Raw genomic sequence first — 72089 nt, forward strand, 5'->3', positions numbered from 1 at the left:
ATGCTTCAAGAATAACATAGCCCAGAACCCTGCCCAGATTAGGGTTCATAAGAAGTAATTGTTGTTGCCAGAATACCTACATGGTTGTAAAGACTTAAATCTAACAAAAAAACATGTAACACGCCCAGTCATAAACATGTCAACAACTATGGCACCCAGCTAAATCATAGGGAAGGCTCATCTTCAGATTCCTGACTATTCCGATAAGGTAAGTATACGTTACATAGTGATCTTGAGAGTAAACTAAATTCGTGAGGGGTGGACATATTATGTGTGCACCTCTAATCTGTCCTTTCCGTGTGCAATTTCTTGTGTTTCACCCTGTTTATTATCCCATGCCCTCAACATCCCTTCTCACAGTCCTACAATCGTGCGAAGGCGTATCCCTCTGGCATCCTCCCCCATCAGTGCCCTCTCTTCTGCCCTGGCCCAAACTCTTACATCTTTTCCCAGGCCACTACTGAGGGACCCCTCTCAGCCTTCCACTTCAGTGCAATGCGTTGGCAAGCCAATATTAATGCCAAATCCGCGAATCTGGAGCCCACCTTCCCAGCTCTGGGTTGGGAAAGCAAGACCAGGAGACTTACCTCCACTGTGCAAGGGAGTGTGCAGGCCATTACGTCCTTAATCACTGACAGGACGGCAGTCCTACTACACTCATTGTTGTACAGCTCCATACCATATGAGCGAACCCCACATCCGCAGTCTTGCATCTCATGCAGTATTGTGGGACATTCCTGGATATTAATTGTAGTTTATGTGGGGTTAAATAGGTCATATGTGAAAAAAATTTGAATAAGTTTAAAATGTGTATTTCTGGAGGCCTGTTTTGGGCTCCTTATAGCCTTATCTCATTCATTGTCCGATAGCTCCCTATCAAACAAAGCACTCCATCACTACTGAGTGCAGATCAGTAGTTTCCTAGTCATCCCTAAACGTGCCCCATATAGCCACTTCACCAGATGGTGCACTGACCCCACCCAGAGTTACCATCCCCTGGAACAGGGGCTGAGTCTCTGTTTCTCGCCAATCCCAGACCACAAATCCTTAAACACCCTCGTCATGCAAGATAAAGCAGAAAGTGTCCCAGAGATTGGTCATAATGTGTTAGAAAGTCCTCCATCTGGATCAGCTCTCCTTGTTGGAAGAAGTCTCCCACCGTTGTCACACCTGCGGCCGTCCATTCACTCAAATGGAGTTTCATGAAAGGAGAATGATCACCTCCATATGGGAGTCCCACCATGGGGAGGTTCTGGGCAGATAGGGGGGCCTCAGAGGTACGCCAGAGGCTCCTTCAACAGCACCTCAATGCCAGCCGTAGCAACACTACTGGTTTAGGAACGGCTACTTTTGTATGTAGGAGCTTCACTATCAGCAACCATGGGTTGTCTATCAGAGATGTGGTGCCTTTGGTCTTCAACTCTCTGCCCTCCAACAACCCAGCTAGCCCTTGAAGCTGGGCCGCCAAGTAGTATATTTTGATGTCTAGGGCCCCCAGACCTCCAATCAATGAGGTTCTCTGGAGCACCTCCAGGGAGACTCAATTCCTCTTCCCGTACCAGATCAGGTCACAGAGCCTAGCGTTCAGGTCTGTGAACCTCCTCCGCGGGATTATAATGGGCAGGTTTACGCAGAAGTACAGAAGCCTTGGGAGCATGATCAGTTTAGATAGAGTAATTTGGGCCATTGTCAGTAGATGTAGTGAGCGCAAGAACTGTAGGCTGGACCTGAGAGAGTGCATCACAGGGCCCAAATTTCCCTCCACAAGGTCATCTGGGGTGTAGAACACTTGAATACCCAGATAAAGGAACAATCAGGGGGACCAGTTCAGGTCAGGAGGCAGGGTTGTAGGCCGCTGCTGCCCGGGGGTCATAGGTAAGATGTGGGTCATGGAGTTGTTTACTCAGAGGCACATTAGAGCAGAGAATTCCTATAAAAGAGACACACTTATGGGACTCCCCTTGTCCCCTCTCTCAAATATAAAAGTAAATCTTCATCATACAATGAAATTATATGTTCTCTACCCTCCAATTTATTTATTTATTTTATTTATTTATTGAAAGAGTTTTATATAGCGCTGGCTAGATCCGGAGGTATCAGAGCGCTTTACATGAGAATCAACAATGTAAAAGAAAAAGTTCAACAATTACACAATAAATCCCAGAAAAATAGGCAATACAATTAGGAGAGGAGAGAGATAAGTAGTAGAGGGGGCAGGGGAGGTGAGAAAGGGAGGATAAGGGAAGAGACACTAAGGAGAGACGTTAAGAAAGTCTGTCTAAAGACCGACTAAAGACCGACTGGGTAGGTGAGGACCCAGGATGGAATCCACGGCTCATCTCACCTATAGCCAAACCAGGAGGCTCCATCGGGCATCAGACAAAAAAGTTCTGTCTCAATACTTTGAGGGGAGAAGGAGAGATATAAATAGAGGGAGGATGTGGGAGGAGACGACAGGAGGGACGAAAGGAAGCGCAACAATGTGGTTTAACAGTGTAACAGAAAAAGATCAACAATTACAACACTACATCAGACAATCAGCAATACATCAGGAGAGGAGAAAGGAGATAGAAAGGAAGTGGGGGGTAGGTGAGGTGAGAACGTGAGGATAAGGGAAGAGACAACCGTAGAGATGAGAGGAAGTCTGTCTAAAGACCGACTGGGTAGGTGACGACAAATCCACGGTCCATCCCCCCTATAGCTAAACCAGGTAGCTCCATCGGGCATCAGACAAAGTAGTTCGGCGTCGAGGGAAGAGGATCGCAGAAAAACAGGAGGGGAGGGAGATACTGCAGAAAGACGAAGGAAAGTCTGTCCAGAGACCGGCTGGGTAGGTGGCGGTCGAGGGGGAAATCCCAAAACCCATCTCCTCTATAGCTATCATGTAGCTCCACCAGGTTTTGGCCAATTAGCTATGTCTCAATGAGAAACATTAAATAACATGGAGGGCAAAATAAATGGAGCGTACAGGGGAGGGAACAGGGAAGGTGAGAAAGGGAGGATATGGGAAGAGACAACAAGGAGAGACAAAATGAAATCTGTCTAAAGGCCGACTGGGTAGGTGACGACCAAGGAGGGAATCCATGGGCGAACTCCCCTATAGCTAAACCAGGTAGCTCTATCGGGCATCAGACAAAAAAGTTCAGTCTCAATACATTGAGAGAGGGGAGAAGTAGAGATATTAATAGAGGGGGAAGCGGGAAGAGACGACAGGAGAGACGAAAGGAAGTCTGGCTAAAGACCGACTGGGTAGGTGACGTCCAAGGAGGGAATCCCCGACCTGTCTCCCCTATAGCTAAACCAGGTAGCTCCATCAGGCATCAGACAAAATAGCTAGCTCTCAAATGATGCGGGAAATTCACAGGTAAACAGGGTGGGGACTAGGGCAAGGGTGGGGGCAAAGGTTAGTATCAGAAAAGAGGAGAGGAATAGAGCAGGAAGGGGAAGGGGGTAGGTAGTTATGTAAAAAGTTCCCATGGATCTGCTGCGAGGCATTCAAAAAACAGGTCTGTTTCTTCACAGGCGCCATCTTGAGGTTAAAACGCCGGGTGAGAGTTACGCCAGAAGTCTTGTGTTGCTATGACCGGTAGGAACGGCGGCCACAGCGTCAAACGCTCCCGACCATTCGAAGTCCGGGGACAAGAAAAATCCAAATAATGTCCGGGGACAAGTAACATTTTTGCTAATAATTCTGATTAGTGCTAATTTTAGAGTCGTGGGGAATATGGCGTTTTTCTTGTTAACAAGCTTGTTCCCAAAGTTTCCAGGTGTCTGTTTCCGAATTTGAGGGGTTACTAATGATTAATGTGCCATTTGAAGATGTCTGCCTGTTTCTCGAAGTGTTTTTGCATTGGTATATGGAGCAGTCTTCTTTTTTTTCTAGTGTTGTTTTTCTCAGTTGCAATCTTAGGGGGGTCTCAAAACAGGGTGCGCACAACATACTATACACAATACACTTCCAAGCACCCAAAAGCATTAGCACATAAATCGCATTAGGGCCTTGCGCCCTATCCATCTACCAGTCCCCCCCTGGCCAACTGGCCAGCTCCAAAGGGGCTCAAATGCCCTGTGTCCAGAATCTCAGGGTGTGCTGCCAATGCAGGGCCGGTCAGGGGTGCGCCATCTGCGCAAACCTAAGCGTTGCAGCTGCCCACTACTTGCTGGGCATCTGAGGACAATAACAACAGGGCCTAAACGCTGCAGCTGGCACTAAGTGCTGCGCAGCTGAGGAAGGCCTGGCACCTCTGTGCCACTTCTGTTCCTCTCAGGGGCTCTCTGAAGGATTGCGCCTAAACGGAGCAGCTGCCCACTACTTGCGGGGCAGCCGAATAAACCATATCTAGAGGTCTCAAAAACAGGGCGCGCACAGCATACTATACACAATATATTTCCTAGCACCCCAAAAGCATTAGCACATAAATCACAGTAGGGCTTTGCGCCCTATCCATCTACCAGATCCCCCCTTGGCCAACTGGCCAGCTCCAAAGGGGCTCAAATGCCCTGTGTCCAGAATCTCAGGGTGCGCTGCCAATGCAGCGCCAGTCAGGGGAGCGCCATCTGCGCAGACCTAAGCGTTGCAGCTGCCCACTACTTGCTGGTCAGCTGAGAAAAATAACAGGGCCTACACGCTGCAGCTGGCACTAAGTGCTGCGCAGTTGTGAAAGGCCTGGCACCTCGGAGCCACTTCTGTCGCTCTAGGGACTCTCTGAAAGATTGCGCCTAAACGGTGCAGCTGCCCACTAATTGCTGGGCAGCTGTAGGAGGCAAACTGCAGCAGGTGGCTGTCAGTAGTCCTTTAAACAGACTGCGCCAAACATTGGGGCCCTCTAGGTTCAAGACATCCTGTCCCATGGAGCACATGGGCTCCTAGAACAGCTCGATACTCGATAGAATTGAATTGAATTGAATTTAAAAGTATTTATTAAGCGCACGACTACCACACGGTTTCTTGGTGCTGAGGATACCAACCCTCGGCAGAGGAAGTGCTAAAACTAAGGCGAGAAGGCTTGTGTAAAAAGAAAAGTTTTGAGTGCCCTACCAACTCTATGTAGGAGGCGGCCGATCTTATAGGTAGAGGGAGGGTGTTCCAAAAAATGGGAGCCAGGGTGGAGAATTTAGTGCCTCCTGATTTTTTCTTCCTAAACCGAGGCACAGAGAGAAGTGACTGGAAGGAAGAGCGCAGCTCCCTACTGGGAATGTAAACTTTGATTGCAGAGTTGATAAAAGCGGGAGCAGTCCCGGCTCGTGCCTGAAAGGTCATGCAGCCCAGCTTAAAGAGGGCCCGTTCTTTAATGGGGAGCCAATGCAAGGCCTTAAGTAGGGGAGTGATGTGGTGAGATTTGGGGAGACCATAAGTGAGGCGGGCAGCTTGATTTTGGACCAGTTGAAGGCGTCGGAGGGCATAAGCAGGGACGCCATTATACAAGATGTTGCCATAATGTAAGCGTGATAGAACCATTGCCATGAGAATAAGTTTCAGGGCCGGGAAGGAAAAAAAACAGGAAATCTTCTGAATGGTGCGAAGAGTGAAAAAACAAGATGAAACTACTGAGCTAATCTGGGAGTGCATCGTGAGGTGGTGATTCAGCATTATCCCTAATGTTTTAACTGAGGAGGAAGGTGACGGAGGGGGGCCAAGAGAAAGGGGCCAGAACATGGGGGTCCAGGGACTGTGACTGCCTCCGGTGAGAACTAGCTCAGTTTTGTCCGGGTTGAGTGTAAGATGATTGCAGTTCATCCAGTCCCTGATAAAGATCATGACTGATTGAAAATTATGGATAGAACCTGGGGAGTGGGAGAGATTAAAAATAAGTTGGAGGTCATCCGCATAATTGAAAACAGTGACCTCCATCTTCTGTAAAGCAAAAAAGAGAGGGAAAATGTATAGGTTAAACAAAAGGGGGGAAAGGGAAGAGCCTTGAGGGACACCACACCACACTGCACCTTGTGTGGATCAGCCGAGAAATTGGCGAGATGGACGGCCTGGGTGCGGTCTCTCAAAAAAGTTTAGCCAGGCCAAAGCAGGCCCCCTAATGCCCGCCGCCTCAACACGGGTAAGAAGGATGGAATGATCAACCGTGTCGAAAGTGGCGGACAGGTCGAGGAGGACCAGGGCCGGGGGAGAATTAGCATCCATCCCTTCTGTAAGTTTGTCCATGACGGAGATAACAACCTTCTCAGTGGAATGTAGCGGACGGAAGCCCGCCTGGCATGATGCCAAACAGCCACTATTTTCCACAAAGGTACTGAGAGCATGGGTGACATGGCTCTCCAGAACTTTAAGCAAAAAGGGAGAAGGGAAATGGGTCGATAGTTGGACAGGGAGGAAGGATCAGCGCCAGGCTTTTTTAAGATGGGAATTATTGTTGCCGACTTGTGAAGTTTAGGAACAACACCATGTTTAAGGGAGTCGTTTGAAAAGAAGGAGGCTGAGGACAGGCTAAAAAGATCTCTCTCAGAACATGGGCAGGACAAATATCCGAGGGGGAACCTGACTTAACTCGGACCCACAAAGGAAGGAGGGTTTCCCTGGTCAGGAGAGCTATCTGGTCCAAGTAAGAAGTATTAGACGGTGGCTGAGGGCTGCGGAAAGTGGGGGGGGTGGTGATATGTTGGCCTTGATGATCGCAATTTTATCGATAAAGAAATCATTAAGAGAGTCGCAGAGGGATTGGGAAGGGGAGGGTTTAAGGGTAACTCTATCAGATGAGGCCAACTCATGGAACATGGCAAAAATTTCCCTGGGTTGGTTTTCGGCTAAGCGAATTCTTCCAGAGAAATAGTCTGTTTTAGCAGCAAGGATGGATTTTTTATATTGATTGAGAATGGAAATATACTGAGATTTTAACGTTGGGCTATAGTCGCGTCTCCAGGTGCGCTCGGCCCGTCGTACTTCAAGTTTTTTTGCCTTTAAATCGGCATTAAACCATCTATTAGCGTCATGGGCGCGTCTGATAGTGACGTGCTTCAGGGGGGCCACTTGGTCACATGCTCTAGAGAGCCAGCTATTGATGGTGGATGCTTGGGATGGCGTAGTCAGGTCCTCTAAGACAGGGCAGGAAGCTGAGAGGGAGGAGCAAAGAGTGGACATATCCACTTTATTCCAGTCGCGAGCCCAAGTGTTTTTCGGGAAGGAGGGTCTTTTAGCGAGACTTAAATCAAGGAAAAATGATATCAAAAAGTGATCGGACCAAGTGCAGGGCGTAACAATGGGAGTAGTGACAGGAACATTAAGTGACCAAATCTGATCGAGGGTGTGGCCTCGGATATGAGTGGGAGTGTGGACATGTGACACAAAGTTGAGGCTGAGGAGAAGTTCAGTGAATTCTTTTGAGGTGGCATCTTCCGTGGGGTCAGAAGGCCAAAAGTTGAAGTCCCCCAATACGAGGACAGAAGAATTGTTAACTGCCAGCGTGGCTAGCAGCTCCTGAATATCAGAAATGAAGTTAGGCCTTGCCTGGGAAGGATGGTAAATTAGTGCGCAAGTCATAGGAACTTGGAAGGAGGCAGAGCGCACCACCAAGTAGTCGACCGCCATGATGGGAGGGAATGACAGCAACTGAAAGTGGAGTCCGACACGGACAATCAAAGCAACGCCACCTCCCACCTTCCCCTCGGGCCGGTCTGCACGTAGGGCATAGTAAGAGGAGGGAAGGGCCGCTAGCACATTGGGCAGTGAATCAGAGCAGAACCAAGTTTCAGTCAAAAACAGGAGGCCGGGTTTGTAGGAGTCAAAAAATACAAACAGTTCAAGATGGTGCTTGACTGCCGACCTAGTGTTTAAGAGAAAGGCTGAAATAGTGGGTGCAGGGGGGTACGCAGGGAGGGGTCCTGATATGGCAGGGGAGGGAGGGGGTAGTGATGGCAAGGATGCTGGGAGAGAAGGCGCGGGATTAACTTGGGCAAGGCCAAGTGTATCACTGTGGGCAAGAGTGGCTGGGCAGGAGGGCCAGGGGCCCTGGAATGAGCACAGATGTTCAGAGGAATAAGTGAGAAAACGGGGATAGCGGACAGGCGCGGACAGGCACAGACAGGCTTGCCTTTGGTGCGCCGCGCGTCCGCTGCGCGTGCGCATGAGGCTGTGCTTAAGTGGGGTTGGAAGCGGGATGCCTGCAGCGCTAACCCGTGTGGCCTCGACTGCCCTTCCCAAGATGGTAGCAACCAGCAGCCCCGTCAGCCCTCCGGAACAAACAGCACTCAGCTGGACCGGGGCTAGGGGAGCTGGAAGCTGAACAGGGAAGACAGCAGCGAAGGTAAGCCACGAAAATGAAATAAGCAAAATAAAAGCAGACAGTTTTAAAATCACAGTTTAAAAATAAGGCAGCCCACATGCAGCCACAGCGTCCGCGATCCCACTGCCACTGGGGTTTAGGCGATAGAGTATCAAGAGTACTCGATAGAGACCTACTGACCTCAGTCCTATGTCAAATCTATAGTGTATATTATTTAATTGCGCAGGGCCTATTGGGAATATAAGAACTGCACTACAGCCTTGCTTGATATCTTGGTGTACCTCTGTTTTCAGTGCCTCTACTCTATAGCCAATCCTCTCTCTATCCCGCCGCTATCTATGTTGTCATTTCCTCTTTTCTTTATCTGATTGCCTCTTGTGGCCGCTTGTGGGGTCTTCCCCCTGGATAAACTGCAGATCTGAATGTTCTGGCACCGTCCTCTCACAACCATTGGGTCCCTGGTTCCTGTAGTCTAGTACGAGATGAGTGGAGAAGAGGCAGATTGTAGCCAGAGCATTGTGGTCACACTGTGGTCACTTTGTCTCCGCTGCAGCTGCCAATGACACGATGGCCAGAGCGAATAAAAGTGGGGACATTCCTGCCTGGTACCACTATGGACTTCATATATGAAGATTAAGCTGTGTGTCTTCATTCGTGCTGTGGGTTGTGTATACAATAGTTGCACCCATCTGGTTAATCCGTCCCCCAGCCCCATCTGCTTCATGACCGCTAGGAGTAAGTCCCACCTCAGGGAGCCGAAAGCTTTCTCAAGATCAATTGCCATTACTAGCTCCTCTAGATGGGCGCCAATGTCTCGGTGGTATCAAGTCTGCGAAGATTACCCGAAGTTGACCTATTGGGTATAAACACGTTTTGATTGCAGTGAATCAGGCCTGGCAAAAATGGAAGCAGCCTCGAGGCAAGTATCTTACTAAGTATCTCAAAGTCCATGTTTAACATGGACATGGGGCAGAATTCGGATGGGCCAGCCATTTTGGATGTAGTGTTTGGGAAGGGAACCACGAGTGCTTCCCTCCAGGAGTCCAGCAGCATGCCTATGCAGAAGGATTCGGCATACACTGTCTCTAGGATGGGGGTGAGATTTTGTGTAAAGGTAGCATACAAGTTACCTGGGATTCCGTCCAGGCCCGGGATTTTACCGCTCACCATCTCTTTGATGGCTGCTCGGATTTGCTGTACGGTCACTGCTCCCCCACACCCCCAAGTCCTTTTGCATTGGGGGTCTAACATTCCCAGTCTCAGAGGTCTTAAGAACACCCTCAGGTCCCCCTTTTGTAAATATCAAGAAAGTAACAAAAAGTGTCTATTCTTCGAGAGGCTAACATATATACTAAAATACTGTCTTTTACTGTTCCTATTTATTTATTTTTGCTTTTTTCCCTGTCCTTTTTTAACTTGAGATTGACACCCCTCCCCACCAATTCCCCTCCCAGTTTCTACTCTTTTTATTCTCTCCTTTCATTCCTTCCCTTTTTAACCCCCTTCTTCCCTTTCTCTTCCCTCTTTTTTCCTCCTCTTCCCACTGCCCCACCTAGTGAAGAAGAGAAAAAAAATCCCTCTACCCTCTAGGACTTTCCCTTACATTTTGCCTTTTAATTTTGCCTGTCCAACAAGAATGATCATCACAACATGGCTGCCCATTTAATCTAACCATTTTCAGTTTTCCTTAGTTAGACAGAACTTCTTATTTGCCCAGAGCCCCACAGCTCGATTAATCATTGTCAGTATGTCCACTGTATGACCAAGCATTCACAAGTTCCATTGCCTTTTCTTCCGAGTTTAGGTGAAGTAGTACGTTTTTTGACCGTTCGATGAATTAAAATCTTTACAGTAAAATAGACATAAATGTTAGTGCAACTCCACCGCACCCCCTTCCTTTGAACCCTCAAGTCTCATAGCAGCATGGGTCCAGTTTGTTATTAATTCATACCTTCCCATGAACGAACGTGTTTTATGTTGTGTAGCATTTAATAAAAAACAGTTAAAATATGTGATTTCAGAGCACATGTGATTAAGCCTAAAAATAGTTATTTGGCGGGCGCCATTGGTGGTAAAAATCTCGGGGCAAATTTACAAGGCGCTTAAGCCAGATTTGCACCGCTGTTGTGTCACTTTTGTGACGCAGAAGCAGCGCAAAGCCAGCGCCATGCTGCGGGCTAATTACAACGTGATGCATCTTGGAGATGCGTCACGTTGTAATGTCCTGCGCCACATGTGGGCGTTCCTGCGCAGAGTGGGGGGGGGGGCGTTCCACCGCAGGAACGCCTCCTAAAAGTGGCTGAGTGAAATCTACAAGATTTCACTCAGTCACTTTTAAGGCCATGCTGCGTTAAAACCCTGCGCCTGCTTGAAGAAGGCGTAAGGATTGATGCAGCATGTTAGGGATAGGGCACCCCAAGCCTTGCTAAAGCTGCGTCGCTTGCGACGCAACTCTAGCAATGGGCCGCCTTTCCCCCGGGGGCTGCCACCCGCAGCTGCCCATCCGTGCACCACGGTGCGCTGCATTGTAAATGCGGCGCATCAGTGGTGGCGCAGGGGTGGGCAGATGCGTTGCAACTCTTCTGGCGCATCCCTGCTGATTAGCAGAGATGTGCCAGAAGTAGTAAATCTGCCCCAACTTCCCAGGATCAGGGCTTGTGTCCCTGCCCTTTGGAGGTTCTGGTGCAAAAAGCCAGAGAGAGAGCATTATTTCATCGCACCTCTTTGTGTTGTGGTACCTCGACGGCCTGCAATGTTTGCCAAAAGGCCTAGAGTTTAAAAGGGCAATATTTTTCTATGCTGTGCACTGCTGCAACACTTATTGATGGCTCTTTGTTGCAGAGATCTGTCTATTGAGATTGTAATGCGGAGCGCTCAGGCAGTTTTCCTAGTTTTTGTGGTACCTAACAAAGGGCTATTGAGACTGTAGAGAGTCTACGAGTTCCTGTCTGATTAAATGTGTGAACTTGGCCACTCTAGCAAGGATGCCAGTCTTTATATTGGGAAAAACACCAGTCCGAAGCCTCCTTGCAAGTCCTCATGCCCTTAGACCTGAAAATGCAGGTGATGAAGCTCTCCGGCCATTTTAGGACAGCAGCACAGCAGATGCAACCAGAATTCCTTGTGCTAAAGACGTAACCAGCAGGAGATTGAACAATCCGTGCGTGCCCTGGCTGGGTTAAAGTCCGTTATTCTGAGTGCAATGAGCCTCATGAACTGAATTTTCTTGCGAGCCTGGGCTGAAAGCGCCTCTCGTAAGTATTGTTGGGCTTTCCCCGGGATGTAGGAGGAGTCCAGTGCAGTCTTATTAGGATTGTAATGCAATGAGCCCCCATCCTTTTCATACGAGATGACCCTGACCTGCCTCTTCACTGGGTATTGCCCAGACAGATATCGGGATCTCGGGTAAGATCAGGCTCTCTGCTTTGATCTTGGGATTCCCAATTACTTGGCTCAACTTGGAATACCAGGGGGATTCCACTTCCTGGAAGATCGGTCCCAACTGATGTTTAAGGATGTTATCTGAGGCTCTTAAGGCACTAATGTAGAACTTGATTAAGTCCCCATGTAATACCAAGCCGGGTCTGCCAAGACCAAGTTCCAGCCATAACCTGGCTTACCTGGTTTCCTGGTTTTTTTCTGAGTTTGCAGCACTGCTTTACAAGGTTTTTACCTGGGCTGCTGCTATAAATTGATCCGGGGCTCCAGGAAAAGCGAGGCGGCCGTAGTTAATGGCTGGCATTCATTTCATCTTGAGGACTGTCAGCATTGGCTCTTCTGTTGACTTAGAGAGGCGTTGGCTAAGTCTCTTCAATCTGAAGATTTAGCAGTCTGCTTTTGAGCTTAGATGATTTATGTGGGTCGATGGAATGGCCCTCTGTGGGAGCCAGATCCAAGGTAGTTGTAGGCAGGTATTGTCCCTATTAGATGGTCCCCCGGTTGCCAAAGGGCTTGCCTTCTAAGGGGGTATTTGCCAAATACAACTATCTTGGATTTTCTCTGCTTGCCTAGCAAATGGTTTTCCTTATTGTACTTGTGAAGTTGATTTAGGGCTCTCTTGAAGCCCACCGTTGTATGGTCCATTACTACAGTGTCGTCCGCATACTGAAGGGTATTGAGCCTCGACTTTCCCAGTCTCAGGGCCACTACGCTGGCTCCTTTCAGGGCATTCCCCAAGTCTGCGATGTAGAGAATGAAAAGAAGGGGGACCAAAACACAGCCCTGCTTAAGCCCATTGTTGTTTTCGATTCTTGATGTTACTGCAGTGGGGCTTGTTTTGGCCTGAACCCATGTCCCCTCATAAAGGGATCTGATCCCATTCAGGAGCTTAAGAGGGATTGTAAAAGGGTGGCTAGACAACCAGTGACCAAAGACCCTTTTGTGTTGCCCGGCGGTGTCGCCTCAATTACCCACAAAATATTAATCAATGAAGAAGCAGGCGCTGGAGACTGAAAGGCAGGAAACGAGGGTTTATTCTCTCCGGAGGAGAACACATCAATTCGGACAGCAAGTATTGTCACGAGGTGCTCTAACCGCATCTCTGAGGCCTGGCCTCTTATACACAGGTTTATTGCTTTATTACATGAAACATATACTTGTCAGTACTTTGATGTACAGAAAGGTATCCTAGGAATCCCCGCTTCAAGCCCGTTCCCACACATTTACAGTTGAAGTCCCCGCCCCGGTCACAACAGGTGATGACTATTGCGCAGCTGGGCATTCCGCCGATTCACGGAATGCGTGGAGTTTGATCGGATCTCATAGGGTGGGGGCTTTGATCAAATCGAGGGTCCTTTAATGGGGGAAGCTTCCTACTGTACGGGGGTGTGATAAACAGTATCCGCAGGGCCAAGTGACGGCCTGGGAACAAGGGAGACAAACGGGCACACAGGAAAAGGGGGTTTGTATCAAAGGACCCGGGACCATGAAAGGGATGAAGGGAGGTGTCGCGCTGGGAACAGGATGGGATTCCGAGGCAGAGCTGCGCTGAAGAAGGGTTTATGACCCGAGGCATATGAGAGCGAGGGGGTTGTCAGCATGCGGGGGATGCCTGCGGGGCTAAGAGAGAGTGAGAGACGCGCAGGCTATCAGCGAGGGGCAGAGGGGCCATGGTGCTCAAAATGGCTGCCGCTTACGCGCAAGGCATGTGAGAGCGGGAATGATCAGTGCGTGGGGGTGCTTGTGAGGGTGAAGAGCCGTGCTGGGGGTCAGGGGTGTGCAGAGGGTGGTTCTGATCAAGGCAGCTAAAATGGCGGGTGTGTGCGACAAAAAGTGTGGCATCGGGGAAAAAGGCAAGATGGCGCAGATAATGTTCACCAAACCGTATTAATTTTCCACAGTCCTCCCTTTAACATTTCTAAGACATCTTGCTGGCCTATTTCCTATCTATGTCTACTGCGGTGGTCATAAGTAAGGAAGTGAAAACCCAGGTGAAGGAACTGTACATAAACATCACATTTTTAAAATCTTTTCATCTTAGTGGGCGGGCTCATCGTTAAGCTCGTTGCAGGAAAGTCATAGTAATGCGATATCAGACAAAAATTATGTAGTGAGAGCGTTGGGTACAGATCATAGATGCTTATAGTCATTTCGGAATAGGAACTGATAGGTTATCACGTAAGTAAGTTCTTTTTGTACTCGGTTGGAGCATAGTCAATTCAATGGTGGTTGGGAGAGAAATGACGAACAAAGAAGTGGTCCCCACAGCAAATTAACTCAAAATGAAAAGAACCCAAGTGTAGTTCACTTATTACTCCAACTGTCAGATTTCGCTTGAATTATCTAGCATGTACACATAAACAAGTATTTAGAGCAGATGTAAACCATAGAGAGTGTGTTTTGTAAAAATATACAATTTATTACAATTAAACATTAAAAACAAATAGTATATACAATAAATATGCCCAAATGTACAATTGTAGATACTTTAAAAACAATTGAAAATCAGAATTTATTAAAACAATTCTTTAAAATAAATTTTTGATCACGAATATCACAGTTGTTCTTGTAGTCGACGCAGCGTTTCGGTGAATCGGTGATAACACCTTCTTCAGGACAAACAATTCTGTGTGTTATTTTAACACTCTCCTCACAGATTCAATTTCGAGGAGTACTTGGTCAGCTTCAGTCAGACATCTGGTATTTTTAAATCAACCATTTGGATTTCCTTCTTATGTCAGGAAAATCAGCCTTGATAAGGTTACCGGAGGGGGGCCACCGAATTGTGAATATGAGCACCCAAAAGGTGTGTTCAATCGTTTTACGTATGCCTGCCACTGGATGCTTTCAATTTTGTCCGCGGCGACAACCTGTTTTGTGGTCGTGGTTGATAATCAATCCAACCTTTAATTTGTGGATCGGCCTCCCTGCTCCCCTCGCGGTCTCTCGGCGTCTGGTATCCAGGACGATCTGCCAAGTGTAGGAGAGAAATGAGACATAGTAAAAACAATAATCAGGGTTTCCAGTGTCATATGGTCGTGGACCATTATTAGTGAGTTCTCAGCATTCTTTGTCGTCTTCTGTTGGCACTGTTGAGCACCTGCATTACAATTCATTCTTTTAGCAGGAATGTCCATGTGGACTGAGTCGTTGGAGGTCTGCGGGCAGGAGTGTGTCTTTGTTTTGTTTCACCAGACCTCGTGGGAGAAATGCGTTACGGTTTTGGAGCAGGTGCATTTTCTTCCATAATCCAGAGCGTGGTCATTAGGAGGAGACAGAAAAGGATTGTGATGAAGAGTGCAATTGTCTTTGAGTTGTGGAGTCTGTCTGTTCTTGGGTCTCTGTGGTGGGTATTTCCTGTTGCTTCCATCATCTTCAAGGTGCTCGGTAGCGGGCAGAACCACATACTTCGTTTAGCTTCTCTTTGGGGTGACCCTTGGTGGTGTTTAGGTCACCGTTCTGAGATTTAACACAGTTCGTGGTCTACTTAGTCGGAGCTTTTGACGCAGGAAATACACTTCTCTGGATGGCACAGTAGGATTTTGAAAGTTCAAGTGGAAGGAGGGGTGTGTGTGAATAGTCTTTATGGTAGGTCGGAGAAAGAGGGGATGGAGCAGGGCCAGATCGGGAACAGACCAGGGGGACGGAAAATTTTAGACAGGCGGGTCCATAACCGGGTTCAGAGAGCGGGGACTTTTCGGCACATGTCGATCATAAAACAGGGGCCTCAGGTCAGCCCTTTCCTTTTGTTTTGTCGGAAACAGTGCCTCGTCCTGCGACTCCTTACTGTTGCGGTCTCGCCTTGGCCACCGTCGCTGATGTTCCACGATCTGCAGTCAGGCCGCGTGCTCCCACATCCGGTCTCTTTCTCCTCCGACAGTAGTTCCCTTAAAATGAGTTTGAAAAGACAGTCTTTAGAGATTTTGCAGAGGAAGGTAATCACATAAATCTATTTCTCTCCCAACACCAAGCAACTGGGTAAGCATCCGTTACATTGAGGTTTGCAGCCAACGTATAAATAATTGATGATAGGTTTGCTGGGTTCCCTACAGCTTTCCTTCGCGACTATTTCTTTGGCTTTTTGTTGGTATTACATTCATTGTCGTGGTACGAGGTCTGATACCTATTCATTGCATTTTATTATAGTCACATCAGTTCTTTTGGCAGAGACCCACTTTCCTAGTACGAGTCTTACGAAGCTATGCCGTTCTTCAGGGCTTTGTATTTTACGGAAAAAGTGCAACGTGCTATTCACCATGGTCTGATAGGTATCTTTCTGAGGAATGAACATAGGCTAAACGATTTTCCATTATATCAATGCATCCTATCTTTCGGCTAAACATTTTACTTTCAACAGGGTTTACTTGCAACAAGTTCTTTCAATTTTGACTTAATTCTAATTTCGCAAACATCATTCTAAATTCTACGTAGTTTCTTACAACCTGGCTACTTTATTTAAAAACTCGGGGGCTTGCGATAACTGTTCAACTCATCCTTGGGGTGAGCGGGGTCTTATGGAAAACAACTAGGAACATAGCGAACTGGGGCAAGGGACGTTTTTCAAAACTCTCGTCCGGGGCAGCTGATACAAAACTGGGGGCATTCTGGGAAAACGGGGATGTCTCGATCACTTTTACTGTTTGGGCATTGATATAATTTCGGGGCGGGGAAGGTCGCGTTACCTGAGGCATTTTTATCATAGAAGCCACTGACAAGTAGTTCCCTCAAAATGGGTCAGATTAGGGAACCTTAGTCGTCTTACCTGTCCCTTTCTTATCGGCCAATCTAGGTTTCATCAGTATTTAGCAGAAAAGGAGAGGTAGTAACGTGGTGTCGATGTAATTTTATTTAAGACAAATTTGTGCAAATACTTGTGGTATTTGGAGCCAATCAGCTGGTGCACCAGGGGTAGTGGTTCGCCAATTAGGTGCCAGTCGCTAGGAAGAGTGAAAGTGTGGAGGAGAGAGAGAGAGAGAGAGAGAGAGAGAGAGAGAGAGAGAGAGAGAGAGAGCAACAATAGGCTAAATAGTACACGTGTGACATGGAGAGTGGCCGTGTACTATTTAGGCTATTCAGTGCATTACCCAACATGAGACACTTTGGGTCTGTATTAGAATGTAGAAAGCATGCAGTTTGGGAAGGAAGCGCATTAGGCCGGGTACAAAAGGACATGCATTGAGTTGGGAGTCTTTAGGTGCCGTCTTGCAGCGCTAGTCCGCTTCATGTATCGGACATGGCGTGGCTCCAGATCTTTACTATACCCTAGTCGTGATTCCAATGTAACCTGTAGAGGGAGAAAAGGAAGAAAGGGAGGGGGAACAACATTCGAGCATATCAAAGGTACGGGCACGAAAGTTCTTTACTTACCACATACTCGTCTTAACCCCTCGGGATATAATCCCTGGGGTCTTGGTTTCTGAAGCCAAGGGGGGCGGGCATTGTGGTAAGGATGGCGAGCGATAGGTTGTTCATGGGGGGGGGGTGGTCCGAGTGTGGCATTATAGATCGTGTGTAGGGAAACGCTAAAAAGAAATCAGGGGCGCCTAGCGCAAGGTATCCGGTTTGTATCAGTTCTTCGGCCAACCCTGTTCCTTAGTACCTTCGAGTACCATACCTTTATAACATTTTATCATTCGCACCGCCTCACTTTACCCATTCTCAGAAGTCGAGGTCCTTCTTCATGCGTTAGTTCCTGAGCTTAGTCGCATATTTGGAGGCAGCGTATCATACCTTAGATTCGATCATCAATCCGGGGCCGAACAACCATTTTCTAATAACCTTAAAAAGAGAGCAAAACGGTTGCACACAGAAAAGCCCTCCCGCCAATTCCCACATTTACAAAAGTATGCGATACCTGTTCATAGTTTGGAAAACCTTTATTTGCATAATCGTTCAGTAAGTAAATATGTGAGTGCAATCGTATTTGGCCGGACACGGCGATGGCTGAAGCACATACAGTAGGGGGGCTATTTTGCAGCATTTAAAAACATTGAAAAACGTCTACTTAGTTATTTGCAAGAAACTAAAAACGTCTATTAATAATTGAGGGATCAGAGGGTATTTACTTCATAATTGGAAACACAGTCAGACTAATTGCAATCACATTTCCTAGATGTATACCGTGGGCGTGCGTCATAAGCTACGTCATGTATCGGTTACAATAAATATCATAATAAATTGTACATTGAAATCAACATTTTAACGGGATCCTTTTAAATGTTCGCCAAGTGAACCCTCCTCCCTTTTTCGTCAAGTGTACAAAGGTTCACATACATATCTCAGAACATCAAGTCTTGTTAGCTAAAGAACACCACGAGGTGTTCGTAAGTTCCTATTGATACCGGCGCCATTTTGGGCGATGCCGGGTTAGTCCGGAAGTAGCATCAGGGGCAAAATGTTTCCAACAACCGGTGGTTGCACCAGAGTCCCTTTCGGCAGTTCAAAAACCTGTGCTAACGGAGGGGCTGGTAATGTGGACCGTCAATCAAAGGGGGAGGGAGGTAGAATCTTCCCTACCGGGTCACGTTGAGGTTCAGCCGGAACTTACTCGAATTCGTCAACCCACAATATTTTTTGGATGATTCAGACTGAAGCTGGTGCTGACACGAGAGCACCACCATCTTGTGGCTATGTCGTGGTCATTTCATTAGTGATCAAGGCAGTTGTTCCCCACCGGAAGCCTGTAGGGGCCGAGGGCTCCTGGGACTTTGGTAGAATCTTCAAAGCTGTGGGGATGTTGTCGGAGGTGGGGGCTCGTGTCCAGGCGGGCAAGCGCCCGAGTTGCAATACCGGACAAAGTTACTCCAGCGGCCTAGACCCACCTTCCAGGGGGCCCAGGCGCCATTTTGAGACCCTGCAGCAGCCGCCTTTCGTCGTGTCTTCAAGAGTGGAAGAGACTTCTTGGGGCGGAAAAATGGAACACCGTGCCGTAGGAGCAGGACATTTGGCCCGGGGCGTTAGGGTGCAGCTGTGGCGCCTCTACCTGGGGAGGTGAGGGAGGCTCGTTCGCGCCGCCTCCCTCTCCCAGTGCACCCCACGCTGTTCCTTCAAATCAGGGGTGTACATGATGACCACCCTACACCCCTGACTCTGCGAGTACTCTGGAGGACCATTGTATGTCCGGTGCTACGCAAGTATGCCCGTCGGACATTGTATGTTCTGTGCTGCGGAAATAGGTCCGTCGGACATTGTATGTTCTGTGTTGCGCAGGTATATCCGTCGCCCGGCTGGAGGATTTCGGCGCCGGGGCTGGGAAACCTCCTACCTGTGGAGGTGGGAGGGGCTCATTCGTGCCGCCTCTCCCTCCCAGCCCACCCTGCACCAGTTCAGCGGAGGTATTTGCGATGGCCGGACCAGGAGATACGAGGGAGGGGGTCATCTGCATCCGCCCCCTCCCTACTCGTGGCCCGGGGGACGCCGCCCAGGGAAGGAGAGGATGGGAAGACCATTTCATGTCGGGCCCGTGGAGTCTCCTGTACATTCTCACCGGCGACCTCTTTGGTCTATGGCTGTCGGCAGGCCCCGCCCCACACGTGCTGTGTGTTTCACCTTCCGGATGGGCGGGACCGTTGACCTGTTACATTTTGGGAACTTCCGGAGTGAGCGTAATATGTTTTGTATTGCTCCTATTAGTACAGTTTTACTTTAAAGAATGTTTTACTAGTTTTTCTATTTATCGTTGGTCGTGTGTTATCTTTACCGTAATTAAATCTTAAATTATATAACAGAGACTTGGCTTCCTTGAGTCCTTTTTCTAACGGGGCGTTGTCTACGCAGGCCTGTAATTGCTTTTGTTTTTCAGAGTGGGGGGGGAACAGAGAGTAATCAGTCCCAGAACTCAAACATGTCGTTGAAATCGGTCTGACGAAATCTGTGCCATCGGGCATAATCAAACGTGGTGGTTCTATCCGTCCTGTCCGTGTTAGTCTGATTCGTCTTTGTCTCGCGCCTTTTCCCTTTCTGCCGGCCTGTTATTTCTGTCGGCCCTCCGCTCTTACCTATGTTCCGTAGAGTCGGGCATTGGGCTTTCCAGTGCCCGAGTCTTTTACAAAAAGCACATTGGTTTTGCCTTAAGTCTGTTCGTCCTGCGCGTAGTGTAGGGGGGTTACTTTCGGGTCGTTGTGTCTCGGGGTTGTCCTGTCGGTACGTCCCTTTACACTGTTCCCTTTTTGTGTATAATCCTTGGAACTGTGTCGTCGCTGCCCCTTCCTTTTGCCTACCAGACGCTTGGAAGGTCGCCTGTCGTGTTTCTTTACCTACTCTGACTTCGTCTCTTTCCTTTCGTTGCATTGCTTCTATGCGCCACATACCGAGACTGTCGAGCATAATAGGCGTTGTCTTGCTACTACGAAGGGCTATTTCTAACGTTTCTATTTTGTCACGATCGAAGGATCCTACCAGTGGCCACTGTTTCTCTTGATTTGCTTTGGTATACTTGTGCCATAGCTTACTATAGGCTATGGTAATTAATCCATACTTTGTGAACATTTCTTTATTAGGGGTGCCTTCCAGCGGAGCTAGATGGTCCACCTCTAATAAACGGTCCGGGCTGAACCAGCTACCAATCAGTGGGGAGAAGACAGGCATGACGGGTCACAATGGGGACAATAGTCAGCACTACCTATCTTATCACTGTGTGCAAAGACTAGACAGAATATTTCTATTCTACGTTGTTTGCAGGCAGTGAATACCTCATGAACCAATATCAATCAAAAATGGTCAATGGGGAGAATAAGTAGGCCCGCAAAAAGGTCTGCGTCACCTACCCTTTCACTATCTGCAAAGAGGGAACCTATTCTTTCCTGTTTGCAGACAGAGAATCTCCAGAAAAAAATGGTCCGTAACAGTTAATCAATGGGGGGGGGCAATTAATCAGTGGGGGAGAAGGATAGGTACGACGGGTGCGTTACCTATCCTTCACTGCTTGCAAAGAGAGAGCCGGTTGTTTCTCCGTTTGCCGACAGCGAAACTCCAAAGAAATCAACAAAGGGTAATACTAGTATTTTTTTACAATCAATCAAACGATTATTTCGTAATTCGTCGTGTCTACACGACCTTACCCGGACCGTATGGACAGTTTCTTGTCTTCCGAATCCAGCGCCCGATCGTCCTCTTTTCTTCGTAATCCTCGCGGCACTCCTGATGGTTCCCAGTCAGGACCGTAAATCACTCGAGAGAGGTCTGTTCGGAAACAGTGAAGTTCGGATGATCGGCTGTCAGACAAGGGTCTATCGGACAGGGTACCTCCCGATCGTTGCAGTCGTTCACTCTGTCGTCAGGACCTCTCCCACTGGATCCACGAGTCGCTTATGGGCCCCACGTGGGCGCCAATTTGTAAAAGGGTGGCTAGACAACCAGTGACCAAAGACCCTTTTGTGTTGCCCGGCGGTGTCGCCTCAATTACCCACAAAATATTAATCAATGAAGAAGCAGGCGCTGGAGACTGAAAGGCAGGAAACGAGGGTTTATTCTCTCCAGAGGAGAACACATCAATTCGGACAGCAAGTATCGTCACGAGGTGCTCTAACCGCATCTCTGAGGCCTGGCCTCTTATACACAGGTTTATTGCTTTATTACATGAAACATATACTTGTCAGTACTTTGATGTACGGAAAGGTATCCTAGGAATCCCCGCTTCAAGTCCGTTCCCACACATTTACAGTTGAAGTCCCCGCCCCGGTCACAACAGGTGATGACTATCGCGCAGCTGGGCATTCCGCCGATTCACGGAATGCGTGGAGTTTGATCGGATCTCATAGGGTGGGGGCTTTGATCAAATCGAGGGTCCTTTAATGGGGGAAGCTTCCTACTGTACGGGGGTGTGATAAACAGTATCCGCAGGGCCAGGTGGCGGCCTGGGAACAAGGGAGACAAACGGGCACACAGGAAAAGGGGGTTTGTATCAAAGGACCCGGGACCATGAAAGGGATGAAGGGAGGTGTCGCGCTGGGAACAGGATGAAATTCCGAGGCAGAGCTGCGCTGAAGAAGGGTTTATGACCCGAGGCAAATGAGAGCGAGGGGGTTGTCAGCATGCGGGGGATGCCTGCGGGGCTAAGAGAGAGTGAGAGACGCGCTGGCTATCAGCGAGGGGCAGAGGGGCCATGGTGCTCAAAATGGCTGGCGCTTACGCGCAAGGCATGTGAGAGCGGGAATGATCAGTGCATGGGGGTGCTTGTGAGGGTGAAGAGCCGTGCTGGGGGTCAGGGGTGTGCAGAGGGTGGTTCTGATCAAGGCAGCTAAAATGGCGGGTGTGTGCGACAAAAACTGTGGCATCGGAGAAAAAGGCAAGATAACGCAGATAATGTTCACCAAACCTTATTAATTTTCCACAGGATCCCCAGTATGTCAGTTTTCCCCCTTATCCTGCCTCGGTCCACCCTGTTGAAGGCTGTGCTATGAAGCTGCAAAAAGAACAATTGATAGACAGAATGCAGAACAATGTCATAACATTCACCCAGTACATAGATCTGGGCCTAAATCCATCGTTTTTTTGCTCACCATGCCATTCCAGTTTGCACCCAGCCATATGAAAATCAATCTTGACCCCACACCCAAATGGAAACAGTCTAGCCCGAACTGCCAGGCCAGGTCCTCCCTGGACTGGAAACAAGCATCATAGGACCAGTTTCGGGCTTTCAGCCTTTATCAGCCAGGATAGCTTGACTCCAATGGCATGGAGAGCGCGGGACTCACATCTGAGCATACCCTTCCCACTCGGGGAACTGTTCCCTTTGGCTGCAATTGGGCCGGTCGAGGCAGGGGACCACGGTCTGGCATTTGCAGGTATTCCCCCTTATGTAGAGGCCACGGGTGTAGCCGAAGTAACTAGTTCATGTCATCTTTCGTGTAGCAGTAATAATTCAGGCCCTGCAGCAGGTCTCACACTAGCCTCCTGGAACATAGCAGGGCTCTTACCAAAAACTGTTTCAGTAGACTGGTCCCTCTTTATTGAGGGCCATGACATACTGATTTTTCAAGAAACCTGGGCACTCGACTATGTACACCCCAGGGCTATCTAAACTTTTCAAAAAGAGCAGAGGGGGGCCAGAGAGGAAGGCCAAGGGGGGGGGCCTACAACCTGGGTTAGACAGTCTAATCAATATAGGGTTGAAGAGCTGCACATTGACCGCAGGGACATTTTAAGAATTAGGATTCTGCGGGATAAAGTACCCGATTTGATACTTATCAATGTCTATGTAAGGGGTGTGCTTGGGGGGAAAGCTTCTCCCATTGTTGATCTTTTATAAGCATTCTTAATAGAACATAGAGATGATAGTAATCTGATAATAGCTGGTGATTTTAACTGTACTTTTGAACCCCTGGACTTTTATGATGTAAATCTCAGCACAGCGGAGGATGTTGAGTGGTCCATTCCTGCCCTCGATCTCCCTCCAATCAAATAATGGACAGGGGCTGCCCTCCAATCAAAGATGTTTTGTATGGAACAGGGAGTTAGGGGTGCCAATGGGAGAACAGTTTCAGATAAGCAGGGTACACATACTTTTGACACTGGTGTCCGTAGTAGTCGCATTGACTACATCCTGCTAAATAAGGAATTTTGGTCCAATTTTATTGACATGGTGGTCTGTCAACGTACTGAGAGCGGCCATAACCCATTGGTTTTCTCCCGGTACCCTGCATGCACTCCCCTTGGTGTTAGTCTGGCACCACATACTGATCATGTGTAAGCATACTTGACCAAGGACACCAGGAGAGTGAAATGGTCAAATGTGATCAAAAAAGAAGAGCACATAAATCAAAGGACCACTTTGATGGTAAGAGCACTGGGTAAGATCCAGGCATGTGCTAGCCAAGCATAGATTAATTCCATCATTGCACTGATCCAAAGGGAATTGTATGACCAGCTTAAGGGTGTTATTACTAAACCTAAAAAAATTCTGAATCACTTTGGTTTTAAGGCAGCCGCCTGGTATGACCAATCGGGTTGCACGGCCTACAGAATCCTGGCTAGGGCAATCACGTCCAAGAATAGGGATGACATATGTATGGCAAGGGAAGCTTATAAGGCGGCCCAACATCGAGCCAAAAAGGACTGGGATTTGAGTTGCATAAGGCATGTTCGCGGGGTAGCATGACTACCTTCTGGCATTTGGTTAAATGGGGCAGTAGTGCACCAACTAGAGTGCCAGTGAACATGTGGCCCCAGACCAGTGGGTATTGCACTTCAAAGCCAAGTTCGCACTTCCAAAGGAGGCTCAGGAGTCATTTGATCTCCCCCCTCCTACTTCCACTCTGTATTTTACCAAGAAAGAGGTGGAAAATGCACTACGGTCTGTCCCAAGAGGTAGGGCGCCAGGGCCCGACTGTATCCCCGCAGACCTGTTTCTCCAAGATATACCTAACTGGGCATCTTATATTCAGCTCCTTGTGAATTCCATAGCAAGTGGAGCACCTATAGGTACATGGGCAGGTGCAGAAATACTCCCTATCTATAAGAAAGGAGACCGCTCCCAGCCAGGCAACTACAGGCCGATATGCCTTATCGATTGTATCCAAAATGTTGCTGCTAGGTTGGTCCTGAGCTGAATCCAGGCATGGATTGGGGATAATGACATTTTGTCTCCTCTCCAAGCGGGTTTCCACTCCTGTACCAGTACCATTGACCAGGTGTTTAGGTTTATATTGATCTACTGGTGCACTGTAGTGTTAGGGGGAGGTACAATATATGCAGCCTTCGTCGACCTCAAGTCGGCTTTTGATCTTGTACCCTGCTCCAAAATGTGGAAAACCTTTTTAAAACTAGGTATGCCACTAGATATTCTGGCTTTCCTGGTCACGTTACATGACGCCAACTACGCGCAGGTGCGATGGGATGCGCAGGGTAGTACCACCCAAAGATTCCCTGTGGAAAAGGGGGTTCCACGGGGGTGCATTCTAGCACCAGCCCTCTTCTCTTTATATATTAAAGGGGTGGTTCAGTACTTTCAGAATTATTCCACGGAAGCACCTAGTTTAGCTGGGTTGAGGATCCCTCTGCTCATGTTTGCAGATGACACCCTTGTACTCTCCAAGACACGAAAGGGGTACAATGTGCCCTTGGGAGATTCGAGGAGTTTTGTCAGGATCACGACCTTATTGTGATTGTAGATAAAACAAAATATATGGTTCTACACAAACATAAGTACATCAGGCGTAGAATTGAAATGAAGGAAGGTATGCTAGAATAGACAGAGAACTTTACTTACCTGGGATTAACCATTGGTAGCAAACTTAGCTGGAAGCCACAGATAGATTTGATCACCGTCAAGCATGCCCAACTTTCAGGTGCCCTGTTGAAGGAGCAGTGATCTTCATATACTAAATCAAGTGCTCCTGCATTAAAAATATACTCCTTAACAATTAGAGCCTTGATTTTGTACGGGGCCGAAACTGTGGGGTTTTGCCAATTTAGACCCTTTAGTGAAAGCTCAAAATAAATTTTTGAGGTCTTCCACAGTCCACCCCGTTATTACCCTTATTTTTAGAACTGGGATGTTACTCAATCGAGGATGTGGCACATTTTAGGCCTGTGGCATACTGGAGAAGGCTCTATGCTCAGGCTCTTTTAGAAGTTAGGGAGGCTGATGGTATGAGTACAATTCTCTGGCTAAGGCAAGTTAAAGCCACTCTCTGTGAGATGGGGAGGAGCAGTCTATGGACATATCCCCTGCTGACAGTGTTTTCCCATCAAAGAGTGACTTCAAAGTACCTTATTGGAACTTGCTTGCTATGAAGCGGTTTGCTGCCTTAACTGGTCCTTCCCTATCCCAAGACTTCCTTGAGTTAAAGCACGAAGTGGAACTTGAAGGGTTTTGGGATTTAATCTCCTCCCCCAAAGATAGGAAACTGTACCACCCGTTTAGGGTGGGCTCTCTTCCTATCAATGTATTTACCAACAAATGGCATACCACGAATAGTAGTAAATGCTTATTTTGCCCTAACTATAACGAATCTCTGGCTCATATTCTGTTTGCCTGCACAGCCTATAGTAATCCTCAGACTATATGGTTGAAACCCTTATGCTCAAATCTGGGCACTAGGTCCAGCTGCGAGGCACTCTGGATCTTAAAAACGTCTACCAATGAGTCTGTAGTGATTGTTGTTGCTTAGTTTACAGGCTGGGTGTGGGTGATTCGTTTCAAAGAAAGGTGTCTGAGCTAATTGTTGCTTGTTGCCCAGCATGACAGTTCTATAATCCATCTTTGCACTTTATTGTATTAAATTGAAAGTAATGTTACTGTTTTGCATGTAGAACTTTGGAATTTTGGACATCCCACGTGATAGTCTTTGTAGGAGTGTATTTTATCAGTTTTATTCTATTTATTATATAATCATGAATTATCAAGGAGTTTTAACCATGATATTATACAAGATATTTGTATGGTAACATTTGTTCAAACCTTTTACATAGTTTACTTCTATTGCATTTACTACTGTCTTTCATGATTTTAAATCGAAATAAAGACTTTTGACTGACTCACTCACTGCTATCTTGGCTGAAGAGGGGTGAAACCCTGACACCGGTCCTAGGATGCTTGTTTCCAGTCCAGGGAGGACCTCGCTTGGCAGTTCGGGCTGGACTGTTCCCACGAGGCACAGGGTCAAGACTGATTTGCATATGCCTGAGTTAAAACTGGAAGGGCATGGTTAGCAAAAAAACGATGGATTTAGGCCCAGATCTATGCACGGGGTGAATGTATGTCATTGTTCTGCATTCTGTCGATCAACTGTTGTTTTCGCGTAATCTATGAAGCAGCAAAACAGGGGCGGATGCTTTTCCTTAACCGCTTGTTTGCACAGATAAGCCAGCGCATTGATGTTGTCCACGGTTGAACTATTTGCCCTGAATCCTGACTGATGGAGTGGAAGGATTCTTTTTTTTTTTTTAAACATTTATAGAGCGCACATTCACCTGGCGGTTTCATAGCGCTAAAATGTACAGGACCCAGAGACAAGAAATCAGGAGAGAAGCAGAACGGAACAATCATAGTGGAAAGGCTTGTGCAAAAAGAAAAGTTTTTAACGCCTTTGGGAAATAGGAATATTGGGAAGAAGATCTGAGGTTAGCGGGAAGAGAGTTACCGAAGACGGGGGCCAGTGTGGAAAATTTCGTGCCCCCCCACTTTTTGCGTCTAAAGCGGGGGACTGCCAACAGAAATTGGGAGGAATAGCGCAGCTCCCTGACAGGGGCATAGACTTTGATTTCCGAAGAAATGAAAGCAGGGGCTGCACCAGCCCTTGCCTGAAAAGTAATGTAGCCCATCTTGAACTGAGTTCATTCTCGGATAGGGAGCCAATGCAAGGACTTAAGAAGAGGAGTGACGTGGTGGGACGTGGCCAAATTTTAAACCAGGCGAGCGGCCTGTTTTGGATCATCTGTAGTCGCCGCAGACTGTAAGCAGGCATGCCACAGTGTAATGCATTACCATATTCGAGGCAAGATATTACCATCGCCAGGACTATGAGTTTTAAAGCAGAAAATGAAAAGAAACTGCAAACTTTGCGAATGGTGCGCAGTGAAAGGAAGGAGGAGGACACCACTAGGCTAACCTGGGAGTGCATAGTGAGTTGGTCGTTCAACTTAATCCCAAGGGTTTTCACAGAAGAGGATGAAGAAGGGGGGGACCCAGGGAGGAGGGGCCAGAAGAGAGAGGTCCAGGGACTGGAGCAACCACCTGTCAGAACCAGCTCAGTTTTGTCTGGGTTTAACTTTAGGTGGTTGTAGTTCATCCAGTCCTGGATAAAAATCATAACAGTCTGGAACTTAATCATGGAGTCAGGGGATGGAGACAAATTAAAAATAAGCTGAAGGTCATCCACATAATTGTAGACGGAGACCTCCATTTGCTGAAGGGCAAAAATAAGAAGGGAGATATACAAGTTGAATAAAGGAGGGGAGAGGGAAGAGCCCTGAGGAACCCCGCATCGTACCTTCCGGAAGTCTGCCGAAAAGTCGCCCAGGCTTTTCGGTGCGGTCCCTCAGGAAGGAGGACAGCCAGACCAAGGCCGAACCTCCAACCCCCGCCGCCCTGACACGGGAAAGTAAGATGGAATAGTCAACCGTGTCAAAGGCGGCGGAGGGTCAAGGAGGACCAAGGCCTTCGAATGGTTAGTGTCCATACCCTCCCTGAGGTTGTCAAGGACTGATAACACCACGGACTCCGTAGAGTGTGCGGGGCGAAGACCAGCCTGACGGGGGGCTAAAACGCCGTTCTCCTCCACAAAGGTACTGAGCGCTCTGGTCACATGGCGCTCCAGTACCTTCCCCAGAAAAGGCAGCAAGGAAATAGGGCGATAGTTGGCAGGAGCGGAGGGATCTGCACCAGGTTTTTTAAGGATGGGGACAATGATGGCCGATTTAAGAGATTGAATAACGGTGCCCTGAGCTAGTGAGCTGTTAAGAAAATTTAGAGGGGGCTGCACACAGACTGAGTAAATGTGCTTAAGAATGTGGGCCGGGCAGATATCTAACAGGGAGCCTGATTTGACCGTAGGAAGGAGGGAAAGAAAAGACTCTTCCGTCAAGGGGGAACGAGTCAAGACGTGCCCCGACTGACGGACACTGGGGATCAACAAAGGAAAGAGGAGGGGACGGGATGTTGGCTTTAATGTTGGAGATTTTGTCCAGAAAATAAGTATTGAGGGAATCACATAGGTCCTGGGAAGGGGAAGGTTTTAGAGTAACTCTGTCAGAAAAGGTGAGATTACGTACAATGGAAAAAATTTCTCTAGGCTGGTTTTCGGCTGCATGATTTTTGAGGAGAAATAAGCAGTCTTTGCAGCCAAGATAGATTTTTTATACTGGGTAAGAAGGATTACATGTTGGGTTTTGGGGTTAGGGCAGTAATCTCGCCTCCAAGCCCGCTCCCCGTGGCGCACTGTTAATTTGATGGCCTTCAATTCCTCATTGAACCAACGGTTCGCGTTGTTCGAACGCCTGGAGGACACCCGCCTAAGGGGAGCGACCGAGTCACAGCCTGTTTGGAGCCAGGAGTTAATAGAATCAGCTTGTGGAGAGGACAACAGACAGTGGAGATTGGGACTAGATGCGGAAAGTGTGGCGGTCAGAGAAGCCACATCCACCCGGTTCCAAGAGCGCGCCCAGATGTTTTTAAAAAGGGGGGGCTTGGTGACTGGACTAAGATGAAGAGAGAAAGAAATCAAGAATTGATCAGACCATGTGCAGGGGGAAAAGGACAAGGAAGCTACTGGACAATTGAGGGACCAAACCTGATCAAGGGTGTGACCCTGAATGTGAGTAGGGGAGTGAACGTGGGAATCAAAGTTGAGGGAGCGAAGAGTATCCGAGAATTCTTTAGAAGTCGAGCATTCTGCGGGGTCTGAAGGCCAAAAATTTAAATCTCCCAATACCAAGATAGAAGAGTTGTTGACCGCTAGAGTGGCTAGCAATTCTTGGAATTCAGGGAGAAAGTGTTGAGGAGGTTGAGGGGGTCGGTACAAAAGCAAGCAGGTGAGCGGGACTTTGAAAGACAATGAGCGGACAACTAAAAAATCTAATGATCCTATGGGAGAGAAAGTCAGGGGCTGGAAGGAGAAGTCTGTACGGGCAATTAAAGCAACGCCGCCACCGGACTTGCCGGAGGGAAGGGAAGGAGCTATCACAAAACCAGGTCTCCGTAAGAAATAGGAGATCCGGCTTGTGCGAGTCCAATAATACGAAAAGTTTGTGACAGTGCTTTACTGCTGACCTGGTATTGAGATAGTAAATAGAGAGGGCAGCCGGCAAGGGAGAGACAGGGACATCGCAAGACAGACCAGGAGAGGGAGAAGGAGGGGGGGGAGGAACGGGAGATGAGGGAGTGGACAAGAGGCTGTCAATCCCAATCTACCAATGTGCGAAATCGTGGAGTCGGCTAAAGGCCACGGGCCTCGAAGTTTGCAGAGCTGTACAGAGGAATATTGTACAATCTGGGCATGGTGGGGTGCCCCTAGGCCCGACCGGCCGCGGACGGGTGCAGACGGGCTTACCTTTGGCGCGCCTTTGGCGCGCTCGTCCGCTGCGAGTACGAGGATTGCACATTTTATAGGGTGTATGGGGCGTGGCCTTCCGAAAGTGGGCGTGCCCTGTGATCTCGTGGGCAATGGCAGCGAGAGTGTTTGAATCCCGCAGCAGCGCTAAGATCCGCTGTGCGGGGGAAGCAAACCGAGGTAATTCTGGGGTCAAGAGCTCAAGTGCAAATAAACAAAGGTGAGTGTGCACAGATTAAAATACAGTTACAGTTCTTTAAAAGTTAGTTGTCACAAGCATAATCTCCCGCTTCCGCCTCAGGAGCAAAGTACATCTACCGCACACTAGGAGTCAGCGTGACTTATGTAGGCACTAGGACCAGGGGGCGTGGCCTTCTGAAAGTGGGCGTGGCCTGTGATCTCGTGGGCAATGGTGGCGGGAGTGTTTGAATCCCGCAGCAGCGCTAAGATCCGCTGCGCGGGGGAAGCAAACCGAGTTAATTCAGGGGTCAAGAGCTCAAGTGCAAATAAACAAAGGTGAGTGTGCACAGATTAAAATACAGTTACAGTTCTTTAAAAGTTAGTTGTCACGAGCGTAATCTCCCGGCTTCCGCCTCAGGAGCAAAGTACATTTACCGCGCACTAGGAATCAGCACGACTTATGTAGGCGCCAGGACCAGGGGGCGTGGTTTTCCAATTGTTCCAAGTCTCTCAGTAAAATTTGGGCATAGGCCTTGGCTTCAAGATCGAGCAGAGCAACAAGCCTGTATTTAGCCTGATTTGAGCAGTCGCCTTTATTATGGATGAGGAATGAGATGGATCCTTTCCACAACTGCGGTATCATTGCTGTCGTGAATGGGTATTTAAAAAGCTCATTCAATATTGGGACTAATTATGCCTGAGCTAGTTTGAATACCGGAGAGGGAATCCCATTTGGTCCTGGAGCACCATTCTTTCTCATTGCCTTGATGTTCTTGGTTACCTCGCCTTTAGTGAATGAAGTGCCTTGGGCAGTCTCTGGGCCTGCTTCCTGAGCACACTTGGTTTTGGGCCCAATATCTTAGCCTACTTCCGAGACACTCTTAATGATGGGCCCATCATCTGGGGAAACTTTTGTGTGACAGTCCTTTCTCGTACTTTTCTCAAACATTTCCTGCTACGCCATTCTCTTTTGTAGGACAATGAGCGTCAAGCTGGTTAATGTATCTCCATAATTTAAGAATGATTCTTCATTTTCAACAAGGAGAACACTTTAAGCCATGTCCCTTCAATTAGTTTTCTTTTCTGCTCCCATACTTTCTTCCTATATGCTATCCTCAGGATGGCTATAGGACTCACCTCCAATAATATGCCACCTTTCTTTTTTGCCTTGAGCTTCTTCCTAAGGGCCTGTTTACATTGAGTCGGGTCCATCAGGGCACATGGCTCCCGAAGTGGTAATTCTAGACTTGTTCTTTTGTTTTTGTAGTGGGTCTTCCCCAAATTCTGCTGTTTTTAAGTTTGCCTTGATAGCCTCCCAATGGCTTATTGCCTTCGATGGAGACCCTGAAAATTCAATACTTATTTATATGGTTTTAAATTTACGGGCGTCATTTAGGAAGACCGAGAGTCTTCCTGAGGGTCCGCCGAAGATGTTCCTTTTCGTGGCTTCTACTTGATGTTCATAGAAGCTGACTAAAGGTGTCATTGACATAGCCCAGGTTTCCTGGAAACACACTATATCTCATTTTGAGTGATAGCCCTGTATTGTCTTGTCCCTGGTGGTTTTCCTTAGCCCTGCAATGTTCCAGGAGATTAGTGTTAGTTGTTGATGTAGATCTGGAAGCTCCCCCAATTCCCGCTTTTCGGTGATGATTTATTGCCTAATGTTAGGTGCTAGATTTAAAATTCCCTTTCCCATGATGCCTTTGTTGTGCTGTGCGGTTTTAGGTTAGCAGTGTGTGGCTAAAATACATGCATTTGTATTCACTTTATGCAACCCACTGAGTGGCATGTAAGCTTTAGTTAGCCAGTGTGCATCTATTTTAAACTTTGCAATCCATATTAGACTGTGCCTGGGTTATGCCTCAGTTCTCATATTGCTTGCCTCAGCAGAACACTGTGTTTTATTATTATTTCTTCTGCTTTCCAAGGCTGTTTCCTTGACTTGCTAATGAATAAGGTACTCTGCCATCACATGACTAGCTGAATGTGTAGCTTCCGCCCCCACCGTAGGAGATGCTGATACCCAGCACTGTGGCCTTGTAGTCCTGATAACATGTTCCCATCTGGCATGTGTTAGCTCATCTCTCTGTGCTCCAATGTTCAGGTACGGCTCAAGCCAGTACTTTTCCACAGTGGGCGGGATTGGAGATGACTGGGAAGCCCATTTTACCTACTGTAACCTGGTGGGGAAGCAGTCCCCTCAGCATTTATTGGAGGGTGCAAGTCTGACAGAGGCTCTGTCTGCAGAGAACTACTAATAAAGCCTGTTTAAATTCTCTACTGTCTGACCGACTCTTTATTTGGAAAGGCATAGCAGGTGGTTGTGGAAATAACCTGCGGGCCTTTGGAGGGCCATGTCCTTCATAGGGATGCTGCTGTCTAAGTTCCACTGCCGTTGACTGCTCGACCTGGCACATTTGCGCTCCACGCTGGTTGTTTCTATGTGTGATGCAGATGTTGTAGAGGTGCTTAATTGTTCTTTGTTGCTTCTGCCTCCTTTACTGTGATTGGGTGTTGCTTGCAAGATCAGAGTGCCCCCGTACCCTCTTAACTGAGAATGAGAACATACAGATATTTCATCAGGCAGAGTGCTTAAGCTTCTATGCCCCAGCTGGCTAACTGTTGCACTTCCCCAGAAACAGCAAGTTGTAGTCGCTGTTGACTAAATCCCACTAGGGTGGAATCACCATGAGTGTCTCCTGGGAGCTTTCTAAATTTTACCCCCTCTATATTTTGCGAATCATTTTGTGCAAGGATTGCAATGTGGCTGAATAGACGAAGGATATTAGACCTGTTCAATATGTTGTGAGGGCCCTTAATGTGGTACCTGGAAGTGAGCACTAACTCACAAATTTGAGGCGTATCTTTTAGGATTTGTGCATCCATTGTGCTCCTGTCCTTCATTTGTGAGAAGGTTTGACAGCCTGCATTTGAGTGAGGGTTGTGAGTTGTTCTGTGCAGTGGTCGGCCGGCAGCTCTTGAAGTGCTGGCTAGACTTTCTTTTATCCGCTGTTCCATCTGAGAGAGAGTGTTCCACCCTTTCGGACCACTCTGTCTCTCGGATCTTGGTTGGTTAAAAGCCCAAATCTGTGTACCAGCATCCACCTTCTCAGGGTTTACCACCAGTTCATCGTTGAGTCCGAAGGCTAATGTTGGCCTAGTTAGTAGCTGGAAAACATGGGGCTTTCTTTGGTGCAGCGGAGCCTTGCTCCCTTGGGAATTTCCTTCCATTGGTGCCCATGGCTTACTCTCCTGTTTGGCAGTAAAGATGGGATGGAATGGCCTTGGATTGTCACTCTCCACAGGGCTTCAACTGTTCCATGTTAGCGTCAAGATTGATCTTCTTTTGACTTTCCTATTTTTTTGTTGGTTTTTCAGCTTCTTCTTGGCCTTCCTTGAAAGGGGGCTACTACCAAAGCAAAATCCATTGATCCTCCTGCCCCCAGGATGTTCTTATTGGGTTCTTCCCTTCACATGTACAGGCCACTTGTGGGCTAGGGAACACTTCAGTCCCTTCACTTCCTATCTGTGTTTCCTGGAATATCACTTATTTGCCCTTCCTTCATTACCTTCATTTCAGGACTGGCACGAGGCTGCTTTTGCCCTTTAAGTCTGGTGTAAGTTTGCTCCCTATTGTTGATTTAGAAGATCCACGGGTTACTGTTGATGCTTCTCCTTTTCTCCTAGATATCGCTACCATATACCCTAGTGTCTCTGGCAGCTCGACCCACTTATCTATGATGGCTGCACATGAGCACAAACAGGTTTTTGTGTCCTGGTTGCTAAAGATATTTACTTCCATGTTTGCCAACCTGTTACCCTGGTTAGCGAGGGGCTGGGCGATTGATTGCAGAAGGTCGATTTGTACCTCCATTTTTGTTGACTGCCATAGCAGAGCCCTGGCTAATTAAGCATGGGCGAATTTTGCGAATCTCGCGTTCGCGAATTTTGCGGATTTGCGAACTCGCAATCCACAAAATCCGCGAATTCTCGTGAATTAGCGGATTTTTTTTTTGTGTTTGCGCGGGTTTCTGCCAGTTCGCGAGGGTTTTGTGCAATGTCGCAAATTGCGAACTTACCTGTCGGGTCGCAAGTTTCGCGAACTTGTTGTTTCTACGTGTCCAGCCTGTTTGGGACACTCTTCTTCATCACTGCCACTCTCTGTCACCACTGCCACTCTCTGACTACTCATGCCACCCTCTGGCCCACCCATGCCACCCTCTGTTTCATCACAGCACCCTCTGGTTGTCCAGTCAGTGTACATTATTGTGGCAACGCAAGCACACCTTCCCTGCCTCAAGTGACCTGAATTAATTTGGGGCTGATTAATGTGTCACAGAATATTTTTTTAGCTGGCACCTGCTTCCTTAGTGCTTCCTGATTAGTGATCTTTTGCACTTGCTAAGTGCTTTCATTGTTGCAAAATTAGTTACAACACCTGCCCTGCCCCAACTGACAATAATGAATTAGGGGCTGATTAATGGATTTGAACTGCCAGCCTGGCTCCTGCTTGTCTCCCTTAGCTGTAATTCAGGACCTTTGTGGCATATGTGTAACTATTCTGAGGTTCAGAGCAGGGTCACATAATAGTTGCAACTGGCAACTGAACTCTGGAGGGGCCCCTCAGCAAGCACTACAGGAAATGGCTACTAATGATGAGCCTGAACTTTTGAACCTGGTAAGTAGTTTCAGTTTTGCTAAGATCGTATTTCTGCAATTTTGCACTTATTCGCGGGGCGCGAAGTTGTACTGGGAAGCCGCGAACTCACGCGAACAGTGCGAGCAGTGCGAGCAAAATCCGCTGCTTGCGGATTTGCGGATTTTGCGGGAGATTCGCGAATCTCGCGGATTGCGAATTTACCGAAAATCCGCAAAATCCGCGAGCGAAACGGATTTTCCGCCCATGCTTATGGCTAATGTTTTTTGTGCTTCTCTTAAGGTTTTCAAATTAAGGTCTTCCTGATTGAAAATTGGCTGGGTCTCTGTACAAGGTTCTTTGCTTCTTCAGTCTTCCCAAATATTTGGGAGTGAGTACCAGGGTTCTTTTGTTTGGTATTTCCAATTTTTGTATAAAGGAGGCAGTAAGATCTTCTGCATCTGAGGTGATGACTTTTTGAGTGGTTTCTGGAGAGGCAGTTAAAATAGACCTTGGGTTAGATAGCATTAGAACCTTAATTGGAACTTCTGGGCCATGCTTGCTTTGCCAGAAAAATACAGCTTCGGTGGAGTGGGGACCCTTTCCATTGTTTGGTGTCACTCTGGTATTCTCCGTATTCGGTGAGATCTTCCGGGGGCATGAGTGTGACCTGCGCTTTGGGTGGGATTGCAAAGAAAGGAGGAATTTTCCATACTTTAGGTAGAACCTAGCTTTAAGATTTTGAGTATTGTTACATCTTCTACTCCCTCCAAGGGACTGTCCAAGATTGTTAGTTGATTACCAGGTGTTTCGAAGCATTGTATTATGAGCCCTTGTTGGGGTGCATTTACTGGGGGCAGTTCATGCTTAAATGACAGGGCAATGCTTCTTGTAACCATTGTTTGTGTTGGCCCAATGGTTTAATTCCCATCAGTGACGGCCCCTGGGTGTTGAGAAGCCTTCTTTTTAAGCACCATATTAATTGGGTGGGGGGAGAAAAGAAATTTAGCAATTTTGGGATGATGGCCAGAAGCTGAAGCACCTCTCAGCCTTTTAAAATGTGAGCTTAAAGTAGATTGCTCTTGATGTTATTAGCAACAAGGCTCACATAGGAAATCCTTCTGGAGAATCTTTCCTTCCCTGCGTCCATTTCCTTCCTTCTTTCCTTCTTCTATTCTTCCTGCCTTCATGGGCCCCCCTTGGGCCTGTACAACAAGAGAAACCTTTGGGGATGTCTACAGTAGCTGCTGTGTTGTTACTTCTGCCTGTTTAGGCGTCTGTGATGCAACTAGTCAAGTATGCAGGTTTTCCAACTCAGGCAAAGGACCAAATGCTCCCTCTGTTGTTTCTGGCTGATCCTCCTGCCCCTGTGAGGTAGCCTGTGGCCAATGTAGGTGGAATACAAGAAGGAGCAAAGCAGGGCACTCTGGGCTCCACAAGTTAAACCCAGACTTTGTGGGACACCTTGGAGGAGCTCACGGGGGCATGCAGTCAGTGGCGGTGCTCTAAGGCCACCATGCTTGCTCAACCCCTTTACGTCCCAAGTCAATCTGTAACCACATTGTCAGGCCCGAAAGAGCCCGCAAAGTTCCTCTGACGCCGGGATCCAGGCCGGAAGGTTGCTCCCTCAAGAATTTACCTGAATCTCAGGAATCGCTCTGGACTTTCCCACATGAATGCCTGAATAACTGGTGCTAGTCCGAGCCCTCCACAATCAGTAGGACGAGAAGACAACCACGCGGGACGCCTTATAGCATACTGAACAGGGTCAACGTAGAGGGATTCGCCTCGTGTCTGGGGTATCTTACTGGAACCCCGTCTACCCCTACAACGGTGATATTCGCTCTATTTTCGAGTGGGCTCATTATTGAAAATATCAGTACCGCGTGTGTTAAACCAAGGAATTTTAACTCGTGTCTGACAGCCATTATGCTGGATGCGCCATTATTGGATGCGCCATTATTGAAAGCACGAATATGTCATTGTGACTATTTTTAAATCAGTTATCTTTTTAAATCAGGAAGATAACTCGCGGGACGATTATCTCTACCTATCAACGAGGAGGCAACATACCCCTTATGAGATAGAGATTCTTTTCTTAACGGAGAAACATTGGGAAACATTTGTATACATTGTCCTGATGAAGGCGGTATTAGATTAAATAACCCGCCGAAACACGTCGATGCTAAAGGAGCAAATCTGGGATTACATTAAGGAAAATTCAAAAATATTGTTTTGTTTGAGTTTAGTCCTGTCTCCCTGTAGTTCCTTTTTTAATGGAATGTTGATTTTATTAAGTATTGTTTCGTCTTGTATGTGTTTCCCAATTTTTAACAAATGTAATGTATGCAAATAAATTGTTTTATACTTGATTTTCACCATAGTGTTTTCACATGTATTGAATTTTTTCACTTATTTTCATTGCTTCCTGTTATATGTGTGGTATTGGTCAGTTCACTTCATGTGTGTAAGTACTTATGTATTAGGTTAATTCGCCCAAAGGGAATTACTTTTTGACTTGCGTCATTTGTGGAACCCTATCCCTTTGGTTCTGGGGTTCCTCTCTCTTTTACTAGAGCTCCACAAGTTAAACCCAGACTTTGTGGGACACCTTGGAGGAGCTCACGGGGGCACGCAGTCAGTGGCGGTGCTCTAAGGCCACCATGCTTGCTCAACCCCTTTACGTCCCCAGTCAATCTGTAACCACATTGTCAGGCCCGAAAGAGCCCGCAAAGTTCCTCCGACGCCGGGATCCAGGCCGGAAGGTTGCTCCCTCAAGAATTTACCTGAATCTCAGGAATCGCTCTGGACTTTCCCACATGAATGCCTGAATAACTGGTGCTAGTCCGAGCCCTCCACAAGCCTGGCCTGGCCAGGACTAGATGGAGTCTGTGTTATATTTCATATTGGTACCCTGATATAGGTATAGGGAACATCGTACACTTTCCCTACATCATCTCCCCGTCATTTCATATGAACGAACCATATAAGGACATAACTCCAAATAAGGACAGACTGCCTTGTATGGACATAAAATCTTATTACAGTCTACAGTAATACCTACTATAGCCTTTTATGGACTGACCTTTGACCTAGTTCCATGCCAAGGGTGGGTTTTTCCCAATTGATATTGCTAAGACATCACCCTTAGCACATATGAATAATTTAGGAGTACACTCTACAGGAGGTCCACTTTACCTCTCCCATCGACGCACAAGGTTTAATCCCCAACATCATACTCATACTGAACAATGGGGAACATACGCACATAGACTGTATAAATACAGCACCATTTGCTATCAGTAAGCAGGAGGGAATCGAGACTTCAAGGCCAGCACACTGACCAGAGAAGTTGCAGCTTCGGCACGCCATCGCTCCAACTGACAGTGGTCTGACGATCCCTTGCGGGGTGTCCAACTCAATTCCAGGACGAGGTCCCACACTCTCACTATTCAGGTATGGGGGTTCGACTAAATCCTAGTGGGATTCTAGGCACTTATACTTAGGTTCTTAGACTTAGGCTCTTTCGCACCTACTCACATGCTAGGTACACTTAGGTACATCTAGACAAGCATCTTAGGAGTACCAATTTATTTCATAAATGCATTTCATATTCATGTATGTGTTCATGTCTATTGAAAATTGGTAGAACAATACTATTTCTTTCTATTCACTGTACTGCTGGTTCTATATCTCTGTCACTGTGTTACAGTTATAGCAGCACACTTATTTTACATTAGAAGAACAGCGGCACAATAAATTCTTATTGTAAACACGCTCAACTGTTTCTTCTGTGTATCTCTCTGAGAGCAATACAAGTAAGCACAAGTGACTGGGTGAAAAGTAGTATATTGTTTCCACGCGTCTGAGGTTATTATGTGCTGAAGTTGCAAAAACGAATCTCTCTGATAACAGGAGATTCTAGTAGCACTGCAAGCTAGCTTATGCGAAAACATAGGCTGATATATTCGGTGGAGTTGTACCGACTCGGTTTGCCACTAAACCCACAGTATATGTGATGTGTAAACAGTGAAGGTCCTGCATGAAAGGGTACTATCGGACCTACACTACATCTGGTCCACACCTGCCCTGACCTAGGCTGGGCCGCAAACTCAGTTGTCCCCCAGCCACCAGGAAATCACCTGTAAGTCTCCCCCGGCAATCGTGTTGGGGGAGCTGTGTCCAGGCACTGGGCACAAAGGACAGGGCGTGGGAAGCAGGGGAGCGGAGAGGGACAGGCAGCCGTAGTGCGCAGCTCCTCCTCCAGCTGCCTCCGAGGTGCATATAAGGTATGTGTCCAAGCGTCTACACTTTTCTTCCGAGTTGAAAAAATGCATTCGCATTTACTTAACAAGCACATATTTGCAAGTAAGCCTGAGCTCCAGCAGCCCGAAATGAGGCTTCAGCTGTCGAAATTTCCATTGATGCTGCACCGTATACTGGCTAAAGTCTGCATGGAAAAAGAAAGCGTGGGGAGCTCAGATCCCAAAACAGTGTCGACTGGCACTATTTCATTTCCTTGGTAGTAAGTTAAGGCACAGCTTGGTACAGACACACTCTACCACTATATTACGAAAAATGTTCTAGGTGGGAATGTGTGACAGGAATGTTTGTGCCTATTTGTTTGTTGGCATTTGTTGTAGTGATGACAGACCTGCCAACTCGCATGGTGCCACCATGTGTAACATGATATTGTCTCTCTTCACACTGTCACCCAGTGAGAAGCCGATATTACACAGTGGCAGGGAACATGAGCTGGAACCACATCAAAGAATGGATTTCCAGCTTGTCTTCCAAGGCTTTGAACAACCAATGTCCATTAAGGAGTGAAAAAACACCCCCTACAGAAGCTTTTGTTTTTTTGTTTTTTTAGAAGTTGGTTATGGTGGGTAGGAGGGTGCAAAGGTGACTCTTAGGTACTTCTTGGCATGAGCTAGGCCTCAGGTAAGTGAAACAAATGAAGCATGAGCACAGCTAAAAAGAAATAGAAAAAAATCAGAGTCTAAATTTCTTTTGCTTCTTAGTATTTCTCAAGCTATTGATTGAGTCAATCTGCATCTCAGTGTGAAGTTCTCTATAGGCACCCAGGATTTCTTTATCTGTTGCTCCAATAGCCTATTTTCACTTTAGTTTAATTCCTGTTATCCTTCTGCCCTTATGTTATGTATGTTTCACCCTATGTAAAAATAATGATGTATTCTGCTTTGATTCTATCATCCTTACCACTACCTTTGATTTCGGTATTAAAAACATAGCATCTCATAGTGAACCACCAACACAGCAAACATGGAAGAAAGATTAATAAACACACCAGTCCTGAATTTCCCTTCTCTTTTTTTGAGTCATGTTTTCTCTCCAAAATGCATGTGGTTCTGCCATGAATCTCCTGAGAATCGACTGGAACCATACATGCCAACAGACCTGATTCAAGTGGGAGGTTCCCGATTTTTTAAAGCTTTGCTATAGCTTTATTTTAATTTTTTCTCACTGAAATATTTACTCTGTTTCAAAGTTACACAATGGCAAAAATATATTTCCACAATGTTTTTTAGTATATCTCTTTTTAATGTGTTGAAATATTTGCATGTATTTGAAAGCAGAACTTCAGGGGTGGAGGCAGTACCTAATTTGAGCCGGTGGCTTCCGATGCTCGGCACCGGCGCTTAATTGTCAACACCCCCACCTATATTAGTCTGCAATATGGTGGTGATGTTTTTCTAAATTAGAGATGAGCAAAACAACAGTTGTCTATTAATTCAATATACATTAGACATGATTAATGCCTGACACCGAAAGCCATTCTGATAGATTTGGGAGTCTGGAATAGTCTAAATTGTCACACTCGTAGGGTGTGATGGTTAGTTGTGCTGATTCTGCCATTGGTGACGCTGGCAGGGGCAGTAGGTGGTGCAAGCTGCAGTGGTCTCCTGATGAGGACCTTGGCACTTATTTTTTTAAAAGATTAAGCACTGGGTGGAGGGCAGGGAAAAGATCCTCTTCACTTGCAGTGTCTTCCCCTTCAGGCAGCCCTTTCTGTGGTACGAGGTATTTGCTCTCTCACATGAGTTCCACTAGTTTTTCAATCCCAGTGGTTTCTCCAACCGACCGGGACAGTGTGGCATGCTGGCGACAGTAAATTAGTTGTTAGCCCCTCAAAAGTATGCCTGCCATCCAACACCCTATCCTTGTGACAACCAACACCACAGATTTCCTATGAAAAAAACTTGCAAAGCCAGTCCTCCCTTTTTAGATCAGTTTTTTCTTCTGTAGTATGTTGTCCCTTTTCCTACTTCCTGCTTTCTGTTCCTTGTCCTTCCCCTTTTTTTTCGCCGGTCTTCCTTAGTCTTTTTTCTATCTCCATTTTGTTTATTCCGTAGTTGTCACTCTATGACTATTCTTACCTTTTCCATTCTAAGGTCAATTTACAGCTCACGAGGAATACGCTGTGGGAGCTTACTTTCCGGTAAGTCATCCACTACCCTGTGAAACATATATAGTTACGCCAGACAATGAAAGCATATTTGTTAGACTTGGGCTGATGGTTTATCAAAATGAATGCTCTGACCTTATGCCATTACTGCATAAATGATTTCCAGTATTGTGCACGAGCAGCAGGGGAAAGGGAAGATTATGATTTAAATTGTTTTCAGTAAGACATGCCTGCTAGATTCTGGAATGATGATCATCAGTTTTCAGTATTGCTGGAAGTCTGTAAGTCAACTTCCATTGCAATAGGTTTTGTTCACGCACACAGCTGAGTAATTTTCAATGCCTAATTATTTAATTTCTTACTATTACTATTTCATTTATGGACATTTATATATCGTAGCTAAAACTCAAATTGAGTCTCGTGGCGTTGATTACTTTACTAAGTGTCGATCGGTATAGGAATGCCACCTTCGGTGAGCCTTAGTGCGACATAAAATATTGGTGGCCTACCCTTTAATATGATCATGAATCAAAAGGCAGTTTTGAACAGCTGATCAGACATTTGACAACATAATCAGCTATTCTGCGAGGGTATGGTGGGATTACTTGCTACAGAATCAAGGCTGCCCCTAATGGGCGTTTGTGAAGGAGTTACTTGAGACTCAAAGCACATTTGGAACTAGTTCCTTGAGAAGAGATGCTCCTCTTGCCCATTGTGCATCAGGTAAGGAAGTTTGGCATTCATGCTTATTTTTGGTGTATCCATCTTTTCACGACAACACCCATTTTTCTTTCATAAATAGTGTTTATCATCCAAGTAAAGGTATGAGCAGGGATGGCTCCTCCTATGGAGCGGAAGAGCATCGCCCCGCCTAATGCAAGTGCAGCAGACACACACACATAAATAAAATGGGATGTGAATGCTATTTTAACACAGCAACCCTAAGGCTGTGAAACAGCCTGGGGATTACTGGCACAGGCCCACAGCCTCAAAATGAGCCCTGGTTGAGATTGCTCCCACCAATCATGGAGCTACTTTCATGCTGAAAACAACATGAGAGCAGCTCCAGCATTGGTTGGATTTGCATTCTATGCAGGATGGAAGTTCTTACATTTCCCGCTCTTGGACAGCAAAGAGAAGTGCTGCACTTGTCGTCTTCCTGCTCCCGAAGTTATGGTCAGTCTGACACCTTTGAATGTCACCATTTTTTTATTCAAGTTATTCAAGCTAGCCACCACTGAGTATGAGATGAGAAATATGTCAAACAAAGATAATGCATACATGACTTACCTTTTCTAGTTATTAAACTGAGTTGACTCATCCTCGTCTCTTTCCTTACAAGGTTGATGGAGATGTTTAAGAGTGTGAGCCACGACAAGCACAGGATGTGGAATGGAGCTCATCTACTCATAATGGCTACCCGATGTGTAAGGCTTAAAAAGGGGACAAAAGGCTGCCTGGCTTCAGGAGACTATTCCTTACTCATTGTTTACTGTTAGAATCTATATTCAATATGTTGACTTTTTATTTATTTGATGATCACTTTATTACCACTGTTGTGGACTGGGGAGCACTTTTGACTGCCCACCTTCCTTGTGACACTTGATTGATTATTTTTCAGAATTAGTATAATTATTTGTAAACGCTGTATGAATATTGGTACACTGTGCCCTGCTCTATGACTTTTAAATATAAAAAATTGCACAGCAATTGTTTCATACAATGTTGTCAGGAATTTATTTGCACAGTATGACTGAATTTATTGGCTCGTACGCGCATATAATGCTTTGAAATTAGCGAACAAGTCCTCTTTTTCTGTACATACAAATTGTTGTGTGGCCCAGTCCTGTTCCCTCGCTTCACATGCTCAATCCCATGTTTGTCTGACTACAGGTGGAGTCTTACTTCCATGTTAAGGAAGAGTAAACTTAGACCATCATTACAGCTGGCCATTATTGTATGCCATAATTATCACACCTCACAAAAACTGGTATGGCGGTGTTTGGTATTAAGAGGGTTTAATAATTATCACCTACACAAGTGTGTGCCGAATAACAAACCGAGGGGCATATTATCAAGGGGGTTTATCTCCGCTTTTTTGGCTTTAAAAGCCAAGAAAGCGAAGATAAAATGATCTCCCTATTACCTAGCTGTCGCTAACACCAGTTAGCGACAGGTAGTAGGAGATAGCGACCATCTTGGGCCCCACTTTGCATGTCAGAGAAATTTATCACTAATGACATGCAAAGTGGGCGTGCCAAGATGTTAGCGACTGGCAACAGTCGCTAACATCGCTATCTCCTATTACCAACTTTTGGATATATTCGCGCTAAGCGTGAATATCTGCAAAAGCTAACACCTGCCCTGAGCAGTTCTTAGCCATGTTATCCAATGGGAGGTGGATAACATGGCTAAGAGCATTAGCTCGGTAATGCATGAATATTGCTGACTTTTCAGCGATATTCATGCATTGCGGCCGATTTTTATCGCATTTGCGATAAACCTTGGTAATACCAATGTTTATCTGCCATACAAATCGCCGCAGGTCAGCGATAAATTTTTGTCTCTAACCAAGCAATAGCGATAATTATCGCTATTTCTTGGTAATATGCGCCCGAGTTTGTGCTCACAGCAGCAAACCCTGCATATTCTCATACTTACTAGAAGCTTTCCCTTGAAGAATATTGGCGTGCTTGCCCGGCTGAAATTTAACTGGGATTCGTTTTAAGCTAAAATGTATAATGCTGATATGTGTGGTAACAGGAGTTACAACAAATATCACAATATATGGGTCCACTCGTAGTGATGGCCTTAGAATATTGAGTACTATCAATTACATACATAGACACTCAGGGTTCGTTTGTTTCAAGTTTAAAATTGTTTACAAATCTAAAATTAAAAAAATTAAAAACGAAGAGAAGTTGTACATTGTATACTAACTTAGAGAGAAAACATTCTAGGATTGCTGATGATTGTCCTAATATGTTCTCACACAATGCTCACTGCTCGCCTATATGGTTGTCACTTTCAACGATTGTGTTCCTGTAACATTGTTGTGTATTGTAGGGAGATAACATCAGATCAGATTATAGATTACCAGATGCATTATGAAGAGGTAAGAACAATTTAGTTCCAGCCTAATTGCCAAAAAGTCAGAGTTCTGCTGATATTACTCCAGTTTAATGAGGAGCATTGTCGTGTTGTTTCTCAAAAGCACAGCTGTATGAGCTTTATGCATTACTGTATGAAAGCCACGAGGGGCAATAAACTGTTTGAGACAGTTTGACTGTCTGAATCGCACAAAACAAAGCTTCAGTTACAATGTCTGGCATATGTAGGGAGTGAATTAGATTTGATTGGCAATTCATGAAACTGGCAAATGATGCATGTGTATCACAGTAAAAGACAGTGAGAATAGAAGGGTGAATAGAAGAACGTTAGGGAGAAAGACGAGTGAAAAGAGGAAGATCTGAGAGACTGCATGGAATACAGACAGGCATACGGTTAATCACCGGCAAATTGATTCAGGTAAACAAAATAAACAAAATAAATTCCTGGATTCTTATGTGAGGGGGTATTAGGGAAGATTTATACATGTGAAAGGGGTCAGCTGCAGTCATTGCTGAGAAAGAGGTACAGAGAAAGAAGAGTGTAAGTACATGAAGTAAAGACTGCACGAAGAAAGGGAACACTGGAAGAATCAAGCAACGAATCTATTAAATAGAACGCAGAAAGTTTATTTGAGTACAAGCTGCATTTGCACCAAAAAAGCATTTATTGTAACAGAAATGTCTTTGCCATGAAAAAACTGAACAAGAAACCATTGAAGTGAATCAATAGTTGTACGAGAAATTGAACTCACATTGGAAGCATAGATACATAAATGCTGTATGTACATATGGTAATGTGTAATATGCTATGCATTACTACAGTTTAGTGTGCAGCGAAGTTTCAACTAAGGAGAGGCAACACCTTGAGAGGGATATGATGCCCCTCCTCTCTGTCTAACAATGGTAATAACTAAAATAGTCTCTTTGTGCATCTGCATGGATAATTTACTCCTTTCTGCTTTTTAATGTACAGAAATGATAAACCGAGGTTTTTATCCAGGACAAGAGCATTTCGTGAACCATTAAAACATGTTTTATTACACCATATTGATTTTATTGGGCATGCTGGTGAAAATAAATGTAGTCCTACCAACATGTTATTACTGCACCAATAAAAGTCAAATAAGACATTTATTTCTACCTGTGCAAAGGTCAATTCACATTTTATAACCATTCAATGGCACTTACTAACATTAGAACACCCAACTAAATGACTACTTGCTGTGTCATACATTTCCTGTTTAAATCATATTGCATCCAGAAACATCATGCCCATGAACCAAAGGCCCATTCAATGAAATGCTATGTTGCTGCAACGATTTAACCCGTTGTGGTGTTGCCATTTTGTGTAACACCCGGTAGATTTGCTAAGCTCCAAAATGAAAGTATGACATTTTCAGATTTATGGAAAACTGTCAGGTGTCCCTCATTCTTTCCATGCTCATTCATAATCAAGTTGGTGAGAGTGTTAGGAGTCAGATAAAACATGTCAAAGAATATATCATTTCAGGAGGTGCATAGATTCCAGCCCCACTTCAAAATCATTCCATACACCAAGTTGTTGTATTTTAGAATATAGGGGTCATTAGGATGGCGATCCTTCCGTGGAATGGGACCGCCCGCCATTGGTGCGTGGGTCCCGTTGGTGACATGAGGATGCACCTTCCACACTGGCGGACGCATCCTGCATTCTTTTTTTTTTTTTTATCAAATGTATTTTATTGAGTTCCACAAAGCAATACCATACATACAGTAAATGAAAAGAACAAAGTTGCAGCACCCACCCTAGAGGCAACGCACATTCGAACCATCCACCCGTTAAATGAGTGGTCGCCAGGGGTCCATGCATGCTCGTATGTTGCTAGACCAACCTCGCTCTGTCCTCTAGAACTCTTTTCCACCAACCCCCCTCGGAACCCCCCCCCAACCCAACCTACCCTTACCGTGCGCGACTCCCGTCCCCCGCCAACCCTCGCCCCACCCTCCCTACTCGGTGTGTTCCTTGTATCGCCTAGAGGTGTCCAAATTGGGTGCAGGCTAACCCTTGCGGCCTTCTTTGGTCTTCTCTTCGCGGAATCCCTCTGCCAGTTTCAGAACCCTGAGATACTTCGGGCATGTGAGTTCCGTGAATTCTTGGGAGAGCAGGGAGATGAGTGGCTGCCATATCTCTCTAAACGAGTCCGATGTCTGTGTGAGTGAGGCCTGTATCCTCTCCATCCCCATGATGTACCACAATCTATGTAACCACCCCGTGTGAGTGGGTTTCCTTGTAGTCCCCCAAAGTGACAGGATGTGTTGGGTCACCGCCCCCATCGCCAGCCCCATCTGTTTACCCCTTATGGATTTGAGCGGGAACATCAATCTGTTGGAGAGCCCCAGTATCGCATAAGCAGGGAAGCGTGGAATGTCGGTGTCAAAGTGGGTGTCTATGTCCTTAAGCACTGCCTCCCAAAATTCCCGCACCGCGGTACACTCCCATAAAATGTGTAACATGGTTCCCGTTTGTCCACACCCTCTCCAGCAGTTGGGGTCTTTGCTCGGGTTCCCGTGGTGCAGTCGTTCCGGGGTCAAGTGCCAGTAATAGGGGATCTTCACCGCCGCCTCCTTGCTGGCCGTGTTTCTGGCCGTGTGGTGAGCCCGATAATATATGTCCTGCCATTCCTTGTCTGAGAGGGCACGCCCCAACTCCTTCTCCCACCTTTTCTGTCCAGCAGATCTCTCCGTGGAGGGGGGCGGGCGGGGACAGCATTAGGTAAAGTTCCGTGATGGACCGTGAGTCCGATGTTTTGGTCATAATCCACCTCTCATATGGGTTGAGCGGGCGACTGGCCAGAGGCGCCACGTCTGCGTGGGTCAGCCAATGCCGAAGTTGGAAGTACTGGTAGTGGAGCGGTTTGTCAAGTGTGTAGTCCGCTGTCACTATGTCCCATGTCAGAAAGCCCTCCGTGTCAAACAGGTGGCCCGCAGAGCGGCCCTCCGATTGTCGCCATTGGGGGAATAAGCCCGGAGGCCTGCCCGGGGGAAACGCCGGATTATCTAACAGGGGTGTCATGGGGGAGGGGAAAGTCGTCAGGCCCCTCGGGACCGCGGTTGGGTCCCACACCTGTAGGAGAGTTTTGGTAATAGGGGATTTCTTGAGGTACGTTGGTCTATCTGGCCGTGCCAAAAAGGGGACTTTCCATAGGGGCAAGCCCGCCATGGCCCTGTCCTGAAATAACCAGTGCTTTTCTGAAGTTGTCCTAGACCACTCCAGGAGGTATCTGAGCTGGGCTGCCTAAAAATAGCACCGCAAGTCCGGGACGCCCAGGCCCCCCTCTGCCGTTACCCTCGTGACCAAGTCGCGCCTCATCCTGGACCTCTTGTTAGCCCACACATATTGGTTCAGGACGTCCTGCAATTTCTTCAACATCCTCAATGGGGGAGTGACCGGGATGGTCTGAAATAGGTACAGGATCTTGGGCAGAAGGGACATTTTGATGCCGGCCACTCGCCCCAGCCACGAGAGCGGCTGTTGTTTCCACTGCGCAATGTCGCCCTGGGCCCGTGACAGGAGCTTGGTGTAGTTAAGGTCGACCGTCTGGGCAGTTGCTGGCGTCAAGTCTATTCCCAGGTACTGTATTGTGGTGCTTACCTCAAGACCCCCTATGTGCAGCGACTCTCTGTTAGCCGGCCGGGTGTTGCTACCCAGGGGGAGGACCACAGACTTTTGTACATTCATTTTGAAGCCCGACACCGCTCCAAACGCCTCCATTTCCGCCAAGAAGGCCGGTAAAGAGACCCTTGGACTGTCCACCGCCACTAGAATGTCGTCCGCATACAGGCTCAGCGTTTGTTCTACCCCCCCAAACTTGATCCCGGTGATGGAGCGGTTGTCCCGAACTCGCTGGGCAAAGGGCTCAATGTAGAGAGCAAACAGGAGCGGCGAGAGCGGGCAACCCTGCCGCGTGCCCCGTTGGATGTCGAAGGGCGTAGAGCTTACCCCATTGACTTTAATCGTCGCCCTTGGTGACGAAGAACAACCTGCCACCCAGGAGCGTAAACGGGGGCCCACCCCGAATTTCGTCAGCGTGTGATCCAAGAAACTCCAGTCCACCCTGTCGAACGCCTTCTCGGCGTCGACCGATAGCAGTGCCGCATCAGAGGCGTTGAAATGAGCCTTGTCCATGACATGCATGATGCGCTTAGTGTTGTCTGCGCACTGCCGGGAGGGGACGAAGCCTGGCTGGTCCGGCTCGATGATGCCTGGCAGGCAGGGGCCCAGACGGGATGCTAGGATGCCCGTGAAGAGCTTGAGGTCGAGATTGAGGAGCGATATCGGCCGATATGCCGCACATCGCGAGTGGTCCTTGCCCGGCTTCGGCAGGACTATGACTTCTGCCTCGAGCATCTCCTTTGGGATCGAGCCCGGGCCCCCAAATGAATTAAAAAGTTTCGTGAGGACCGGCGCCAAAAGAGTGCAAAAGGTCTTATAAAAGCCTGCGGAGAAGCCATCTGGGCCCGGGGCCTTCAGGGGTTTCAGGTGGGCAATGGCCGATATGACTTCCTCCAGGCGGATAGGGGCATCTAACGCCTTGGCGTTCGTGTCATTGAGAACAGTGACATCCACGATATCCAGGTAAGCCCTCCCCTCTTCCTCCCCCAGGTCCGGGTCAGCAGCATAAAGCGGTGCGTAGAAGGCTCGAAACGCCTCCGCTATGCGGTCGTCCTCTCGAACTTCCTCGCCGTCGTCTCCGCGAATAACGGGGATTTGGGAACGAACAGTCTTTGCCTTAAGCATGCTAGCCAGTGGGCGACCGGTCCTATCTCCCCCAACGTAGTACGTGTGTCGGAGGCGGAGTGCCGCATATTCAGCCCTGTCCAGGTCCAGACCCGCCAGTTGTGCCCTGGCAGCTTTCAGTTTGCGCCAAATTCGGGGGGCGCCTGTCCGGCAGTGAACCCGCTCTAGCTCTAACACTTGTGTCTCCAGTTCCCGCCTCCGGTCCATACGCTCCTTGTTGTCCGTCGCCGCTATTGCAATGATGTCGCCCCTAACGACCGCCTTGAGCGCCCCCCACAGAGTCGCCTGGGCTACATCACCGGTGTCATTCAGGTCCAGATAGCTGGCGATGCATTTGGACAGTCGTTGTACCACCCCCTCGCGGGAGAGCAGGCTTTCCCGGAGTCGCCACTTGCCCCTATGTGGAGGTGTGCGCAGGACTGTCAGTTGGAGGACCAGCGCTTCGTGATCTGAAAGCGCCGCAGTTGTAATGCCGATGTCCTGAATCATGGGGATCATGTCTGTGGAACCTAGAAAGTGGTCTATCCTAGCATAGGTGTGGTGCACATGCGAGTAAAAAGTGTATCCCGGGGTGGTATGGTGCCTTTCCCGCCAAACGTCGACCAGCCCTCTGTCTCGCAGCCATTGCCTCCCCGACTCCGAGAGTGCCCCTGTGTCCCCAAACCTCTTCCCGGACCTGTCCACTTCGTTGTCCATTACCAAGTTTATGTCCCCTCCCACCAGAACAAGCCTCTTGTCCCCCGACAGCGCTTCGGATAGCGCCCCCTTCAAAAAGGCCTCCTGTTTAGTGTTGGGTGCGTATATAGTTCCCAATGTGAAGGAAGATGTGCCTATATGGACCGTGTGCGCTAGGAGTCTGCCTCTAATCTCGGCCACCTTGCCCCCCACCCATCCTCTAAAATGCTTGGCCACCAGAATAGCCACTCCTGCTTTTTTCTCAGTAGTTGTGGAGTAAAATTGATGGGGGAAGGCTCTTGCTTTCATGCGGTGCCAATCTTTCGCTAAAAGGTGTGTCTCTTGTAGTATACAAAGTTCCGCCCCAGATCGTTCGAGGAACGAAAGGACTGCTCTCCTTTTGATAGGGTTGTTGAGTCCCTTCACATTAAGGGAGAGGATACGAATACTGTCACCTGTCAGGAGTGTGTGATCGTTCCGCATGCCCTGGCGTGGGCCCCGAGCCACCTCTCCCCAGGACGCCTGGTCATAGTCCGTATTGAACACACCGAGTTCCCCCCCCCATTCCCACCCGGACCCCAACTCCCCCCCAACTTTCGCCCCCCTACCCCCTCCTCCCCCCAACTGGTGAACATAGTCCCAGGCCAATCATTTGAAAGTCTAGGCCTGTGGTGAATGAGTCAATGTAAGAGTGTGTGGCAGTGGCGGCTCTTGGCCCCCCGACCCCCCCACCCAACCAGGAGTCAAACTTAGCTGATGTGGACCGTCGCTGCAGTCATCTCACGAGTCTGCACCAGTGTCTTTGGATACCATTTGGATCGCTGCTGCCTGTTCCTGGGCTACTGTGTCGGGATTGGGCTTAAGTGACTTTTTCTGCTGCTTGCCTCGTCGCACTTTCTGCCAGCCGTCCCCCGTTGTCCGAGGGGAGCCAGACGTAGTCCCTGGAGACCGCCCTTCGTCCACATCGTCCCGTTGCGATTCTTCATATGGGATGTCTAGTACTGCGCAGGTGTCTCGCAGGGAGCGCAGTTGGTGCAGGGCGCCGTTCCATTTAAAAATGAGACGGAAAGGGTGCCCCCAGGTGTAGGCCACCCCCTCCTTGCGTAGGAATGTCGTGGCAGCCCTAAAAGACCTCCGCTTCTGCAGGGTGATCGCCGACAGGTCCTGGAAAAGTTCCACATTGTGGTCCTGGAAACGAAGGGGCTGCTTGAGACGTGCCGCCTTTAGTATGCGCTCCTTGAGGGGATAATCCGGCAGGAAGGCCAAGATATCTGGGGGGGGGGCCCTGGGTCCACCGGGCCAAGCCCACCCGGTGGGCCCTGTCGATGCAGATCAAAAAGGTATCATCTTCGCCCAGCACCATCCGGAAGAGCGCTTGTAGGTACCCTGCCACGTCGTCACCCTCCGCCTTGAGCGGCACGTTCCGCTGGTCATGGAGTCGGACAATCTCCTGCCGGAGGAATTCTATTTCCTCACTCCTGGCTTGGCCCGATAGCTCGTTGGTGGCCACTCTCTCCCCCAGATCGTCGACATTGCGCCTGAGTTCCTTGTATTCCCCGGTCATTTCCTGCCGGAAGGTCTGGATGTCCTCCTTAAGGGAGGTGAAGAGGGCCTCCATGAAAGCCTTGGTCGCCGGAACCTCGCCTTCTGCATGGTCCTTCCCCTTGGGGGGAGGCACCGGGGCCGGCTTGTCCGGTGTTTTGCCGCCTTTGGAGGAACCCTTGACCAGCATGTCCGAGATGTTGCGGTTCCCTTTGTGGTTGTTGGACGCCATATTGTTCCCGGTCTCTGCTGGGGGCCGCAGTTGAGCCGTAGTCCCCCGCAGGACCGCAGACTTCTTCGGCGTTGCCGGGTCGGTGAGTGGAGGGGCAGCTTGTGCTTACTTAGCGCCTCGGGCCCGCTCCCCAGTCGCCTCTGTATCCTCCGTGTCTCGGCCAAAGGCCCACGCGATGCAGCCCCCTCTGATGTGTAGCGCTGGCTATGGCGCATGTGGCAACTCTCAGGTGTCCGTTGGGTCCCCCGGGCCTCCACCCCTGCGGCTCACAGCCTCCTCGGTGTCTTCCTTGAGCCCCCGCTGCGGCCCGGCCGGTCTTCTCGTGGGTCCCCAACGGGGTCCCTGTGCCCCACTTCCCCGACAGCAGGGGCCTCCGCATCTCAAGTCAAGCCGGTAGTGCCGCTACCAGCCGAGGCTCTGGTCCCGGTCGGCCCAGCCCGTGGCCCACACACTTTCTCCTTCTCAGAGGGGCCCCCTTCCCCCTGTCGCCCCTTGCTGTAGATCTCTCGTGGGGAGTTGGGCGCCGGTGCGGGCGGAGGCCTTCTGCGTGGCCCCGGGAGGGCCCCTTACGTGGGACGGTCTTCGCTGGGTGTCCGGGGGGGGGCTCTCGGCCGCGCCCCAGGGGTCCCTTGGTCGCCTACTATGCGCAGTGGTCCTCTATGTCCAGCGCGCCAGGGCCCCACCGTCTTCCGATGCTTACAGCCCTCCACCCGGGCTATGGTAGTGTTTGCGTGGGGGGGCGAGGGGGGGTCCGCCCACACGGCCCCACGCCCGCTCCCCTGCAGACCGTCGCTAATGTCCCCTGGGCTCCTCACCTCGCTGTGCGCTCGTCGCTCGGGCCGGCAGAGAGGCCAGGCCGCGCCCACCGCGACTAGGCCCAAGCCGGGGCCTCAGGTATTTTAGGAAGCCGGCGGGCCCGACACTCTGTAGTCCGCCTCGGGTCCGCCCGGCACCTCGCTTGCCATAGCCGAGGCTCGCCTCCCGGCCTCCGCAAACGCTGCTGCTGTCCTCGACCCCTCTGCTTCGGGGTCAGGAGCGCTGCGGGAATCCTCCCTGGGTCGCCGCGAACTCAGGCCCCGGCACCACTTTCGCGCCCTGTGGCGGCAGCGGTCTGAAGGACTGGGCTATTCTAAGGCCCAGCGGTGCCAGGGAACAACACCTGAAACCTTTGTGGGTTACCTGTTCTGGCGTACAAATCACAGAGACACGGGACACTTCCTTCGGTGTCAAAGATCAGCGTTTATTTACTGCAGGGATACAGAAATCGCAAGAAGTACACAACGTGTAGGTTCTGAGAGATTGCTTCAAATTGCAAAAGTGGGTCGCTCCTTTTATACACATTTTCGTCATTGCACAACATGGCGAACAAAAGGTTACAACTCAGTTCCCGCAGTAAATTTCAAAAGGGTTGCTTTCATGTTTTCAGGAGCCCGGAACATAATTACAGTAACATCGCCGGTTCCCAACTGTAAAAGTACGTTATCCCATCATTAGGCACATTCCATTCTGGCTGTAAACAAGCTAAGAGAAGAAACAGAAACAGGTGCAAGGAAGACAAAGACAGACAACAGATTGAAGAAGGGTGTAGGGGCAATATCGGAAGCATGATTGCAGGATCAAAGGATTCGTGCCCAATGCATGCACGGCTGAAACAATAGACCGGCACGGCAAGATGAGCCTCGAGCGGAGCCATCTGCCTTTGCTGTGTCATCCCCCTCGTCATAAAGACACCCTCAAAGGAACACGTGTCTTCCGCAAGAGCTTGGGAATCCCAGGGTCACAAAGCGGACAGTGTCCGTTCGCTGGCTACTTGAGGGCAAGAAACAAAATGGATGCTGTATCTAAAATGGAACCCGTGGGTTCAGATGGAGAAACCCACGAATAAGACGAACAGTGCAAAGTAGTGTAGCGAAAACACGTACACCCACTAAACTCGTCATTTGCGGTTCATAGATACCCAACTCGTCCATATTCGAACAAGCCCAAAACGTCCTTACGATTCTCACAGAACCTCAGACGCTCCTTTTGCCCTCATGTAGGCAAGCACTAGTCGATATCAGAATCGATCTCGATATTCATCAGATCGTTCAGATGTTGCTGCAACATTATTCTATCCATCAATGCTTCTTTTGTAACAGATGGCCGTCTTATACACGTTGTAGCACAGAGGCCACATAAGGCAGGACCACACTGCACGCAAAGACAACACGTGAACAGAAACGCTACAACAACCCCTACGATCATCAGAATTTTCCAACCCCAAGTCGACATCAGGCCCCAAAACCATCCTAGTAGCGTCCATTCACCTACATCCACGTGTATGGACTCGGAGATCTTATGCAACTTCGAGATGGCTTGATATACGGTTGGAGCGTTGTCAGGAATGAAAATACAACAACTCGAATGGATCACCTTGCACACACCACCTCTATCTGCAAGAACAACGTCTAGAACCATACGGTTCTGCAACATCATAAGTCTATCCGCCTGAAGCTCTGCTGTCAGATTACCAAGAGCACTTGCAGTTATGTTAGCAGTCGATTCTACCACACAAGTCAACTGTCTCAGGTTCCTACTATTAACCATAGGTCCCCAAAACGGCAGGAAACCCTTAAAGAAGTCTCCTGCTTCTTGACTGGCAGTGTCCTCTTTGCTAATAACGCCTCTCACAACTCTAGTCTTGTGATAATCCGAAGCGACTGTGAAAGTCGGTGGCAAAAGATTCGCAATATAACAGGTGCCCGAGAAGTCACGGGGCAACCACGTATATGCGCGATCATAACATACAAAGTAGGTACCCTTGGCAGTCAGGAAAACAGGGGAAGAGAGCATTGGTAAAACATACGTTTCAGTACAAGCACTCTTCCCAAGCTGAGCTCTCGGATTTCGACCAAGACCTTGCAAGCAGAAATTACCGAGGTGGGGTAGGATCCAGATCGGAGACGAGCTCTTAAGCTGTCTATCACCCACTGACATGCTATACTCAGCCTCACTCAGATCCTTGTATGCTCGCACTTCTTCCTTTGGAATAAGTGACGCATCAAAAATATCTCTATCTAAGTCAGCAATCGCTATTGCCAAAGTCTTGTGGTACGGGCTGGGACCAAGGTCCGCTGAGCATGGCTCTCGATGGGGGTAGGAATCTAGTGCACTACGGAACATAGTTTGGAATGCCCGAGCTGACCCCTGGGAGCTGTAAGGAAGAACCAAATATGGAATACCCTTATCCTTGGTATGTGGCATTAACCCACACACCCAACAGTTAGTAGTATTCATCACCAATTGATGCTGATGTAGGAGCTGGACAAAGGAGTTGTTCATGAATTCCGCACGTCTAACCTGTTCATGTTGGGGCAGAGGATGAAAGGAATGTGGAGAAACAGTGGGAATAGAATTCAGTTCAGGAGAAGAAGAAGTAGGTGAAGTGGAAGGCAATAACGACTGTATTCCAAAATATACTCCACCCACCAATAGCATAGAAACAGTCAGAAACAGCAGGAATACCTGAAACAGAAAGCATTTTGTTCGTACAACCTTATGCAATTTTGATCTAGACGCCGGCATCCTCTCTACTTCCGACAGCTTAGAGAACTCCACCCAAAAACCGTCCGTAACGTTCTTGACGCACTTCTATCTGAGTAGCGATTATCAATTCCCAGGAGTTCCCAGGAATCGATAAAAGTAACCGACCTAGTGTCAGGAACCTGCTGAACAGAAGGAAGTACCCGCACGGCCCTACGGTCAACCTGGATGAAAGGTTTTCTTAAACAAACATTCAATTTAATACAAGTCTCCTAGCTGTACAAAAAGAGGATTACACGTGAAAAAGAACTCAATAATCAATAAAAGATGCAATTGTTCATAATGCTTGTAGCAACAATAGGGGTAATATGAATTCAAAAACGAAAAAGGGATTTTTTTATTAGTCTTTGTCACGTGAACGAAGAAAATATCGACTTCTTCCAGGTTGAGTCTGCTCTTCAAATAATTGTTCAGATTGCAAAACAGTGTTCGATCGATCAGATGACAGTTCAGGACTTGAATTCTCCAATGCTGACGATTCAACAGATGTATCTGGCTGCGCTGAATTATCTCCTACAGGTTGAGCATCGCTGAACGGCACAAAACGCAGAGGGATCTCAGTTTCCGTTGCGGCAATTCCAGTTCTGACCCAGTTATCTGCTGGCAAAGGGATTGGGACTTTCTTGGTATGGGTGGCATGCACCCAATTCTTCCTGCCTTCCAACCGAACTGCAGTCCTTGTTGCCAGCAGGACTGGAAAGGGTCCCACAAATCTTGGCTCCAGATTACGCTTTCTCCCAAAGTTGCGGGTGACTACCCAGTCACCCGGTTGGAGCCGATGTCCAGGACCCTCTGTCTGTGCCGGTAGAGATTCAAAGACCTGTTGATGAATTAACCTCAATTTAGTAGTCAGATAATAAATATAATCAATCAACATTGGATACTCGAGACTATCAAATGCCTTAGGCCTCGGAACTCCCCAAATGTTCGCAGGACGGCCGAACACAATCTCATATGGGCTAAGCCCTACTCGAGAGTGCACAGTCGCCCTGGTCGACAAGAGAGCTAGAGGCAGGGCATCGGGCCATGACAGACCAGTCGTAGCTTGAATCTTAGCAAGTTTCAGTTTCAGAGTGCCATTGTACCCTTCCACTAAACCTGCTGACTGGGGATGATTGGCGCTATGGAATTTTTGTTGTATTCCAAGGCCCTTACACACACTCTTCATCACACTCCCCACAAACTCACTTCCGTTATCCGACCATACGATCCGTTGCATTCCATACCGAGGAAAGTATTCCTTCAGTAGGACTTTCGCTGTGGACAGGGCAGTATTATCTTTAAGAGGATAGGCCTCAATCCATCTGGAGAACGCGCAAACCACAACCAAAACATATTTCAGGTTATTGCATCTCTCCATATGGATGAAGTACAATTGGATAACTTCAAAGGGACATGTAGGAGGAGCAAAGTGACCAGGTGGAGTGGGGGTGCCCTTGCCAGGATTATACATCATACATGCCATACAATTCTTAACCACTCTCTCAGCACACTTAGAAATACCATCATTCTTCCATACAGGAGACAAAAACTTACATATGCCTTTCGCGCTAATATGTGACAAGCCATGAGCCATAGTCACAACGGCTAGCACATATGCATCCGGTAACATCCACCTCTGACATTCTGACAAATCAACCCAACATCCATGCGCGTCTAACTTTCCCGTGCTTTCTTTCCACTTAGTCTTTTCAGTTTCGGTAGCCTCATTCTGAATCGCTTTCACGCTCTCAACCGTGTCCTCAGTCCTCACACATACCAGTCTCCGCCGGCCACCTCACTGAACTCGTAACATACATTCGGGTTGCAAGATTCTTAGCTGTTTCTTTAGCAATCTCATCCGCAATCTAATCCGCATTACCCCGACCAACATCATCCGTAACCTTTCGGTGCGCGCTGCATTTAATGATTGCCACCTGCTTAGGCAATGTAAGTGCATCCAAAAGATCGTTCACGAGCTGTCCGTGTTGGATTTTCGTACCATGCGATGTCATTAATCCTCTTTCTCTCCACAATCGACCAAAGCTATGTGCAACGCCAAATGCATATTGACTATCAGTAAACACATTCACTCGCTTTCCTCTAGACAAAACACACGCTCTTGTTAACGCAATCAACTCTGCCGCTTGCACTGAATTCTGACTCAATCTCGCAGTTTCCACAACCGTACTCTACGTCACAATAGCATATGCAGTCGTCACATCACCATTCGGCAACTTGAAACATGAACCATCAACATACAGAGTACCATCAGGATCTGCCAATGGAGTCTTTTTCAGGTCAACACGACCCTTCGTTTCTTCTTCAGTTCTTAGATAACAATCATGTGGTGGTACATCATCTGATTCCATATTAGTCGGCAACAATGTCGCCGGATTCAGCACATTACAACGCTTTATTTGTATATGACTTGCCAAAAGTGTCAACCCATAACCGGACAACCTTGCGCTCGTCAGGTGTTGAGTTTTTGTTCGATTCAAGAGAGTGTCAACTGCATGCGGAATCATCACCGTAAGCATATTATCCATGACCAGGCCTGCAGATTGTCGGATGGACACCGCAGCTGCCGCTGTCGCTCTTAGACAACTCGGCAATGCTCTAGCTACTGGGTCCAAGTTCGAGGAAAAATATGCACATGGACGCTGCTTACCGCCAAATTGCTGCGTCAAGACACTCAACGCACAACCTTCTCTCTCGTGAACGTATAGTGTAAACGGCTTACTGTAGTCAGGAGTACCTAACACAGGAGCCGAACACAACGCATCACGTAATTCAGAAAAACTTTTCTGACACTCTTCAGTCCATGGCAAAGGAGTCGAAACATCCTTGCACGTGAGAGCTAACAATGGCTTCGCTAGCAATGAAAAATTTGGAATCCATTGCCTGCAGTATGACGTAATACCTAGAAAGGCACGCACATCTCTCTGAGTTGTTGGCACAGTCATTCGAGCAATCGCTGCAATTCTTTCTGGGGTCAACCTTCTTCCCTCCTTTTACAATAAGTGACCTAGATAGGTTACTTCTTGACAACAATACTGCAGCTTAGAAGGTGACACCTTGTGATGTAAGTCACATAGGTGCTGTAACAGCGATACCGTAGCAGTTTTGCAAATCTGCTTAGTGTCAGCAGCTACTAACAAATCATTGACGTACTGAATCAAGGCCGCACCAGCTGGTAACACAAATGCGTCAAGTTGACTCTTAAGAGCTTGGCTGTAGATCGATGGACTCTCACAGTAGCCCTGAGGAGCGCACTTAAACCTGAAGCTCCGACCACCTAATGAGAAGCCGAAGAGATCTCTGCTTTCCTCAGCAATCGGAATGCTAAAGAAAGCATTCTTCAAATTGATTACCGAGAACCAAGAGGCAGAGGCTGGAATCAGAGTCAGCAAAGCTGTAATGTCTGGCACCACAGGAAATTGTGGAATCACAATTTTATTTACCTCTCTCAAATCAATGACAAAACTGTACACAGGAGGCTTGGATGGATCAGTGCGTTTCAAAATAGGTAACACAGGACTATTACACACATTTCCCTGAGTTTCCTCAATAACATCCTTTTTGATCAAGTCATAGATGATCGCTAATAGCGCTCGTTCACCATCAAGAGAGATACGATACTGGGGGATACGTGGTAATCGCACATTCGATTTCAATTGGACAACATAAGGTGATATGTCCAACAGGCCCACATCATTGGGACCTGTTGCCCACAAAGACTCAGGAAGAGAACTCAATTCCGGTGGGAGCTTATCAGTTGACAAGTACATAGGAGAGATCACTCTCTGACCCAATGTAAGCTCCACTCCTGCAGGAGAACAATACAGAGTCGCATCAGCAAATCCAGGCCCAAAAGATTCTCACCACAACCAGTAGTTAAAATCAAAGGAGCTTCTAGGTCACACGGCCCAATTGTAAGGGGCAAAGGGCTAGAAACTGGATTGCTAACCGGGGCGCCAGAGAATCCAACGGAAACATTCGTTAAGCCAGACAAAGGTGCGCCAGGGAGTTTTGAATGCATGATGGAACTTTTCGCTGCACCAGTGTCCAACAGAAAAGGCTCAACTACGCCCGATGTGGCAACTGCGACGTAAGGCCCTCTCTGATCAACCGGAACTGATACTACTCCCTCTCTTTGTCTGTGGCTGTCCTAGTAATTACCATCATCAATGTCATGCTCGACATAATAGTCGTCCACATGATACTGTGCAGATCTACCAGACGATGAATCGCGCTGATCAAAGCAATTGTTCGAGTCTGATGAAGTAGTAGAACGCTCATTCTGATTTTGAGAGACACCACGACCTCTACCACGAGATGCCTGCTGAGGACCACAACGACCACCTCGAGCGGTAGCGCCATTATTTCGGTCACGTAGAACCGGACAATTAAACTTCAAATGACCCTCACCCCTACAGTACGCGCATTGATTATACCCCAGCATACATCTTGGTGTAGAGGAGTCAATACGTGACTGCGTCCTAGAAGACTGTGATTGCGATCGATTTTGCTGTTGTGAATCATTTTGATTCGAGCGTGGAGGATACGCTTGCTGCAACAAAACCTTAGTTTTAAACTCCTTTGTTTTCTTATCTGCACGATCACTTTCTTCTTTTTCTCTATTGTCGTAATATTGAGCCGTGGCCAATATTTGAGCAGTGGTAGAAACAGCCCACGAATTTTCGGAATTTTTCAATTTGTTGCTCAGTTCAGGCAACAAATTTGACACAAATTTATCAACAAACAGTCGCTGACCTCCCTCAGTGCTCGTGTCCTGACCACTATGATCGATAAATGCCTCCTCAAATCTGGTAAAGAAATCGGAGACACTCTCATCTTTCTTTTGCTTGCACACAGACAGTTTATCCCAGTTAACTCTCATTGCTGGCATAAGTGTCTTCATAAGCGTAATGATCCTCTGGGGCAGATCCGTAATGAGCTGTTCAGGCTTAGCCCCACCAACTTGTCGTCCATCAGCCGCCGCAAGAGCAGCCCAATCACCACCTAACTCAGCTACGTGATTCTCTTGACGGATTTTTGCCCAAATTGGTTGAGGTACTACGTTACCGAACAACATGTCGATATTGGCGAGGTTCATAATAGTAGCATCCACAAGTTGGGATAACTCCTTATAATAACCTGCCGGATTTTTGCGGGGGTCAGGCAAAGATTGTTTCACCTGCAATACTTCTGATCGCTTCCATGGGAGGTGTATCCAAACTCTCTGGAAATGCAGCAAAATAGGAGGATTAGCACCGGGATTACCTGGCATCCACACTGGGGGAACTTCTCGCATGGGATACTGACCAGGCTGTGCTTCCCACTCCTCAGTGTCGTCATTAAACAATACTTGGGGACGCACTGTAGATCGGAAAGCTAACAGACGCTCTAAAGCACGTCGGACATTACCACCCACAATCATACCGTTCGAAAACTGATTCTGGAGTTCAGTCATTTCGGGCGGTACATTGTCTACCTCATCGTTATCCCACTCCTCTCTTAGGGATTTACACATTTCCTCAAACACGAATCTTTGTGTGGGCTCATTAAACTGAGAAAATGTGTCAAAAACTATGCGAGGGGTGTATTTAGCAGGATGCCTAATCCATTTACGCGTCATTTTCACTAACGTCTCACTCTCCCTACCACCAGGAATTTGACTTCGTCTCTGAGAGACATCAGAAACATCAGTCCCAAGTATCGGTCCAAATGGAGAGTAAAGATTAGCCACAGCATTAGGTATGCGACTACGGACAGAAGGAGAAGAGGAGAGAAGTACAGGAGCAACAACATGAGGACTGAACGTAGGAGCAGTAGGAGTAGCCAAGATAGCAGAAGTAGCAGGAACAATAGACTGAGAAGGTATAGGCAGTGGAGCAGTAGGAAGAAGGGAAGGCAAGGGAGCAGGGACAACTTGAGGAACAAGAGGATTCGGAAGAACAGGACCAACGGCAGGCTGACCTGCCGGAACAACAGGTTGAGGGACAGGAGGAACCGCAGGGGCTGTAGTATCCTGTGCATATGGGGGTGGCGATTTCAGTAGATAGGACAGCAAAGGGTCCTCTACCACGTCTTCTCCCTTTTTATCAGAACTCAACGGTAAAACCGGATAACATTTATCCACCGCCATATGATGCAGTCTAGCAAAAACTTCCTTTTCCTTCTCATCTTTGTCTCGCTGATACTGTTCTGCATTTCGCATCACCGTAATGATACCTTCTCTCTTATTTTTCTTAATCTGTTTGATTTCTTTCTGCTTGGCCTCTTTGCGCCATAACCGAAAGGAATCAAACATGGCCGGCCTAGCTTTCTTTTTAAACAGTTTTTCTTCAAGATTATCTAAAATTGCAGTTTCGAAACTACCATGGGGTGGCCAACTAAGGACCCCTTCATCTTTAGTGTAACGGATCCAATAATCATTATATACGATAGGGCCTACTCCGTGGCGACTATAGAGCTCATAAATCGGAGTTCCGACTGGAGGTATCGGACATGAGTCCTCCAACCAGGAATCCGCACCGCAACATTTAAGGAAACCAAACAAAGTACTACGGCCAGGCATCGTGCACACTAACCGAGTTTACAAACTTCAAGGGTTATCAAATTACGATGTCCTCGCAAAAAAAATGCAAGACCCTCGGTCTTTGGCAATTGCAATCGTCAAATAAAAACTCAACAACTAAGAACCAACAACTAAGAACCACATATGCAATGGAACCATGCAAAACAACTAAGTTTCAACAACAACAACCAAGGTTTCTGGGAGCGACCCACAAATACTTAACTGAAAGAACAATGGCGTCACCAGGAAGGCCCGTCTATCGTCTCGCCGTACAAAGGACTACGCCAGGCGCCAAAACAGGTCGACAGTCAGGGCATCAGTCCGTCGCAGCCGCCAGGAGGCGGGAATCTTCGCGGGAAAAGTCTTCGGACCACTTATTTCGTTAACTGGATCGATGAAGCGGGGTGCACCTCGCCTCGGAGATTTCACACGAAGTTCCTCACGATCATCGGGCTTTGGACCGGTACCGCTGATGTCGCCCTACGTTGGGCGCCAACTGAAGGACTGGGCTATTCTAAGGCCCAGCGGTGCCGGGGAACAACACCTGAAACCTTTGTGGGTTACCTGTTCTGGCATACAAATCACAGAGACACGGACACTTCCTTCGGGCGTCAAAGATCAGCGTTTATTTACTGCAGGGATACAGAAATCGCAAGAAGTACACAACGTGTAGGTTCTGAGAGACTGCTTCAAATTGCAAAAGTGGGTCGCTCCTTTTATACACATTTTCGTCATTGCACAACATGGCGAACAAAAGGTTACAACTCAGTTCCCGCAGTAAATTTCAAAAGGGTTGCTTTCATGTTTTCAGGAGCCCGGAACATAATTACAGTAACATCGCCGGTTCCCAACTGTAAAAGTATGTTATCCCATTTTTAGGCACAATTCTGGCTGTAAACAAGCTAAGAGAAGAAACAGAAACAGGTGCAAGGAAGACAAAGACAGACAACAGATTGAAGAAGTGTGTAGGGGGCAATATCGGAAGCATGATTGCAGGATCAAAGGATTCGTGCCCAATATATGCACGGCTGAAACAATAGACCGGCACGGCAAGATGAGCCTCGAGCGGAGCCATCTGCCTTTGCTGTGTCATCCCCCTCGTCATAAAGACACCCTCAAAGGAACACGTGTCTTCCGCAAGAGCTTGGGAATCCCAGGGTCACAAAGCGGACAGTGTCCGTTCGCTGGCTACTTGAGGGCAAGAAACAAAATGGATGCCGTATCTCAAATGGAACCCATGGGTTCAGATGGAGAAACCCACGAATAAGACGAACAGTGCAAAGTAGTGTAGTGAAAACGCGTACACCCACTAAACTCGTCATTTGCGGTTTATAGATACCCAACTCGTCCATATTCGAACAAGCCCAAAACGTCCTTACGATTCTCACAGAACCTCAGGTCTGTCTCCGCTCCGCGGCGCCTCACGCCATTTCCTGGCTCCGCTGCCGGCTCCTGCTGCACTGCGGTGGTAGCGGACCCTGTCCGTCGATGGTGGCTGGCTCGGTGGGGGCTAAGGTCCGCGAAAATCCCTGTCGGGGGATCGGGTGTAGGGAGCCACCGCGGACCACGTCCTACCGAGCCGCCATCTTAGCCACGCCCCCGCATCCTGCATTCTTGACATTGCGGCGCCAAGTTGTGCATGGAACTTTAGGGGGTACCATAGGTACCCCCCATGTGCACCCCCCAGAATCCCTGGGGGCCCGCTACGGGCCCCGAATTGCATGAACCGCCTGCCTTTCCGTGGTGGCGTTGCTGCCACAGAAAGGCATGTCCCCGCAGACATGCTAATGTGGATGGCGGTGTCTCCCAGACACCGCCACCATGTCATCAGCTTTTCCTCCTGGTCGACTCTTCGACCGGGCAAAAGACCGGCGGACGGTCTTTCCGTCCGCCCGTGTCCCCCCGCCATGGTAATGTGGCGGGGGAAATTTCAATGCGGGCGGTGGTTTATGGTGGGCGGATCGTCACTGCCATACGGACAGTGGCAATTCGCCCGCCATCCTAATGACCCCATAGTGTTTTGTATAATATTCTATTTGCCTGCAAATCATGTGCATAAGAATTAATTTTAATATTACAAATAAACCAAACTATACTTACTAAGACAAATGTTATATATTTTCCAATCATATTTCATCACACATCACTGTATAATTAGTTAACACCCTGCCTAAGTTATAGCCAGCCACCTAACAGCATGGTTGCATTAGTCTTCTATGATATGTCATCATGAAATGCCTCCCACGTACCTTATTGCGCTTTTACACCTGAAGCCAGAACTCTATATCTCAGCAACCCTGGAGCAGCTAGTCTGTGTGTCTGACCTATGCCTTCACTAGTATCTTATATACATTTCTTACATATGTGCTGCAGAGAGGACAGTTCAGCTTTCTTATACAGGAGAGTAAACAATAACAATACTTCTTATTCAAAATAAAGTAGTACACCAAAGCTTGGAGCAGCGTTTGTTCCTTCTACCCACAAAAAGGAACTCCAAAGGTCAAACTCTATTTGTGGCCACATTACAGCTACTGTGCTTATGAAAAGTGCATCAGATAATAGACATTTGTCTTCCTTGAATGGCGCATCCTAAATAAACATCCTATATATTGCAAGCAATTTAAATAATATGCCAAGTCATGTTTTGTTGACCGTGCACATTATGAAAAATAGTTGGAGTCAAAATGTATGTACCATATCTTCTAGAAGGGATGAATCCAGGCCATCAGGCCCAACTTTGCCTGTTACAGGATTTGCATATTTTCCAGCAATATTGAGCAAGGTGACCACAACCTCGTCATCATCTGCTGTGATTTACGGGATACCAAAGGTTAGAGAAGCTATGGCAGTGGAGTTGGGGAAAAAGGAAGAGTTTGGCTTTGCACATCAGAGGCCGTTGACAGTGAAAGTGACGAGGAGAACAAAGGTGGTAATTCTACAACCAATACCTGGAAAACAAAGAACATTGGTTCAGCGACTCTCGTATGGGGCTATCTTGTAAATCCTACCAGTGCTGTTTCAAAAGTTGTCGGAACTGTGACATCGACAAAATCATTGCAAAATGTGTCTTCGCCAGAACTCTCTCTAAATGTAGAGCAAGCAGGTTCAACCACAGAGCAACAAACAATAAGCTATATAGCAAGACGACTGACACAATCATTAACATTATGTTTAGAACCAAAAACTTGCGCATCCAAGAGAAACACTTTTATAATTCAGAATTATCTGAGTGTGCAACATTTGCTGTCAATGATTTGTCTATAGAGGATCAGAATTATAGGTTTGAAAAAACAGATCAAAGTGGTTTGGTTGAAATTAGATGTGTTATGAAAATGTATGAAAACCAAGCCCTGGATGCATGTCTGGATAGTGTTGACACTAATCCCATTCTCAATTTGCCTTATGATCCTTAGGTTCTTAATAAAGATGGCGCATGGCGAGCGACTATGTTCCAGAAATTGATGATCCTGAACTAGCAGCAAGGAGACTGAACAAACTATAAGGACTGCATAGAGTCACAAGGCATGTGTTGAATATCACCCAGAATAACTTGATAGCTACCCTGGGGAAAGATGGTGTCTTTTGGAGGGACTTGGAGGATCTAATACTGGGGACAGCACAGACTGTTCAAGGCCACCAGTGGGTTGTGTGATGGCACAACCCATGTTTTAACAACGCATGCCTGAACCACACGGTCTTTACAATGTATGCCTTTACCACGCATGCCTTTATCATGCAATTGTGCTGTAAAGACATGATTGGTTAAGGGACATGTGTGATAAAGATCACAATCATGCCCCCCAGTGGTCTATTTTACCCGCCCGAGCCCTATAAACTTCCCGACCCCTATTCTGAACCTCAATTCTCGCACCCCACCCCTAAAAATGACTCTGACCACAGCCCTAAAACTCAGCCCCCTAAAAACTACTCCGACCCTGCCCCCTACCGGAGCACTAAAACCAGTCAACCCCTCCTAAAATCGACATAACCTACCTCCCAACCCCAGCCCAACTACCCCTTAGCCTGTAAACTGCCCCTGTCCTGTCCCCTGCCCTGAGGCCTAAAACTCCAGACCCACCATCCCTGAAAACTCCGCTGACCCCCCAGCCCCTAGAACTTCCCCCAACCCAAAGTACCCTCACCCGTCCCCTGTCCTGATCCCTAAAACTCAGAACCCCCCAGCCCTGAAAGTACTGCGACCCACGAGCCCCTAAAACTACCCCCCGACCCAAACAAACTACCCCACCCATCCCCTGCCACAGCCCTAAAACTCCTGACCCTCTCCAAGCCCGGAAAACTTCCCCCAGCCCTTACAAACTAACCCGAATCCCCCAAAACCCGACTTTTCTCACTGCCTCAGCCTTGATTTATGCTCTTCAGCCGAGCTGCAGCCAGCAACTAGACTGCACATATGCCTTAACCATGCATATGCGTGATTAATGCAAGCATGGTTATGCTTGCGATGCGAGAGCAAGCATGGCTGAGGCTGCAATGTTCCGAGTGTTTACCCCACCAGGGCCATTTATGAGTGATTGTGATAGAAGCACTACAAAAATCTTTATTACAGATCTACTGACCCATGCTTCCATACATGATGCAGTCCTCAGCCGAGAGTGATCAATTATAAATGTGTATATCTCTATAATCAATATGCCACTGCTGTTTACCTTAACCTTGGAGCCACTGGCACACTGGATCAGGACAGACCCAATGATTTGGGGTATTGCAATTCTGAGAGGCAGGGAAGAGCGAATAGCGCTGTATGTCGATGATATAATCCTATACTTTTCAGGACCATTCTACTCTATAGTACGAGTATTACAAATCTTCAAATTATTTGTCAGTTACCCCGGATTCCCCATAAACTGGGCTAAGTCTGTGATCTTTCCTACTTTCCTACGTTGCCCCCCCCCCCACAGCTGCCAGCGAGGCATGTGGTTCCAATCGCGACAGATGGATTGAAATATCTAGGTGTTTATTTTACCAGAGATCAACAATTGTTTCTGAGGAGAAACCTTACCCGCCAGCTAAAGAGGCTTCATAGGGAAGTACAGTAAACAGTACCTGCCCACTTGGGCAATATGAAATAACTCGGATGGGAATTCGGGTAACAATTTAAAACTTAAGGCATACAGAGACGCTCTTGCCCACTAGGGCGAGACCAAGACATTACCATACACGGGCCAAGAAGCGCAAAATAACAGCATTTGAGCAGCGGCATTTCCCCACTAGCGCTTGTGTGGTATTCAGAAAGTATATTTAAAATGGCAAAAAAAGTAAAAATTTTCCAATTTGTGGTGTCTTAGCGTGGACACGCTCTAGTGTTTCTATGAAATGTAATACAATCTACACCCACCCACCACAGACGTCATGGTGTCACATGACGCTGCCAATAAAAGAGGCTGAGCGCACGTGCTCAGGACCTTTCCTACCACTCTATCCTGGTGTCCGTGTCGTCCTTGCTGCACCTACCATGAGGGCCCAGGGCCCATACTTTCAATCATTACAATGGCGACGAGGTCGGTAGTGCTACCCACGCGTGCCACTGCCAAACACTGCGTAGAAGGGGGAGTGGTGCCTGCCTGAAGGGCACCCCCTGCAGCAAGGCACAGCGAGCCGAGAAGCCGGTGCATGTCGGAGCCCAGCAGCCACCAAGAGGCGACCAGCTAGCCGACTGAAGCCACCTGCGACGGCCGCCACCAACATGTGCCTCGAGGAATGAGCGGACCGCCCAGAGCCCACCTGAGACGGCCGCAAAGCAAGAACCCCACCAGAGTGGAGCACGGGCCGGGCGAGTCCACCCGCCACGACCGCGACGCAGCATCTGGCCTGCCGGCCGAAGGTGAGCCCCTGGCGGGCGAAGTGCCCAGCAGTAACTGTGCCAATATATAAGCAGGACCAGCGGAGCCTACCCGCGGCCTGCCCGAGTCATCCCCTGCCCCCGCCGCGTGTGTAAAGGAAGCGGCGGGGCCCAGAGCAAGCCACGGCGCGAAGGGAAGGCGGCCGGACCCAAAACCCTACTACACCAACGAGGGGGAGGGAGCGGAGTAGCTAACCGCCTCCCGACCCCCCTCGCGACGTGGTCCAGGCCAGCGGAGCCCACCCGCGACCGGACGGCAGCACCTCCATCGAGGGAAGACACAGCAGCGCCAGCGGAGCCCACCCGCGACCTGCCGGCGGCACCCCCAGCGAAGAAGAGACCAAGCAGCGCCAGCGGAGCCCACCCGCGGCCCGCAACAAGCATGGCAGGTCTCCGCCGCGCAGCGTGAGCAAAGAGGAGCTGCAGCGGCGGGAGACCGGCGAAAGTGAGGCCAGCGGAACGCTACAGTCAGAAGACAGAACCGGCGGAGCCCAACCGCGGCCTGCCTCTAGCGCTCCCCGCCAGGAGAGAGTGACCGGAGAGACCCGCACCCCCACCGGAGAAAGCAACCTCTCCCCCGCCCGCGTGAGCACTGCCGAGGCGGCCGCGGACGGGGAGAGAAAGGAGGGAGAAGCAAGCAGCTGCAGGCGGCCAGCGCCGCCGAGAACAGAAGGCGCACTCCCCCCTCGTGTGCTCCGCGTTGAGGAGCAGTTGGGCACGGGAGCAAAAGAGAAGAGACCGTCTGCCAGCGCCGCCGTCAGGAAGGAGCCCCCCGCGTGTGCTCCGTGTGAGGAGCAGAGAGATAGCAAAGCGGTCAACACCGCCAAAGTCACGCAAGCCCCCACCGGGACACGGAAATAAGAGGAACCACCGGGGCACCTATAAAAGTCAGCCCAGCAGCCAAGCCTGCACAGCACAATAGGGACATAACAGGCGTTTACAGTCTATGCCTGACGTCAGCACATTTTAAATAGGTACATTGCTGCAACACGAAAAGCAAGAGAAAATCACTCACCCATTTCTCAGCAGCAGCTCCAACCCCCTGTGCACTGAAGCAGTAGAGTGCACACCCGGGAAGACAATACAGGCTACAAGATCCTGCAACACTGCCACCCAGTGGCCAAAAGTATTACTGCACCAACATCTTCAAGCACAAAACAAGCACTGCTCAAAGCAAAAGAAGTTAGCACCATCTAGCGGCAACAGCCGGAGTAGTGCCCCAAGGGAAAGCATCTCAACGCCGCAATCCAGAAAGCGCGCTCTGCGCAGAAGACAAGGAAGAGAAAACACCAACCCGCACCAGCAAGGAGTCGGCAGACGCCACTTCCGGAGTGACGTGGGAAGAGGCACCAACGCCTCACCAAGCATCCAAGCAAGGACGAAACGTCTGGAGAAAACAGCTGCCAAGCACTGGAGGTAGGATCAGGGAATAAGACTGCCGAGATCGGAAGACGGAGAGAGCAGTGACTTCTAGTGGCCACGGGAGATCACCGCAGAATCAACTAACGCCCGCCAACGGTCCGATGCAGCAAACTTCTGACGCCATCCAAAGCAGCAAGTACCCGACGGTCCAAAAGCAGCAAAGTACTGGACGTCAGCCAAGCAGCAAGACAAAGGACGCCAGCCAAAGCTGCAAGTACCGACGACACGCAACAAGTGTCCGAGAGCCTTGAAGAAAACGGGCGCAGATAACGCGCCACGTGGCAAGGCACAGCCCCCACGAGATGGAAGAAGGGCACAGGTAACGCCACAGTGCAGAAGAGTTACCGAAGAAGACCACTAAGTGTGGCACCCCCAGAAGCCGATCCACAGAAAGATCGCGTACCAAGCATGACCCGCGATGGGTTCCCTAACCAACATCAGAAAGTCCGAAAGGACGACCGAAGAAACCTGCCAAAACATCAGCAGGAGCGGACCGCCAAATGGTCCAGGACGTTCGACCTAGTCTAGGTCTCTAACACCATCCCACGAACGTCACCTACAAGAATCCAGTGAAGAGGGTTCGCGACGCCAACTCAGGGAGCTGAGGAAGAAGGAGGAAGTGTTCCAGTCGGGGACAAACCAGGATCACACATGCAGCGGGCGCGCCCTGCATGGAGGAGCCAGGTCAGGAGAGAAGATGCAAGATTGGACTGAGTGATGTCGCGAAACAGAAAGGAAGAAGAGGAGAGATCTGCGTGGCACGTCCGCCACTGCGAAAAGAAAGGAAGAAGAGGAGAGATCTGTGTGGCACGTCCGCCACTGCGAAAAGAATGGAAGAAGAGGAGAGATCTGCGTGGCACGTCTGCCACTGCGAAAAGAAAGGAAGAAGAGGAGAGATCTGCGTGGCACGTCTGCCACTGCGAAAAGAAAGGAAGAAGAGGAGAGATCTGTGTGGCACGTCTGCCACTGCGAAAAGAAAGGAAGAAGAGGAGAGATCGGCGTGGCACGTCTGCCACTGCGAAAAGAAAGGAAGAAGAGGAGAGAGCTGAGTGGCACGTCTGCCGCCATCAACAGAAAGGAAGAAAAGGAAAGACAGGTGGCAACCCTGCCACGGCTTGAGAGCAAGGAAGGATATCCACGTGGCCGTTGCCACAGTTAAGCAAGGAAGGACATCCATGTGGCCGTTGCCACAGTTAAGAACAGCAGAAAGAAGTATATCCCAGTGGCCGTTGCCACAGTTAACAATAGAAGGTAGTAATCCACGTGGCCGTTGCCACAGTTAAGTAAAGAAGGAATGAATCCACTTGGCTGTTACTACAGTTGAGAGTGAAGAAGAAGTCAGGCGCTGTGGGTCCCCACATGAGCCCAAGGCCAACCATCATTCCACGGCGAACCACAAGAACTCCTACCGCACCCGTCACCGAGGAGGTCAGCAACAGAAAGACTGTGAGTACAACGGGGTTCCCCAAGGCTTGCAGACTGTTTCCATCGGCACCTCCACCAGGCCTAAGCGGACAGTTGTTCCCCTAAACAAACTGAACTCCATCTGTCCAACCCCAAGCAGCGGCGAAGTGAAAAGCTTGGCGGAACTGAACACTTCACTGCATCCTAAGATATGTTATTTCCTACAAATGTAAACTCTGAGGCTTAATCTTTCCCATAGATTAAAAGGGGGAGTGATGTGGTGTCTTAGCGTGGACACGCTCTAGTGTTTCTATGAAATGTAATACAATCTACACCCACCCACCACAGACGTCATGGTGTCACATGACGCTGCCAATAAAAGAGGCTGAGCGCACGTGCTCAGGACCTTTCCTACCACTCTATCCTGGTGTCCGTGTCGTCCTTGCTGCACCTACCATGAGGGCCCAGGGCCCATACTTTCAATCATTACACAATTATGTCTTTTTTAATTTACTATTGTTTTGTGTTCTCTGATTGCATTGAATTAATTTTGCAATAATTCGAATTCCCGGGCCGATATGAAAGCGCAAATCAATGCTTGTGTCATTCAGCCGTAAAAACTACGAGTCTTTTTTCACTGTGTTCCAAATGGTAGTTTTGATCACATGACTGGTTGTGGTTACACTGTTTAAAATGGCGACTGCAATGAATTGAAGCTTCGGTGAACAAGCCTGCTGGTCAGGCGAAACGCGTCCGAGGGCTGTTTGAAATAACATTCTTTGGTCAGCACACAGTCTCGTCACCTGTGGTTTTACTACTTGAGAGGTTAAGTGTTGTCAGGACCCGACTTGCAGGCGGCAGTTCCATTCTGAAGTAAAGAGGAGTTGAATATATATATATATATATATATATATATATTTATACATATATATATATATATATATATATAGTAAAAGAATACACTATTGTATGTCATTAATGAATAAAATATTGCATACAATATTATATGAAACTGTGCATGAAATATCGCTTATAATGATATTGCAATTAAATGATAACATATTATATTCATGTTGATAGAAAAAGCAAAGCAGGCATTATGTTTATAACTAATGTGGCTTTGAGTAAAATGAAAACAGAAAAAGAAAGAAAAAGTGGTACAAACTGTCCTTGTGGCACACTGTTGGTCATCTTGTTTCAGAAGAGTTGAACAGTCTTTTTTCTTTTATCTGGGTGCATCTGCTTGAATTAATTCACTTTTTCCCAATTGGTGATGGGGTCCTGTATTCCCTCGTCATTCAAGTGGTTTTTGCTACTCCCCTTGAGTATGAGGCACCTGGAATGGCGTACGCATGGTGCTTGTGTTGTTTCTTTGCTTTGGGTTTAGCACCAGATGAAGAGTTAGATGGGCATATGCACTTGAACAGCTCTTGTAGCTCCAGCTAATGCAGGGAAGGTGACAAGTATTGCATGTTCGTATATAACCACATAGATTGTTCAAGGATCAAAGCAGTTATTTGCTTGAAATTTGGAGGAGCGACTTGCCCATCATATTGTTTATATTTTGCAACTGGCATCTTTAATGCTCTGCAGTATGTTTGGTGCACTTTTAGATGGTGCAGTAACTGTTTCCACATTGACCAAATCCCAGGGGGCACCTCTTGCGGAAATCCCAGTATTAGTCTCACATGCAAGGTTTTCAATTTGTGAAAAGATAGAGTCCAGTATTTACTTAGAACAGTCAGCCATTCATACCCAGATGGTATTCCGGGGTCTCTCTGCATAGTCTCTGAGTCGGATACTCCCATTCAGAAGTCATTTTGAAGATTGGACTGGTTTTATATCTTAGGAGGAAGATGTTAACTTCACAGTCGATTATCAGAAGGATGTATGAGTATCTTTGCATTTCCTTATAAATTGCAGAACCTGCTGCAAACAGGAAGGGTGTAACTCAGGCAGACTGTGGGGCCAGGAGCAAGTAATTAAAATCCACAGTTTCACTATTTGTGGACATC

This window comes from Lissotriton vulgaris, chromosome 8, assembly GCF_964263255.1.
Source record: "Lissotriton vulgaris chromosome 8, aLisVul1.2, whole genome shotgun sequence".
Classification (NCBI taxonomy): Eukaryota; Metazoa; Chordata; class Amphibia; order Caudata; family Salamandridae; genus Lissotriton; species Lissotriton vulgaris.